Source organism: Anomaloglossus baeobatrachus, chromosome 9, assembly GCF_048569485.1.
Source record: "Anomaloglossus baeobatrachus isolate aAnoBae1 chromosome 9, aAnoBae1.hap1, whole genome shotgun sequence".
Classification (NCBI taxonomy): domain Eukaryota; kingdom Metazoa; phylum Chordata; class Amphibia; order Anura; family Aromobatidae; genus Anomaloglossus; species Anomaloglossus baeobatrachus.
Genome location: NC_134361.1, coordinates 53,201,656 through 53,273,744, shown reverse-complemented (window position 1 = coordinate 53,273,744; position 72,089 = coordinate 53,201,656). Strand labels below are relative to the sequence as shown.

The following is a 72,089-nucleotide window of genomic DNA, read 5'->3' as shown; positions in this document are numbered from 1 at the left end:
GGGAAGCTCCCTGCAGCTATGTTTGGAGTATTGCTCCTATGTGTTTGTTGCTTCTTGAATTTATAATGGTTCCTGCTTTCTGTTCATTGGTATGACAAGAGCGCCTGGTATAGGACGGAGTTCAGATCTAGCGATCTGAGGGCTTTTTTGTATTATCAGGTTGTTGGATTTTTGCAGGGTTTTTCTCTGGCCACCATCAGTCCCTTTCCTGTCCTGTCCTATTTAGTCAGTAGGGCCTCACCTTTTGCTAATCCTATCATCTATCTGTGTATTGTGTTTTCCAATATCACCGCAGTCTTTGAATGTGGGAGGCTTGCTATTCTTTATCTATTTTCTGAGGCAGAGAGTTATTCCTCTTTCCTTCCTTTAGGATAGCTAGTTCTCCGGCTGGGTTCGCGATGCACAGGATGTTAGTTCACCCCTCGGCTACTTCTAGTTGGGATGGTTAGTAAGGGGATGGCGGCCAGATTAGTTGCCAATGCTCTTGTCACCTTTTACCAATGATTTATGGTTGTCTTCTATGGTTCCGGATCATAACAGACTGTGCAGCGGCGGTTCCATCACCATAACTGCGATCCGCAAGTGGTGTCACGACATAAACTTTATTAAATATTATCCTGCACATAACCTCTTTTAAAGCGACCCCCAGGGTCACGGAACCAGGCAACGGCCACACAGTGACACGTCCCATTAGTACACTGCCCGGGACCAAGTACCCCATAGCCTTAGGGCGAGTCAGATTTACTTTTGCTAGCCTGCCTATGAACTACAAGTCTGTGGGTCGACACCTGAGTCTGGGTGCGCTTATCAAAACTATCAGAGAAGTTAGAAGGTAGAGTGCCAGAATCTGTACTTTCCACATCACCTGATGTCCAAACTGGGTGGCGGTAACTCTGCATATATTTATATACAAATGTGAACATGGATTGTGGTGACTACCGTGAAATCGCAAGCATGGCATTGCATATTTATATTCTAGTCTAGTGCCGTCGCCTCTGAGTCATGGTTAGGCGTTTGCTTTCCTCTTCCATATAAGGCTGGTATTGTTTCACTTTTAGGAATTATTTTTAACTTTTCAGTCCTCAGCTAAAATCTTCTGCCTTTGCAGGATATGATTGTGGGCACATTACCGTATGAGGTTGCTCTGTTCTTGTTTTTTCAATTATATCAGCATAATTTTATGGCATTCCTGTTATCACTTTCCAGTTCCCGCTTTCTAGCAGTGCCAGAGTAAACACAGCTATTCCTGCCCAATGTGGAGCTGACGCTAAAAATAATATTTCTTACAAAAAGGTACGGTGGAAATTTAGAGCAAAGTCCTCTTTGAAGTTCCATGAATGGTTTCTTCGGTTTTATGTTATAAATGATGATGCCTAAATGTAATTATTACTACTGTGAGATCAGGATTAGGATTTTAATCTGAAATATTATGACCTGCATGCAGACACATATTGCGGCCAAGTGAAGACCACAACTGGCCTAAAGATGAACATGCAAATACAGACAATTTGCTAACTCCAGGCAGTGCAGCGTCCGGTTCTTCTCCATTCTAGTGGTATACGACGTATTAAAGGGAACCTGTCATCAGAAATTTTGCTTTAAACCTAAGAGTTTCCCCCTCTGCAGCTCCTGGGCTGCATTCTAGCAGGTTCCTGTACTTTTTGTGGCCCCTTTTAAACCAAATTAAATACTTTATAAACTTGTACCTTTTGCTATGTAAATTTTGTAAATCGTCCATGGGGGCGGGCTCTCTGCTGACCGTTGCTGTTCCTCCAGCAGATTTACGCCGCCCCCCAACGCTGAATTTCATATCTCAGGACGCCGCCCCTGGGCGCCCGTGGTCCCGCGCATGCGCTGTGCGACTGTAGCGGGACTGTGCACTGTGTGCACGTGTGACCGCTGGTGACGTTTTGCACAGGCACGAGGTTATGGGCGGCGCTGTGAGTGTCATCAGCAAGTGCCGTCCATAACCTCGTGACCGCACTTTCCCTTCTTCCTCCAGCGTTCTGCGCAAGCGCTTGCTGGCCAGATGACACGACGTCACCTCTTTCCCATCTTGCCCTGCTGCAGGGTAAGATGGGAAGGAGGTGACGTCAGGTCATTTGGCCGGCGAGCGCTTGCGCAGAACGTTGGAGGCAGTGGGGGAAAGCGCGTCCACGAGATTATGGGCAGGCACTTGCGATGCAATCACAGCGCCGCCCATAATCTCGTGCTTGTGACACACGTCACCAGCGATCCTGGCGTGGGCGGCACCTCGGGCGCAGTGAGCGGCGTCCTGATGGATGAAATGGAGCGTGGGGGGACGGCATCAATGTGCTGGAGGAACAGCAATGGTCAGCAGACAGCCCGCCCCCATGGACGATTTACAAAATTTACATAGCAAAAGGTACAAGTTTATAAAGTATTTAATTTGGTTTAAAAGGGGCCACAAAAAGTACAGGAACCTGCTAGAATGCAGCCCAGGAGCTGCAGAGGGGGAGACTTTTAGGTTTCAAGCTAAATTTCTGATGACAGGTTCCCTTTAAGTCAAAAAATGGCTCCAGGCCTAGGGAATCAAATTGTATCAAAACAAACAAGATATTCCCCAATAATATTTTATTTTATTAAAGTAGATAAAAAAGTTTATGATACCACAGCATTTAGTGCATATTGAACAAACACAATCAAGTTGTCACAGAACAGACCAACATTGTGGTCACCCCTGGTCTTGGATTAAAGAAGTCTCCACCTCGACGCGTTTCCCCACAATACATGCAGTTCATCAGGAGGTTGTCAGAAAAAAGAAGGATGTAGGGCATGCAGATCCATGGTGCCGTTTAATCAGATCAGAAGCATCACAGTGAGATCCTGTAGCGATAATAATATACCACCGTCCTCAGAAGCATCATCAAAATCTTTAATCCATTATAAACGGTCGGCGGTTCACCCTATTGATTGTGGGATTGGATATTTAACGCCTTGTGACCCATTTTGGACATTTCTGGATTACAACTCCTGAATGTGATATATTATCCAAGCACTATTATGCCTGAAGAATCACTTAGGATGTCTAAGCCTCTAAGTTAAGTTTACTTGGTATTATCCATCATGTCCCCTTGTGTGAATTTTTTGTATTTACTGTTTTAATTGTATCAATTTGTCAAAGAATCTATATGTAAACCCTGCTCTTGATATTCAAGACCAGAGGTGACCACAATATTGGTCTGTTCTGTGACAACTTGATTGTGTTTGTTTAATATGCACTAAATGCTGTGGTATCATAAACTTTTTTATCTACTTTAATAAAATAAAATATTATTGGGGAATATCTTGTTTGTTTTGGTATATGACGTAACAGCGGCGGGTATGTTTCGTGGAGTTGGTGTAAACCTGGATGTCTTCTCTGGTACTTGTAGTGCCACAAGGCTTCTTAGGGCATCCCAGGGACAGGTTTTATGGGGTAAAACCAGTGTGTGTCTCTGGTTTCAAAATGGAGACTGATTGATTGAGACATGGTCAGTGTGTGGAGGTTTGTGATACCTCCAGAAGGAATCTCTGAGAGTGGTGGTGTATAATGACTGGGTTAAGTGTTTGGAGGTAAGAAGGCCTCCTTTGAGAAATCTCTGTGCTTTGACTTGTTTACTGGACTGTCACTGAAGTACCACAGTTTGGAATGTGTATTCTGTTTTCCTGCATTGAACAGATGTTTATTTTCTGTATTGGCAGCATGTTAATAAAGCAGCCTGGGCATTTTTATACAAAGTGCCTCCTGTGTCTATTTCAATACAACTGAAAAAGGAAGCAGAATGAGTAATACCATGAAATAGATCACAATGGAATCAGCAGGATATTAGATTCAAGTTTCTGTCCATGAATATTTGATTCCTTATTTAGCCAGCCATGATTTGGGGTCTTAGGGGTACTTTGCACGTTGCGACATCGCTACTGTGATGTCGTTGGGGTCAAATGCAAAGTGACGCACATCCGGCGCCAGTAACGACGTCGCAACATGTAAAGCCTAGATACACCGATAAACGATCGCAAAAGCGTCGTAAATCGTTGATCTGTGTAGGGTCGGTCATTTCCATAATTTCGCTGCAGCGACAAGTACGATGTTGTTCCTCGCTCCTGCGGCAGCACACATCGCTGTGTATGAAGCCGCAGGAGCAAGGAACTTCTCCTTACCTGCATCCCGCCTGCAATGAGGAAGGATTAAGGTGGGCGGGATGTTTACGTCCCGCTCATCTCCGCCCCTCCGCTTCTATTGGCCGCCTGCCGTGTGATGTCGCTGTGACGCCGCACGACCCGCCCCCTTAGGAAGGAGGCGGGTTGCCAGCCAGAGCGACGGCGCAGGGCAGGTAAGTGCGTGTGAAGCTGCCGCAGCGATAATGTTCACTACGGCAGCTATCACAAGAGATCGCATGTGCGATGGGGGCGGGGACTATCGCGCTCGGCATCGCTATTATCGGCTAGCAATGTCGCAGCGTGCAAAGTACCCCTTAGACTCAGATTCCAGGGATGTGTCACTTGCTGGTAGGAATGCTGTCATTTTGATACAATCATTGTTTTCTCTGCTGTAGATCTAGCATTTCTCAGAATACTGAGCTTTGTAATAACCCCACTCACCCCAATGTCCTCGCCAGAGGAGGGGAGCAGGAGGCTGTGAAGACGCAGTCATAGGCATTACAGATCTCACCCTTTTTATGGTAGATCTAGAAGATTAAGTGGGGGTGGTACCCACAAATTCTTTCTTACCCACCTCCACTGTTCCCAAGCTCTATTACAGGGGCATATTATGCATCTGTCAGGGCCAGGCGGTCGGGCAGACCCAGGAGGTGGATCCACTGGGCCGAACTCTAAGATGGTGGTAAGGAGTCCGGTAGCTGAAGCACTATGGGCAGTAGAACAGTCCGTGCCAGTGAGTGTAACGAAGGAGTCCCTGGGACCGCGGAGTCACAGATGGTAGTCCGGGTGACGTAGCTCAGGTTCGGAAGCCGAGGTGATGTCAGGCGGGGTCCGGAACCTTTGGAGCGAGATGACGGGTCACCGCAGGGATCCGAGATGGTACGGACTGTCAGATGGCAGACGGACAGCGTGCGGGGTTCGGGATTCAGCAGGACCGGATGGCGAGGCAGGATCAGCTCTAGAAGAGAGATACGTGAGTATGGCAAGACGACACAAGGAGACCTGACTCCTAGCTTGGAAAACACGAAGATCAGGCCCCGCCCTCTTGGACAATACACCCCTTTATACCCTGTACCTGTTTAGCCTCATTTCCTGTTAATGGACGCTGGCCCTTTAAGAAAGGGTCAGTGACCGCGCGCGCGCCCTAATGCGCATGCGCGCAGCCCGGGTGCCAGAAGCCAGGGAAGGAGGCTGAGAAGAGGACGCAGGGGAGCCGGCCAGGGCCTGGGAAGCCGTCGGGCGCCGCGATCGGAGACCAGGGGGCCTGGGAAGGACGGGCACCGGAGCCAAGGACCCGGGAAGCGTGGCAGGTGAGCCGGGGAGCGGGGCTGAGGACCCGGGGAGCGGAGCGGAGGACCCGGGGAGGGGAGCCAAGGACCCGGGGAGCGTGACAGTACCCCCCCCCCCCACGCCCCCCTCCCCGCAACCGGGACATGAAGGCACGGATCAGAGGAGTGCCCACGTTCTCCCTGGGCTCCCAGGACCTATCCTCAGGACCATACCCCTCCCAGTCCACCAGGAAGAACTGTCGGCCTCGAACAGTCTTCATGGCCACGATATCCCTTACCGCATAGATGTCGTCATCGGCAATAGGTGGAGGAGCCGGACTGGCAGCAGCGGAGAAGGGACCAAGGACAACCGGCTTGAGCAGGGAGACGTGGAATGAGTTGGGTATCCTCATCGTGGCCGGGAGCTGTAGCTTGTAGGAGACCTCATTGATCTTGCAGAGGACCTTAAACGGCCCGATGTAGCGAGGGCCCAGCTTGTAGGAAGGTATCTTCAATCGGATGTACTGGGAAGCAAGCCAGACCAGGTCACCAGGAGAGAAACACGGAGGGTCCAGACGCCTCTTGTCAGCGTGTTTCTTCATCCGCTGGGAAGCGCGTCCAAGGGACGCCTTGACAGAGTCCCAAATGGTAGCGAAGTCACGGGCTACAGTATCAGCCGCAGGGACATCCGAAGAAGGGGATATAGGCAATGGAACGGAGGGCTGAAGTCCGTAAACGACATGGAAGGGAGATTTGGAGGACGACTCACTGATGTGGTGGTTATGTGAGAATTCAGCCCAAGGCAGAAGCGTGGACCAGTCGTCGTGATGGGTGTTGACATAGTGACGTAAGAAGGATGTCAAGATTTGATTGACCCTCTCCACTTGGCCATTAGACTGAGGATGGTATGCGGAAGAAAAGTCCAGAGTTACTCCCAGATGTTTGCAGAGCGCCCTCCAGAAGCGGGAGGTGAACTGAGTTCCTCTGTCGGACACGATGTGGGATGGAAAGCCATGCAAGCGGAAGATGTGATGGATATAGGCTTCCGCGAGTTCCTGAGCAGAGGGCAGTCCAGCCATGGGGATGAAGTGAGCCATTTTGGAGAACCGGTCCACCACGACCCATATGACTGTGTGTCCAGAGGATAATGGCAAGTCCGTAATAAAATCCATCGCTATGTGTTGCCACGGAACTGAGGGTATAGGCAGAGGCAGAAGACGGCCATAGGGCAGGTGTTTGGGCGTCTTGTTTCTGGCACAAGAGGAGCAGGCAGAGACAAAAGCAGCGACGTCCGTGCGAAGGGATGGCCACCAGTAATGGCGTACAATCGCACCCCATGTTCTCTTCTGGCCTGCATGACCGGCTGTTTTTGAGGCATGACCCCAGTGTAACACTTTTTGCCTGTCAGTCTCAGAGACATAGGTCTTTCCGGGCGGTATCTGGGCCAGGGTGACAGGGGCCACCGAAATGATCTTGCTAGGAGAGATGATGGGTTGGGTAGTCTCTTCCTCCTGCTCCATGGGCATGAAAGACCTAGACAAAGCATCAGCGCGTACGTTCTTGTCCGCGGGTCGGAAATGGAGCTGGAAGTCAAACCTGGCAAAGAATAGGGACCACCTGGCTTGCCGTTGGTTCAGTCGCTGAGCGGACCGCAGGTATTCCAGGTTCTTGTGGTCCGTGTAGATAATCACGGGGTACACTGCTCCTTCCAGGAGGTAGCGCCACTCCTCCAGAGCCAGTTTGACCGCCAATAGTTCTCGGTCACCGATGGTGTAATTACGTTCAGGCGCTGAGAAGCTCTTGGAGAAGAAACCGCACGTCACCATCTTGCCGGAGGAGGACTTCTGCATGAGCACTGCTCCGGCTCCCGAGGAGGAGGCATCCACCTCCAAGGTGAACTGGCGGTTTAACTCCGGACGGTGGAGTACAGGAGCGGAGGCAAATGCTCGCTTCAGTGAGCAAAACGCGGCGTCGGCCGCAGGTGACCAGTCCTTTGGATTAGCCTCCTTTTTGGTCAAAGCGGAGAGAGGAGCAGTCAGGGCAGAGAAGTGAGGGATAAACTGGCGGTAGTAGTTGGCGAATCCCAGGAACCGTTGGATTGCCTTCAGTCCAGAAGGGGGAGGCCAGTTGAGTATGGAGGAGACCTTCTTTGGATCCATCTGCAGTCCAGTGCCCGAGATGATGTATCCCAGGAAAGGGAGAGAAGACTGCTCAAAGACACACTTCTCATATTTGGCGTAGAGACGATTCTCTCTCAGTCTTTGTAAAACCAGCTGTACGTTCTCTCTGTGGGTCTGGAGGTCCGGAGAGAAGATAAGGATGTCATCCAGATAAACTACTACACAGATGTAGAGGAGGTCCCGGAATATGTCGTTCACCAATTCTTGGAAGACTGCTGGTGCGTTACACAGGCCGAAGGGCATCACGCAGTATTCATAATGCCCATCGCGAGTATTAAACGCGGTCTTCCATTCGTCCCCAGAGCGGATACGAACTAGGTTGTAGGCACCCCGAAGATCCAGCTTGGTGAACACACGGGCTCCTCTGAGCCGGTCGAACAATTCGGGGATGAGCGGCAGAGGGTACTTGTTTTTTACGGTGATCTGATTCAGACCCCGGTAGTCGATGCATGGGCGTAGGTCACCCTCTTTCTTCTTAACGAAGAAGAAGCCTGCTCCCGCAGGAGAGGAGGATCTCCGGATGAATCCCTTTGCCAGGCTTTCTGTGATGTAGGTGGACATGGCCCTGGTTTCGGCTGGAGACAACGGATATATCCGTCCTCGAGGCGGTGTTGTTCCTGGGAGCAGGTCGATGGCACAATCGTAGGGACGGTGTGGCGGAAGTACCTCAGACTCCTTCTTGTCAAAAACGTCTGCGAAGGACCAATAGGCCGAAGGCAGTTCCGGCAGGTTCTCTGGAACCGGAGGTCGTCGGATGGGTTGTATGGACTTCAGACACTTCTCATGACAAGCAGGACCCCATCGGGTGATTTCGCCAGTACCCCAGCTGACTGATGGTTCGTGTGTCCGCAACCAGGGAAGTCCCAGCAGGATTTGATGGGACATGTGTGGAAGGACGTAGAGAGCGATGTTCTCGGTGTGCAGGGCACCGATACGCAGTTCGACCGGACTGGTGACCCAGGAGATGGTATCAGAGAGGGGTCTCCCATCCACAGAGGCAATCACTAGGGGCTTCTCGAGTGGAGTAACAGGCAGCTGGTACTTGTCCACCGTGGCCTGCTGGATGAAATTGCCTGCTGCTCCAGAGTCGAGGTATGCCTCAGCCGTGAAGCGCGTCTCTCCCGTTGACACTTGCACAGTCCACATAACCGGGTCTGAGAGAGTCCCAGCACCTAGGGTGGCCTCTCCTACCAACCCTAGGCTTTGGAGTTTCCCGGCCTTTCCGGACAGGAGCGTAGGAGGTGTGTGTCCTCTCCGCAGTAAAAGCAGAGACCCTTGGCGAGCCGCTCTGCTCGACGTTGTTCAGACTGTCGTACTCGGTCGATCTGCATGGGCTCGTGGACGGGAATCCCAGCTGTTGATGACTGAGATACGGAGGGCTTCTGTGGAGGAGAGGAATGCCGTACCGGACGTCTCTCACGAGACAGCTCTTTGGAGCGCTCCTGAAAACGTATGTCCACTCGAGTTGCTAGGGCAATCAGGGCATCTAGGGTGGAGGGCACGTCACGACCCGCCAACTCATCTTTGATGCGACTCGAGAGTCCTTCCCAGAAGGCGGCTGTTAGGGCCTCATTATTCCACCCGAGTTCTGGAGCCAAAGTGCGGAAACGGATGGCGTATTGGCCCACCGTCAGTGTTCCTTGACGTAAGCGGAGGAGGGATGAAGCAGACGCAGAGGCGCGTCCCGGCTCGTCAAAGGTGCTGCGAAAGGCCTGCAGGAACTCTTGAAGATCCTTGGTCATAGGGTCCTCCTTCTCCCACAACGGGTTCATCCACGCCAGTGCCTCGCCCTCCAGGTGAGACATGATGAAGGCGACCTTGGCTTGGTCGGAGGCAAACAGATGTGGCAGCTGCGTGAAATGGAGGGAGCATTGGTTCATAAACCCCCTGCAGGACTTGGGATCTCCGGCGTACCGGGGTGGTGAGGCCAAACGCAGTCTGGAAGCATCCGAAGAAGCAGCCACGGGAGCGGGGGACGTGGCTTGACTAGTGGCGGCTTGGGATGTCGAAGACGTGACTGCCGCTTGTAGCGTGGTCAGGCGGGTGTCCAGGGAAGTCATAAAGTTCAGCATGCGGGTCTGGACTTCACGCTGGCGTTGGAGTTCCTCTTGCAAGGCTGCTAGTGCTGCAGCGGGATCCATGGCCTGATCTTACTGTCCGGGCCAGGCGGTCGGGCAGACCCAGGAGGTGGATCCACTGGGCCGAACTCTAAGATGGTGGTAAGGAGTCCGGTAGCTGAAGCACTATGGGCAGTAGAACAGTCCGTGCCAGTGAGTGTAACGAAGGAGTCCCTGGGACCGCGGAGTCACAGATGGTAGTCCGGGTGACGTAGCTCAGGTTCGGAAGCCGAGGTGATGTCAGGCGGGGTCCGGAACCTTTGGAGCGAGATGACGGGTCACCGCAGGGATCCGAGATGGTACGGACTGTCAGATGGCAGACGGACAGCGTGCGGGGTTCGGGATTCAGCAGGACCGGATGGCGAGGCAGGATCAGCTCTAGAAGAGAGATACGTGAGTATGGCAAGACGACACAAGGAGACCTGACTCCTAGCTTGGAAAACACGAAGATCAGGCCCCGCCCTCTTGGACAATACACCCCTTTATACCCTGTACCTGTTTAGCCTCATTTCCTGTTAATGGACGCTGGCCCTTTAAGAAAGGGTCAGTGACCGCGCGCGCGCCCTAATGCGCATGCGCGCAGCCCGGGTGCCAGAAGCCAGGGAAGGAGGCTGAGAAGAGGACGCAGGGGAGCCGGCCAGGGCCTGGGAAGCCGTCGGGCGCCGCGATCGGAGACCAGGGGGCCTGGGAAGGACGGGCACCGGAGCCAAGGACCCGGGAAGCGTGGCAGGTGAGCCGGGGAGCGGGGCTGAGGACCCGGGGAGCGGAGCGGAGGACCCGGGGAGGGGAGCCAAGGACCCGGGGAGCGTGACAGCATCTAAAAGAACACGTATTATGAAGAATGCTTTGCTATTAATAAAAAGACAGGAAAAACAGGAGAAATCACAAAGCTCCATAAGGGTGCTTTACACGCTGCAACATCGCTAACGATATATCGTCACATCCGGCGCTGTTAGCGACATCGCAGCGTGAGACACCAAGGAGCGACGATCAATGATTGCAAAAGCGTCAAAAATCGTTGATCGTTGATACGTCACTCCTTTTCATAATATCATTGGTGGTGCATGCCGATGGTGGTTCGTCGTTCCTGCGGCATCACACATCGCTATGTGTGACACCGCAGGAGCGACGAACATCTCCTTACCTGCGTCCATCGGCAATGAGGGAGGAAGGAGGTGGGCGGCATGTTCCAGCCGCTCATCTCCTCCCCTCCTCCGCTTAGTGACGCCGCTATGACGCCGAACGCACCTCCCCCTTGAGGGAGGGATTGTTCGTCAGTCACAGCGACGTCGCTGACAAGGTATGTGCGTGTGACGCTGCCGTAGCAATAATGTTTGCTACGGCAGTGATCACCAAATGTTGCACGAATGACGGGGGCGGGTGCTAGCGATGTCGTAGCGTATAAAGCACTCTATAGAATGAGAATAATGTTTAGAAAAGAAAATAGCACATTTTCCTTTAGCAAAGCAAATTAGCGGTTATTATTTGGTGATTAACACCTTGACTGTAAATATAAAGTAGTTGAAAAATATTTGCAAGTCGGTCCTATTAATGTCACACATCTGCTTTTTCTCCCATGATGTCAATGTGAGGTGTAAAGCATTTCTGAGCTTGAAAGGTAGCACATTAAGGGCAGTTGATAGGGAATTAAAGGCAAGGTGAAATCAAAGCATCCGCTAAAGTTAATTTCCAGCTGATCGGCAGGGTGACTTATTTTTGGCATATGAGTTAAGCCCGCTTTACACACTACAATATATCTTACAATGTGTCGGCGGGGTCACGTCGTAAGTGACGCACATCCAGCATCGTAAGGTACATTGCAGTGTGTAACAACTACTTGTGATTGCGAATGAACGGTAAAACGTTCATCGCACGCACGTCGTTCATTCCTAATGAATTGAACGTCAGGTTTGTCATCGTACCCGGGGTAACACACATCGCAGTGTGTGACACCCCGGGAACGATGAACAGATCTTACCTGCGTCCTGCGGCTCCCGGCCCACAATGCGGAAGGAAGGAGGTGGCCGGGATGTTTACGTCCCGCTCATCTCCGCCCCTCCGCTTCTATTGGCCGGCTGCCGCGTGACGTCGCTGTGACGCCGAACGTCCCTCCCACTCCAGGAAGTGGATGTTCGCCGCCCACATCGAGGTCGTATGGACGGGTAAGTACGTGTGACGGGGGTTAATCGTTTGTGCGGCACATTCAACAAATTGAACGTGCCGCACATACGATGGGGGCGGTTACGATCGCATACGATATCGTATGCAGAATCGTAACATGTAAAGCAGGCTTTAGGTAACGGTAGCCCTCTTCGCCTGTCCGTCATAAAACAATAGCTAAATCTGGAATGTTCAGTTTACTGCTGTTCCCGAATGGAGAGTTTAGAGATGCAATGGTCTTCCCCTTTAAGTCAGAATTCTCCTGGCAAATAATTACTCTGCAGAAAGAAAACCTTTGGGATTTCTGTGCCCGATCACTGCATCAGCAAAGTAACCTGACTCATCCAGGCATTTACAGTAAGGCATGACGGCGAAAAAACGCTGACGATGAGGCTCTCATTAATGAGTGATCACAGCAGTGTGATACAAGGATGTCCTCTTAGATTTCAGTTATTCTTGAGCAGATTGTTTATATTTTACAGAATCATATTCTGGATGACAGCAGCGAAGCCATTAATGAAATGGATCAGGATTTACTCAACCATCATATGAATAACAGTGCACATACTGTAAGGATTGGCAGACTCATAACAAGTGAACAAATTTGACCTAATCTAAAGTGCTGGCTGACATTTTTGAACCCCTGGGAAAAGAAATGCTGGTATCACGAGGGCACTGCGCCGGAGAGTGGTCCTTCCTATTTCTCGTGTCAGGAGATTATGGCGCAGGGCTTCATACACACTTGCTCAGGGTAATACTGCTAGTTGTGCAGATTGTCCTTTATCCAGTGCAGCTAGGGTTAAGTAGATCCTCTGGTCTCCTGATACTCTGTGTGTGAGCAATAGTCAGCTGTTCTCTATTGCTAATCAGCTCTGCTATAAAGGCTTCACTCCTAGTCCAGGTAACCACTGGTGATAGTTTCTGCTATATTTGCCTCAAGAGAGAACTTGTGAGCTGAGGACCAGGAAGACATTCAGAGAACAGTTACTGTGTGAAAAGTGTGTAGTTTTCCCTTCATTTGTCCCCTTTGGTTTTTCCCCCTCTGGTCCGTTCCTCATTATTACCTCTTGTTGTTTAGAGAGCTTTATATGATTGCTATTAATTTTAGCCCTGTCTGTCTTATCCCCTCTGTGTCTTTAACCTAGAGCTTCCGCTGCCCTACACTGTACAGGGCTGAGCCCAGGGAAAGACAGGGATAGGCACATGATCGGCGATGGGGTGAAAGAACCCAAATAGGGATGTTACGGAGTGTATGGTTCAGTCTCAGGTGAGTTTAGGAGGTGACCCTGCTCCCTTTTACCTAGTGCAAGGGCCCACCGTTGTAATGTGTAACCTTTGTGTTGTGGCACTCGCTGGGGTTCCCGTGTACCTGGTGGAATCCCGGTAGTCACTGCTGACAGCTGGTGCCCATCTTTCATTTTTTATGAAAATAAATTTCTCACTTCTTTTGCTAGCCATATTTACAACTTTTGCAGCCACTTTTCTAGGATGTATGTTTTGTCCCCCCCATAACCTTGCCCCCTTTTCAGCAAAAATCAAATATTTATTGGATTACATTAAAAAAGTATTTGATTCATTCCTTGCATTTATATCCTCAGCTATATGCTGGGCAAGATCACCTTATGATTAAGGACTGTTTTAAATATTTTTTTCGTGGTCCGAAACGCGTTAGCTGCCCTAATGCACACAATCTAAAATTTGTGTATCTTTTTTTAATGTAATACAATAAATATTTGATTTTTATATTTTTTTCATTGGTGTTGTGCCCTTTTCACTCCTTTTCCATTGCCTGTATTATTCCAGACTTAGCCTGTCTGGTGGACACTTTGCACCTGAAGCCCTGGAGCAAGCCTGTGGCAGGTAAGCTGAAAAACGTTCCTTCTTCCCCTTTTCAGTAAGCATACCCTCCATGGCTAGCTCTGCTCCTCCACAACTGTTTCTCTGTCCTAAAATGTGTGATTGGATGTCAGGACTCAGGGAAATAAGCAGCGCCAATGCCATCGCTTCTAAAGATCCCGTCCGAGAAATATATAGGACATGTGCGCGATATCTGTCAATATTGTATGTGCCTGGGCTGGTATCTGAGGACGAGACATCATCTTCGCCACTTGCCATCCCATGGAAAAGTGAGCGGCACTGGATAAACCCTTTAGATACCACTGCTTGCAACATCTAGTAGTGAAACGGTTAAATCTTAAATGACTAGAAGAAAAATCAATTACTAAACATTTGACGGTCCATGAGTACAGCTATTAGTTATTGTTACCGGCAGACCTCAGAATCTATTCATTTTCTAGGAACTGAGAAGAGCACTATAGTGTTTATTGCTGCAGTGATATATGTGTGTACAGCCATGTGTCTGGAAATGTAGGAGTGCTCTCTAAGGCTAGTTTCACACTTGCGTTTTTTTCCTTCAGTCGCAATCCACCGTTTGGAAAACAGCGGAATCCATTAACGGATTCCGCTGCTTCCCATAGACTTGTATAGACGACGCATTGCGACTGATGGTTCTGCGTTGCATCCGCCGGCCGACGCTGCGTTGCATCCGCCGGGCGGAAAGAACGCAGAACATAGCGTTTTTCTGCGCAATGCGCTGGATGCCGTTGGCGTCCGTCATTTTTATAATGGAAGCCTATGGTGGCAGAATCCGTCGGAATCCTTAATTTGACGGATTCCTGTGACGCATCCGTTATTACACAACTGCGCATGCTCAGTTGAGTAATTGTTGAAAAAAAAAAGCTACAACGGATTCCGTTGTATTGCAGGATCTGTCGCATTAGTTATGCCACTATATGCAACGCATCCGTTACATCCATCACACAACGCATTGCGACGGATGCCGCACAACCCAAGTGTGAAACTAGCCTTAAAGGCAAGTTGTCATCAGAAAATTACCAAATTACCTATTGTTTAAATTAAGTAAAGCTAGAATTATATACTGTAAAAATACATCTTATACTAAAATCTTACATTTCTCTGAGGAAGACTTTTCAGCAGTTTCATTATCATCACAGACAGGATTATAAATGACAGCATCTCTAAATTACGTTCATAACACAGCATACACCTTTCACAATATACAGTACATTATTTAGGGATTTTTTGGCTTTTGGGTAAAATTTCAGGATGATCCTAAACTGCACTCTAACCTTTTCAGGTGAACTTAATGTGACCTTATCTAATCTTTTGGATGCTCATGTCCAACTGTTCAATGTTTTAGTACTTTTTGCACAACTTGCTGTTCACTAGCAAGGAGCTTAATGGCAAAATTCACAAGAGGTGTTTGATCCATGAATCGCCCAATAAATTCTGTGGCTCAGTTAGAATTGGTATTAAACAGTCCTCCTCATCATGCTGTTCGCATTTTGACATCATGAGACCAAGACGACACCTAATATTTGATCAGCAGAGCCGCAGCATTGCGAGGCGTCATGCAGGATGTTCTCCGACGGAAGTGCCCACTGAGCTTAGAGTGTTACAGAGTGTCACCACCAGGTTGTACAGAGATACAGAGCGACAAAGAGAAGTGGACGTACTTTGGCCACATCCCGCACTGGTCACCATTTTATTGTGAACAATACCCTTTGAAACCAGATGATTAATGCCACACAAGTCCAGGCACATTTATGGAGGTGAGAGGCACCCAAGTGTCATGTCAGACTATTCAAAACTGTTTACATCAGTGTGGTCTGTGTGCTAGAAAACCTGACCACACCACCAGGGACCGGCATCTTCTACACTGGACGAGGGACCAGTGGCCTCAGTGCTGTTCACTGATGAAAGTTGATTCACGTTGAGCAGAAATGATGGCCACCAACGATGTTGGAGACATCAAGGAGAGCGCTCTGCATCAGCTGCTGTTGTCACCAGAAGAGCTTTTGGTGGTGGTGGTGTTACAGTATGGACTGGTGTGTTTACTCAATACAGAACTGCCCTACACTGTGTGAACGATGCAGTGACTGCCCCTACTCCTGGAATAACATTAATCCAGTCATTGTGCGTCTACATGAACAACACCGGCCTAATTTCATATTCCTGGAAGACAGACAATGCTCCAACTCACCAAGATTAGATCATTAGGGAATGGCTGCTGAAGACTGGGAGACCTCAAATGGCCTGCACTTCCTCCAGACCCGAATCCCATAGAAAACCTATGGGATTGGCTGTCGCGATGTAGAGGCCATAACTCTGTACCCCAGAACCTCAATGACCTGAGCCCTTCAAGAAGAGTGGGGTGCTATGCCTCCACAGACAATAATTCCACTTGTGACCAGCAGGAGGCGTTGTTGTCAGCTGCAATTGATGGCCACATGACCAGTTATTGTGACACTGATATTTTGGGGGGTATATTCACCACTGGTGTTGGCTTTTGTTTCAATAAATTGTTTGAGATAAGGAAATCACCATTGCTGCTTCTACTTACATGCCCTACTGTCATGATAAAATATCACTGTAGCGTGAACTTTTTATGTTCTACATCATTTTCACCCAAAAGCCGAATATCCCTAACTTTTTATGAATAGTGTATGTTGGTCACAGCACCCCCCTCCCCTTCCAAAATAACATCTGCCCCAATTGGACCTTGCGCAGATTAGAATTTCAGACAAATTCTGCACAACAAATGAAAACCATGTCCAGGAAGTAGATATCAAAAATTAGGCATAGGGTCAGTTTATGTAACGCCTGCCTGGAACCACAGATTTCAGATGGGCTGTAACGGACAGGCTAGAGGGAAGCCGCTCACTAAGCAGGACCCTGAGAACCCCGAAACCCTTTAACCCCTATACAGGGATTTGGAATTACACAGGGCCCTGGAGATCACTACCTGTGGAAGGCTACAGTTCACAGGAGAATAGTAGTCAGGCAGGGTCAAATCAGGAGATGCAGAACAGGGACAAAATCGGCAGACTAGGACGTAGTCAGGAAACCAGGCAAAGGTCAAATCTGGAACTGGCAGCGAGGTACAAAAATGGTAGGCAGAAGAATAGTCAGAGAACAGGCAGGGGTCAAAAACATGAATCACTATACCGAACAGAGCGGGAACCAGAAGGCAGGAATACAAACTATATCTGGCAATGACCAGCAAACAGGAAGGGGGAATTAAAAGGGTGTGGTATCTTCATACTGGCTGTAGCTTAATGGTGGTAATGTCAGCTGGAAGACACACGCCACCTACAGTCAGCCATGGGTACTGCAGGTCCCAGGGAAATCCAGCCTAGTGGATGAGCGGAGCCTGAGCTCATCAGAGCCACTGGCACCGACTTGTCCTCTATCACCAGCACTGTCCACGGTGGGAACACGGCGTTACCTGGTGACCCAGACATTTTTGTGTATGGATAGTGATATAAATTGAAATATTATAAAAAAAAATTTAACATAAGAATCTGATTTAACAAATAGGTAATATCTTGGTTATAAAATATGTTTAACCGTTCAGTTGCATCTGCCGTACAGGTATAAGTATTGCATATATGGAGTGTGGGTGCTGGCTGTGTCATACAGCCTGCACCCAAGAGTAACTAATGCAATATGACAGTTCCAATCACAATAGTTTAAGCTTTTAGATGCCGCTGTTAATGATTACAGCAGCATTTTAAAAGCAGTAATCCAGGCGAGTGCCCCGACACCAGTCACAGGTGCCAAAAAAAATCAACCTTTAACCAAATCTACAAGCCGTGGTTTATCCCTTGTGAGTGCATCTGCATGAGGAATATCAGGCCAGGTATTACACGTGATGGATTATTTATCCATTCATGTTATGTCACACGTCCTCTATTCACTGGACTCTAGGTGATTTATTGTAACGGTATTCATCAGCTCTTTAGTACGGTAACATTTTCTATCCTAGGGACAGGATTCACTACATCAATAACCTTCTGCTGCAGCGTTACCAGACTGCCACCTGCTGGGAATTAAGTGCGACAAGTGATTTTTAACATTTCTGTGAAAACTATTTGTATTTTATTGTGCATTTATGTTGCTTTTTCACCTTTTTAGACTCTTGTTTTGAATAATGCACGCCTCTTTTGCTTTCTTTTTAATATTAATATTGTTTAAACGGTTATTCCCCCCCAAAAAAAATCAATTTATACACTATACCTAACATAGGAGACAACTTCATGATAACTGCGGATCCAACGTGAAAGCAAGACTCTGCAGACATATCCTGAATGGGGAGCACAGGGGTGGACATATCATTGGTGCGGCCTGTACAGCTGCACAGGGGCCCAAGGGGGAAGGGGGCCCATTTCTACCTCCAATGCTAGTGGAATTGTGCTTTATGCTGAGCTATTTGACTGCGAAAGGGTCCATATACTGTTCTAGCACAGGGGCCCATTTCTGTCTGTGTCTGCCGGTGGGGGAGTAGGTGCATATGTCGCGGGCGGAGGAGGGGACGCTGCGCTCACCCACTGCTCGGGTCCGGCTGCTGCTCGGTGGTGGCTCGAGCGGTGGGCCGGATCCCGGGGACTCGAGCGGCATTCCTCGCCCGTGAGTGAAAAGGGGGAAGGTTTGGGTTTAGGGATATTGTCCGTGACGCCACCCACGGTTGTGGTGAGATTAGTGACACCACCGCTGCTCTGGACGGGGATCCCGGGAGCGATGACAGGGAGCAGCTTGGATGTTGGTTCTTCCCTCCGTGGGTAGGGGGTTTGGTTGTCCCGGGGCCCGGTGAGGGGTATGGAGGCAGGTCAGGCGGGCTACGGGGCCTGGTAAGGTGCAGGGTCGCGGGGGCAGCGCTGTGCCGCACGGCACGGTGGTACTCACTCAGCCAATGACGAATGCAAAGTCTCCGGTAAAACAAACGGCTGGATGGACGGGTCCCACAGACGGCTGCGGTGTTTCTCCTCCCGGCAGGTTGATGGTGACTGCCTTTCCCTGCACCTTCTGTTTTGTGTACGGTTCCAATGGGTTCCCACCGGTAACCCGCTCCCCAGCTTGGATGGTTGCCGAAGGAGCCCCTTTTGCCCGCAGGCTCTGGCCCTGGGAACTGTAGCCCTGGCGGTGACTGTGTTTCCCTCTATGGTTTGAGCTGTTGCCTTCAATCGGGTCTTGACTGCTGGGAAACCCCGGAGGTTCCCTTCGCTAACAGATTTGACCAGTTTTACGGCGACTCCTAGCCTGGTCGGGGTCCGTAAGCCCTGCCGGATGGTGCTGGCTTCTCTTCGCTCACCGGTCCGGTACCGCCGGGCCACCGCCCGTCCACGGTCCTTTCGGTTCACTCCAATCGGCCTCACCTGCAGACGGTCACCACCGTCTGCCAACCTTGCTGTACCATCCGGGCCACACACCCGGACGCTGTCAGATTCCTCTACCACTTCACTTCAAAACTGCTCTGATCTAACTCCTTTCCCCGCCTCCAGGACTGTGAACTCCTCGGTGGGCGGGACCAACCGCCTGGCCCACCCCCTGGTGTGGACATCAGCCCCTGGAGTAAGGCAACAAGGATTTTGTGTTTGGCTTCGGTGTGCCTAACCGGGGTGTGGGGTGTGTTGGTGTAGTACCTGTGACGACCTGGCTTGTCCAGGGCGCCACACATATAGTGGGCCTCCACTCTTTCATTGTTTGTGGAACTGCCTATTTCCATCAGTCCCATTTACAATGAATGGAACAGATGCTTAGCATGGACACCTCCTCTCCATTCTTGGACATGGCTGCAGAGCTCAACTCTTAAGGGGGCTTTACACGCTACAATATCGTTAATGTTTTCTCGTCAGGGTCACGTCGTTAGTGACGCACATCCGGCGTCATTAACGGTATCGCAGCGTGTAACACTTACCAGCGACCTTAAACGTCCTCCAAAGTGGTGAAAATCGTTCACCATAGAGAGGTCGTCCTAAAACCAAAAATTGTTAATGGTTGTTTATAGATGTTGTTCCTCGTTCCTGCGGCAGCACACATCGCTGTGTGTGACACCGCAGGAGCGAGGAACCGCACCTTACCTGCATCACGCCCGCAATGAGGAAGGAAGGAGGTGGGCGGGATGTTACGTCCCGCTCCTCTCCGCCCCTCCGTTTTGATTGGCCGGCCGCTTAGTGACGTCGCCGTGACGCACAACGCACCTCCCCCTTGAGGGAGGGATTGTTCGGCAGTCACAGCGCCGACGCCGACCAGGTAAGTGCGTGTGATGCTGCCGTAGCGATAATGTTCTCTGCGGCAGCGATCACATGATATCGCATGCACGACGGGGGCCGGTGCTTTTGTGTACGATATCGCTAGCAATTGCTAGAAATATCGTAGCGTGTAAAGCCTGCTTGGGGTACTTTGCACGTTGCGACATCGCTACTGCAATATCGTCAGGGTCAAATCAAAAGTGGCGCACATCCGGCGCCAGTAACGACGTCACAACGTGTAAAGCCTAGATGCACCGATAAACGATCAAAAAAGTGTCGTAAATCGGTGATCTGTGTAGTGTCGGTCATTTCCATAATTTCGCTGCAGCGACAGGTACGATGTTGTTCCTCGTTCCTGCGGCAGCACACATCGCTGTGTATGAAGCCGCAGGAGTGAGGAACATCTCCTACCTGCGTTCCGCCTGCAATGAGGAAGGAAGAAGGTGGGCGGGATGTTTACGTCCCGCTCATCTCCGCCCATCCTCTTCTGTTGGCCGCCTGCCGTGTAATGTCGCTGTGACGCCGCACGACCCGCCCCCTTAGGAAGGAGGCGGGTCGCCGGCCAGTGCGACGTCACAGGGCAGGAAAGTGCGTGTGAAGCTGCCGTAGCGATAATGTTCGCTACGGCTGCTATCACAAGATATTGCAGCTGCGACGGGGGCGGGGACTATCGCGCTCGGCATCGCTACAATTGGCTTGCGATGTCGCAGCGTGCAAAGTACCCCTTAGGTTCCAGATCCCCAATCTTGGGATTCCAGGGAGTCCCAATAGTCGGACTCATAGCCAAGAATGTATGGTATTACCATGGTTGGCAGGCAATCCACACCGGAAAGTACGCCTTGGGACTGCTAGGAGCTTCATATTTCAGACCTTTAAAGCAATCAGCAAGGAGATAATTATTTTAGGAATATCCCTTTAACAGCTTGGTACAAACACTTTAATGAGATTGTAAGGAGTCTTATTGCCAATGCTCTATGGGAAAAATATGCAATATAGCTCTTTCCTTGAACAAAAAACATCTCACAATGTAGGTAACTATCCTTTATATCAATGGCTGTCCTCTTAACTAGCCCCACAATATGTCAAAATTTAAAGGGAACCTATCATCAGATTTGTCCCTTATGAGCTGCACCCACTACCAGTGGGCCCTTATATACAGCGTTCTAGAATACTGTATATAAGAGCCCAGGCCGCTCTGTATAACATAAAAAAGAGCTTTTTTTTATACTCACCCATGGTCGGGTCTGATGGGCAACGCTGGTCTTGATCCGGTGCCTCCTCTCTTCTTGCGATCCTTGCGATCCTTGTCCTCCTTCTTGCTTCGAGTGGATGATGTAAGCTACTTCATTCACACAGTATCCTCCACTGCACTCCTGCGCACTTTTCTCTGCCGTGTAGATCAAAGAACTAATGTGCACGAGCGGGACAAGGTCAAAGACCGCCCGCGTATGCGCACTACAATTCTTTGATCTGCCTTCAGCAGGGCAGAGAGAAGTGAATCTGCGCAGGAGTGCAATGGAGGACACTGTGTGGATGATGTCATCCACACGGAGCAGGAAAGGAGGATGATGATCGCAAGCAAAGCAGAGGCGCCGGCTGAAGACCAGCGACACCCATTGGACCGAACCACAGGTGAGTATAATAAAAGGGGTTTTTTATGTTCTACAGAGCAGCCTGGGCTCTTTTATACAGTATCCTAGAATGCTGTAAATAAGGGCTCAGTGGTGGTGGCTGCAGTTTATATGGGAAAAACCTGGTGACAAGTTCCCTTTAATAGGATCTGCCATGGCGGCTAATATTAGTCTATTTGCAAGGCTCATTAAAGGGTCGGACACTGACTGACAAGGCACATACACGGCTACGCTTGAGGGATAGTTAGAGCTAATTTGCTAATAATAGAGTGAATTTTGAGCAAATCAGCTTATTGCTGACTAATCTCTAATTTCCGTTTAATGAGTCATATATCCATATGCAGTAATAAAATTAGTCATACAATATCCCTCATCCCAATATGTAAAAATTCAGAAACAAGACAATTACATTACACTTTAAAACTTTATTATATATGAGTATGATGGGAGTTGTGATCCGTAATTCTTTGGCGCACTGCATTAAGTAACTTGTCTCAATTCGCAAAGTCCCAGAGAAGAGCAGCAGAGGTTTACAGGTTCTTCTGTCCACATGCAGTTCATATTAAGCGAGCACAACCGTCCGTCCCCCCCTCCTCGCTGGTGTATACTGTCCTTTAATCTTGAGAGTAGAAAAACGATCATTCAATGTGACATTAGTCTGAAAAATACACAAAATCTCATCAGCATTTCTTTTCCAGTGCAGCAATGAAATAGGAATAATCAATCAAAATAAATCTAAAAACTTGGCACAATATAAGACATTCACTAAAGAGGCACCTCCGAAGATGGGGACAACCCACTCAGTGCTACTACTATTCAAGCTTTATGGATTGGATCTTCACAACTTCACTGAGTAAAATGCCACACACATACCATAGAGCAGTTAATATGACAGCTATAGGACCTTGGAGAAAGGGGGCCCAACCTGGGTGGTCTCATTCCCTTGGTTGTAGGGTGATAAGAATCTGTGCAGTACCCTTCTTTCCAGAAGATCTACTTTGGAGATGACTATGGTGCGTGTTGCTGACGTTCTTGTTTGCTGCATTCTAGATGGATCAAAAGAGTTTTCCCATTACTAAAGTGACTTCCTTTCATTTGTCCTAACTATTCCTAACTAACACTTTCCCAATATACTTTTTCTACCTACTCTGCTCTATTAAGCTTATCTGTCTGCGGTGTGTATATTCCTTTATGTCAAATGAAAGCACCACACTGTCAAGCAAGCTGAGAGGAAAGACCGCAGCTGCCCGTGCCCATAATCAGGGTTCGGGGTGCTGCAGTCTCTCGCTTGTGTTCTCCCCACGGAGGACTCTTGTGACTCTACAGCAAACAATTGATATGCTGCAGCTCAGAAAGCCGCAATGCAGTGGCCATGGGATTTATAGAAATCCCATCCACTGTGCGCAGCATTTTGGATGCAGCCAAAACACTGTAAACATTGATAGTGGGCATGTACCCTAAAGGTTTTTTGGTCTGGGCATAACAAATGAGGTCGCAGAGAGTATGAATGCAACTATAGAGTCATGGGGCCTGTCAATGACAGTGCCATTTTTAGTGCAGGACACACATTCAACTGAAATATATTGTGGCACTTAGAGTCACTGGCTCCTTATTACAGGAAGGTGGACAATATTACAGGAAAGGGGCCAGGATGGAGGACAATATTACAGGAAAGGGGCCAGGATGGAGGACAATATTACAGGAAAGGGGCCAGGATGGAGGACAATATTACAGGAAAGGGGCCAGGTTGGAGGACAATATTACAGGAAAGGGGCCAGGATGGAGGACAATATTACATGAAAGGGACCAGGATGGAGGACAATATTACAGGAAAGGGGCCAGGATGGAGGACAATATTACAGGAAAGGGACCAGGATGGAGGACAATATTACAGAAAACGGGCCAGGATGGAGGGCAATATTACAGGTACCCATATATAGGACCAACATGCCCAAATTTTGCACTGGGGAACATAGGACTCTAATTGCACCACTGTCTTTGGCCCATAGGAGAAGAACAATACAAGTAAAGAGGATCTGTCACCATATTACTCAGCACACACACTTGTGTATTGTGATATAGCAACTGGCAATGTTGTAAATGGCCGGAATGTGTCGCAGAGGCAGACATCCTCTACGATCTAAACTTGGAATGTTTCTCTGGGACTTGTAGTTCCATGAGGATTTTATTAAACATTCAGGGCTGAGTTCATTGGATGGTCAGAAGTGATGGGCGGGACTGACCATCCACATACCTCCCATACATAGGTGTGTCTAATGTGTTTTAATGAGGCTGTTTGTCACATGATCTCTGTGTGCTGGTGGGAGCCATCTTGGTTAGAGCACATAATGCAGTAGCTCTTTGCATGCAGAGCTAGCGAGAGCTCTGAACCTTCAGGGAGCTGCAGAATCTGCAGGCTCTGGACTAACAGCAAGAGCCATTAAATGGGAGCGTGTCTAATGGCCGGGAGTGAGCCCAGTGTGACAGTCTCCATGGACTGGATGGAGCCAGATTGACAGCTTGCAAACCTACTGACAGATAACACCCTAGAAAAATGGGACTGTACTGGCTGAGGCCAGTGCATGAACTGTGTGTATAATTACGTAGCTAATTCAGAGAGCGGGAAGCTATTTCACTTACTGACTGTGTACCGTTTATGTTATGCAAATCAAAAGTATGGCTTATGGTTGATTTACACAGACCATTTATCCAGAAGTGAATAAACTGACTGGATTGTTTAAATGACAAATTGCTCCTGCGTGCCTTTGTCCTCCTGCCAGACGAGTGTCCCCCAATACATTCAGTGAGCGCAGCATCACAGTATGCTTTTGTGTGTGTATATATATATATATATATATATATATATATATAAGTGCCACGTCTTGTTCTAGCTCTAGTGCTTTCCTTAACCAAGAATCAGCAAAAACATTAGTGCATGCCCTCATCATCTCCCACCTCGACTACTGCAACCTCCTGCTCTCTGGCCTCCCTTCCAACACTCTTGCACCCCTCCAATCTATCCTAAACTCTGTGGCCTGCTTAATCCACCTCTCCCCTCGCTACTCCCCAGCCTCGCCACTCTGCCAATCCCTTCACTGGCTTCCCATCACCCAATGACTCCAGTTCAAAATATTAACCATGACATACAAAGCCATCCACAACCTGTCTCCTCCTTACATCTGTGACCTAGTCTCCCGGTACTTACCTGCACGTAACCTCAGATCCTCACAAGATCTTCTTCTCTACTCCCCTCTTATCTCCTCTTCTCACAATCGCGTACAAGATTTCTCCCGTGCCTCCCCCATACTCTGGAACGCTCTACCTCAGCATATCAGACTCTTGCCTACCGTGGAAAGCTTCATGAGGGACCTGAAGACCCATCTCTTCCGACAAGCCTACAACCTACAATAACCCTCAGTCCAGTAGACCACTGCGCAACCAGCTCTGTCCTCACCTATTGTACCATCACCCATTCCCTGTAGACTGTGAGCCCTCGCGGGCAGGGTCCTCTCTCCTCCTATACCAGTCTGTTTTGTATTGTTAATGATTGTTGTACGTATACCCTCTTTCACTTGTAAAGCGCCATGGAATAAATGGCGCTATAATAATAAATAATAATAATAACAATAATATTGAATGTGTTTTCCCAATTGTGTGCACTTTCATCTGTGATTACTTTAATAATATATAAAATAAAGCTTTGGTATATTTTTTTTGTTCATAGCCTTGTTGAATGGTTTTATATCTAACATTAATAGAAAAAGTCACGCCTCTTCTGCATTTTGAAGCCACTCCACGTTTTGGCTTACAGGTGCTGATGAAATACTGACTGTGCATATTGCCCTGATCGCTGAGGATAGGTATGTATTGCAATGCTAAGAAGTTTAGACCATCACAACTCATTCAGATGTAGCTGAAACAGGAAATCCAACATATACTGCAAGTTCATTTATAGCCTGTAACTCACGCGATTGGCCATAGCTCTGAAATTAAATCTTAGAGGAACGCCTTTGGGAGGGGGATCTGTGGACTGAACTCCTGTTTTTCTAAATCTCCCTCCTGGCCGCTTCATTACTGGCTTTTTGGGACTAGAAAATTGAGAAAAATAAAAACAAAATGATGTATTAATTTCATTGAAATGCTTCTTAAAGATTAACTGTCAGCAGGTCAAAAGTGGACAATTTTTTCTCTTACTTAGTTTCCCCAGTATGCCTTTTTTGTGGTTCTAATTTCTGCCTTACATTTACAGGGATGTCAGCCTTTTTATTAATGCTAATTTTTATGGCTTTTACAAGGGGTCCTGTCTCAATGGATCCTCTGGGGTGTGACTTTAGGCTGCTCTGCATAATTAACTGATAAGCATACTGGCATCCCTGTGCTGTTCTGCCCCCTTCTCCTGTCGGGACGTCAGGTCTCTCCCTTGCCTGGCTGTCCTGCGGTGTCTGCCTCATCCTCAGTTCATGTTGCTGTCTCCCAGGGCCTGCACACACCACACAGTCCTCCTGGGAATGTCCATAAGATGCAGACGTGGCAATGCCCCATTTAGTAAAGAGCCAGTGCACCCTGACCCAGAAGTGCCTCTCAGGTAAGCTGAGAGGTTTCAGGTATTTAAGGCACCTTCCCCTTTAGGTAGGTGCATGGGCAACGAGTTCCTACATTGCTAGTTCTCAGGTCTAATTGTACTGCTGCTGTCATTGTGCTGTGTTCTGCTGCTGACTCGTATCTGTGTTTTAGTGCTTTACAAGTCTGCTGCCTACTACTGCTGCAAATATCCATGCCAGTCGCCTACCACTATACCCATTGCCGCAAGTATCCTTATCGGCCACTGCTACTGCATCCATCCATCCATCCTAGCCGAATCCACGATACAGGCTGCTGCTGTTTCTATTACAAGAGACTGTATAGTATACGTGTCGCCAGCTGCCGAGGTACTGCAGATCCCCTGGGGCTGCCCTCTGCCGGCTGCTTACCAGCGGTGCACCTAATGACTCGACAACTGGTCCAGTTCTCTCCTCCAAGCAAGTAAATGGCACTTTCAGTCCTAGGAACCCACTAATGCTGTGCTCGCCTTGAAGGCATAACAGTAGCAATATGTAAAAAGAGCAAGATTTCTGGAACCATATTGGGGATTTAGAAAAAAAAATAATACTCAGGATAAAACAAGAGCAAATACTGGACACTTTTGACCTTCTGACAGGTTGTCTTTAATTGTTAAAGTACTCAAGCATTATGAGAGACGCGGATCTCTACTCACTCGGGAATAAAACCTGCTTTAGGGTTGGGAACTGAAACCGTTAAGGTGGATCCAAAGCCGTCATTGTTCTGCCACCTGGTGAAGAAGGAAATAGTCATTACAAGTTCCAAATGACTTTAAGGATAATAAGCCAGTAATAGTAATAACCTTCCAATATTTGTCTGTCTCTTCCCACGATTTATAGAGACTTGTTGTGTCAACTGGAAATGGAAAAGAAAGATTGAAAACCTTTAACTTTAACATTAACTTTTTTTATATAAGTTTTATGTGTCAACTTATTACAGAGCCTATAGAAAAACCTGAAATGGAGCTCAACGTCTCCAAGACTGACTTCAACAGGAAGTGACGTCACTGCACTGGGTCAACAAACACGATGATGTCATAATATAGACAAATGTTGATATCTCTGCATGGGCATAATACAGAGATATTACCGAACATGGGCACTTAATAAAGTGAAATAACTATCATGATGAAATCACAGTCCTGGAATAATACACATAGCACACTTCTTCACAATGTATAATGTCTCCCAGTAGCCTTCTAAACTGTATAATTGGCTCCCACATAGCCCTCCACACAGTATAATGGCCCCCACACAGCCCTCCGCACAGTATGATGGACCTCACACAGCCCTCCGCACAGTATAATGGCCCCCACACAGCCCTCCGCACAGTATAATGGCCCCCACACAGCCCTCCGCACAGTATGATGGACCTCACACAAACCTTCACACTGTATATATGCTTGCATTAACACTAGAAGTCCCAGAAATTTTGAGCTCCCCCCTCCCGAAAGAGGGTCAAATGACCCTTAGTCCAAACTGAATAGAACTAACTAGAAACTAAATGGCTAAACTCAATGGAAAACAACAACCTCCTGTGGTGCGACAGTAATGGCCTTAATTACAGAACAAAAGACGGTGATTATAGGATGTTAGCTAAAATCCTTCAGGTCAGTCAACCCGTCTCTGGGATCCAAAGGTAGAAATGTTAAATTACCCCTCTCTGGGACTTCTAGTGTTAAAATGGCTTCCAAGTATAATGGCTTTCAAATTACCCTCTATAAAGTATAAAGGCTCCCTTATAGCCCTACAAATATTATAATAGCCCCACATAGCCTTTCTATATAGTTTTTATTGGCCTCAATGAGTCTTCTACATAGTATGATGCACCCTCCATAGTTCTTAATATTGTATAATGGGCCTCACATTGTCTTCCATATAGTATTATAATGCACCCCGATAGTACTCGATATACTATATATGGGCCCCGCATTGCCTTCCACATAGTACGATGCACTATATGCGCTCCCTTTATCACCCTTACTTTGAACTGTATCGGCATCTTTGATGCCAATACAGTTGAAATTGTGATGACTGGTGGGGAGGGCCATTGTTGTCACTGGTATTGGGTCCCCCACCCGACTCATGGGCCCCAAAGCAACTGTGTATTCTGCCGCCATTGGTAGTATGCAATTGATGCAAGGATAATGCAAACAGTGATGTCACAGCACAAAGGTAATGAACAGAGTGATGTCACAGTGAAGGGATAATGCAAGGGAAATGTAAAAAGTGATGTCACAGTACAAAGGTAATAAACACAGTGATGTCACAGTACAAAGGTAATGAACACAGTGATGTCACAGTACAAAGGTAATGAACACAGTGATGTCACAGTACAAAGGTAATGAACACAGTGATGTCACAGTACAAAGGTAATGAACACAGTGATGTCACAGTACAAAGGTAATGAACACAGTGATGTCACAGTACAAAGGTAATGAACACAGTGATGTCACAGTACAAAGGTAATGAACACAGTGATGTCACAGTACAAAGGTAATGAACACAGTGATGTCAGAGTACAAAGGTAATAAACACAGTGATGTCACAGTACAAAGGTAATGAACACAGTGATGTCACAGTACAAAGGTAATGAACACAGTGATGTCACAGTACAAAGGTAATAAACACAGTGATGTCACAGTACAAAGGTAATGAACACAGTGATGTCACAGTACAAAGGTAATGAACACAGTGATGTCACAGTACAAAGGTAATGAACACAGTGATGTCACAGTACAAAGGTACTCCTAGCTACAGTACACATCAGGTTAATTACCCGATGTGTACTCCAGCTACATGTGCAGAGAGCAGGGAGCCGGCACTGGCAGCGAGGGCGGACGCTGGTAACGAAGGTAAATATCGGGTAACCTGTAAACCGTAGAAAAACCCTTATTAAAAATAATTTTTATTTAATTTGAATTAAAATAGATATCCCAAGTTGAAAGACATACACACATATAAATACGAACACATGGAAAAAGTGTCACAGTGCAGAATGGGAGTGGTCAACACCCTACCACTTCTCCCTACCTAGCCTGCGGAGGTCGGCACCCTAGATCACGTAATGGCGCCCCCGCTCGGACGTCGGCTCACCCTCCTCTCCCTCCACTAGATTATAAGTGCAGCTAGTCTGGGAGTATAGGAGTGCTCAAAAAAGGAATTTTTCTGCACTGTCTCAAAATGATAATACAAAAATACAACAATTTAAATGTCAGGGATAAGACCTGTTCTCAGATGACACATTTGTGAGTATGCCTCTACAGGAAAGGGGTGTAGACACAAACAGCGGGCTCTGTTAAATGAGGTCAACATGTCATGGTTTCAAACATAATTCAGAGGGGTTTTATGCATATATGTTAGCTCTAAGATGTATACTCAATAGCAGCATAAAGGTGAACATATACTTGAAATGCTGTGCATATAGCAGCCTGAAAATAGGAGGGGAGTACCCTCAGGCCCAATAACACCCTGCTTCCACCAGTGTAAGGTTACAACACACTGGTAACATCCAATGACTCCCCAACCAGAACATGTACAATAATCCTCAGAGACAACCCCGTGGTGATAACAGCATAAATAGTAAATTCCACATGGATCAAATATTCCACTAACACCCAATCACTGTAGGAAAAAGTGACAATAGTATAGTCAAGTACTTAGCTTGTTATGCAAACTTGGACCAATCGTCAGATAGCCATATACTTAAGTGAAATCACTGGACGCCTAAATATGTACAGGCTGATACAGGAACCGCTTTTCCAGCTCTGCTCGACGCGTTTCCCCCTGGTATCTAGTCCCACCAGGGTTCCTCAGGAGCTCCCACAATGGGGTATGTGCAGCTGGCCACAGTCTGCCGTACTGCCTCGGTCCTAATCCCCGCCTCTGCACGTGGGGAAAAGAAGCGTTCTTTAAAAATGGCGCTTTACCTACGTCACCGGAAGTGGCGTCTGCCGGAGCGGAAGTGACGCGCAGGTGGGAATCCCCGTGCATCCCACCGCTGTTAGTCACCGCGTCAGGCTCTGCCCACGTCACCGGAAGTGACGTCCGCCCGAGCGGAAGCGACACGCCGGTGGAACGCAGCGTGCGCTCCACCGCGGCCGACCACCGCATCACTAAGGACGCCCCCCAGTGTGACGTGAGCAGATCGTCAGATGACAGTGGAACGCTATATGCGCTCCACTGTTCCACTCCATATTCCAAACCCTGGGAATGAACTAGCGTCCAGATGATCCACCGCAAATCATCCCCATTAGCAGCACAGACGTTCATTAATGTGACGTCAGCTGTGGGTCATATCTTAATAACTTTAAACATTCCATAGCACCACTCTGCACCCTTTCTATTAGGTCTGGGTGACCCGGACTACCAATGATAAGCCAGAGGAGCTTCTCATAGAACGCCCTATAAGTACAACCTATAATTACACTTCAATAGGGATATCAAAAATAATGCATATATGGATCAATACATCCACATACAAGTATCCTACACATGAAGACCTTCCAATCAAAGATCATAGAAAACCCCGCAGTCAAACTGACATATACAGGTTGGCTGATTAACGCTGACTCCCATATATCCGGGAGAGAATATATATCCCAATTATACAAAATGCTTTTTTTAAAGAAATCAGATGAAACTAGAGAAAGTTAGTTGTTCATTCAGGCCTCCCGGATTGGTGGATTCCAACCAGAAGATCCAGCGTGTCTCCCTCTGAAGCAACTTTTTGTCCCAGTCTCCCAGGCGAATCGATGGAGGAATTACTTCAATGGTCTTAAAAGAGAAAGACCCCAAGTCGCCGTTGTGATAAGCATTCACATGTCGGGCTAAGGGTGTGTCCCGCTTGTTTCTCACATCACCCAGATGTTCTCCTATCCGCACTTTCAGTTGTCTTCTGGTCTTTCCTACATAGTCCTTCGGGCATGTACATGTACAGAGGTAGATTACTCCCTCCGTTTTGCAATTTGCAAAATTGCGATTTTTATAAATACGTCCAGTTACTGCACTGCAGAACTCCTTGGAGGGTATGATATGCTTACAGTACATACATGAACCGCATTTGAAGGTACCAACGTCTCTTCTATCTAGCCATGTGCCACTTCTTTTTGGGGGGACATAAAAGCTATGAACAACCTCGTCTTTAATTGTCTTCCCTCTCTTAAAAGTTACCGAGGGGTATGCAGGTATGCTCCCACAAATATCAGGGTCACTTTTTAAAATGCCCCAATGTCTCCTCAGTATGGCCATTACCTTCGAATGCTGGTCATCATACATCCCAATCAGCCGTGTAACCTGATCAGCATCTTTTTTGGGGGTGGTGACCAGCAGGTCCCTACGATTGCTATGAAAAGCATTGCTGTACGCTTTCTCTATAATATTCACAGGGTACCCCCTTTCCCTAAATCTCTTTTTAAGATGGAAAGACTGCTTTTCATACTCCGGGACTGACGAGCAATTCCTCCTCAATCTCAGAAATTGTCCCTTCGGGATCCCAGTTTTAAGACTCACTGGGTGATGGCTTTCCCAGTTCAACAAACTGTTTGTAGCGTTTGGTTTTCTAAAGATAGAGGTACTTAGGGTCCCATCCGTTTCTTTCGTTATTAAGACGTCTAAGAAGGGGAGTTTGTCCCCCCCTATCTCATACGTGAACCTCAGGCCTAGATCATTAATATTCAATTGGTTCACGAAGTCAATGAAGGACTCTGCTGATCCTCGCCACACAACCAGAATATCATCTATGTAGCGTCCCCAGAACTGAATCTGGGGACCCCACATATCATCATCCAGAAACACAACAGTATCCTCCCACCAACCCAGGAGCAAGTTTGCATAAGTGGGAGCACAAGGGCTCCCCATTGCAGTGCCCCTGAGTTGGTGGTAATACTTGGCATTAAAAATAAAATAGTTGTGTGTCAGGATGAATTTTATCAACTGTAAGATGAAATCATTATGTTGGGACATATAAGTCCCTCTGGAGTTAAGAAAATGCCTTATTGCTTCTAGACCAATATTGTGGGGGATGCAGCTATATAAGGACTCAACGTCAATGGACATAAGTAAGGCTTCTGAATCCACCACCAAGCCCTCAATTTTGTTAAGCAAATCCATTGTGTCCCTTAAGTACGATGGCAAGGATATTACAAATGGCCGAAGGATTTCATCCACGTATACACTACAATTCTGGGAGAGAGCCTCTATCCCAGACACAATGGGGCGACCCTTCACTGGAGATATTCCCTTATGAATTTTCGGGAGGGCGTAAAAGGTCGCCACCATTGGTGTTTTGGGTAGCAGAAAATCAAATTCCTCTGATGATATCAATCTCGTTGCTTTCGCCTCACACAGCATGCCCTTAAGATCTTTAAGATAGCATGGAGTTGGGTCTGACTTCAAAATTTCATATGTTGAACGGTCTGATAAGATAACCTGGCACATCATTAGATATTCCTTCTGATTCATTATAACAACATTGCCCCCCTTGTCGGAGGGCTTTATTACTATATCTGAATTACTCCCCAAACTTTGGATGGCCATTCTCTGTTCGATCGTCAAGTTCGGTCTAGTTGGTGTCGACCTCGGATTAATCTTTTTAATCTCATCACAGACCAATTTACAAAAAATGTCGGTGCTGTTAAACTCACTCACAGGAGGCATTCTTTTACTTTTGAGTTTCAAACCTGAAAATGGTCCCTCTCCCTCAGGTCTGTTACTCTCCTCCTCCAGACTCATTAACAAATTGAAATCAGACATCAAATCAATGGGTATTCCTAACTGTGTGCATTTAATTCGATCATGGTTGGCGAAAAACTTCTTCCACTTGAGTTTCCTTATAAATAGATTGATGTCCTTCACCCACGTGAAGGCATCAAATTTAACTGTGGGCACAAAAGATAAGCCTGTATGCAAAACCGAAAGTTCAGTATCAGTTGGTGTATATGCTGAAAGGTTAATGATCCTTAGATCCTTAGATCCTACGGTGACGTAGGTAAAGCGCCATTTTTAAAGAACGCTTCTTTTCCCCACGTGCAGAGGCGGGGATTAGGACCGAGGCAGTACGGCAGACTGTGGCCAGCTGCACATACCCCATTGTGGGAGCTCCTGAGGAACCCTGGTGGGACTAGATACCAGGGGGAAACGCGTCGAGCAGAGCTGGAAAAGCGGTTCCTGTATCAGCCTGTACATATTTAGGCGTCCAGTGATTTCACTTAAGTATATGGCTATCTGACGATTGGTCCAAGTTTGCATAACAAGCTAAGTACTTGACTATACTATTGTCACTTTTTCCTACAGTGATTGGGTGTTAGTGGAATATTTGATCCATGTGGAATTTACTATTTATGCTGTTATCACCACGGGGTTGTCTCTGAGGATTATTGTACATGTTCTGGTTGGGGAGTCATTGGATGTTACCAGTGTGTTGTAACCTTACACTGGTGGAAGCAGGGTGTTATTGGGCCTGAGGGTACTCCCCTCCTATTTTCAGGCTGCTATATGCACAGCATTTCAAGTATATGTTCACCTTTATGCTGCTATTGAGTATACATCTTAGAGCTAACATATATGCATAAAACCCCTCTGAATTATGTTTGAAACCATGACATGTTGACCTCATTTAACAGAGCCCGCTGTTTGTGTCTACACCCCTTTCCTGTAGAGGCATACTCACAAATGTGTCATCTGAGAACAGGTCTTATCCCTGACATTTAAATTGTTGTATTTTTGTATTATCATTTTGAGACAGTGCAGAAAAATTCCTTTTTTGAGCACTCCTATACTCCCAGACTAGCTGCACTTATAATCTAGTGGAGGGAGAGGAGGGTGAGCCGACGTCCGAGCGGGGGCGCCATTACGTGATCTAGGGTGCCGACCTCCGCAGGCTAGGTAGGGAGAAGTGGTAGGGTGTTGACCACTCCCATTCTGCACTGTGACACTTTTTCCATGTGTTCGTATTTATATGTGTGTATGTCTTTCAACTTGGGATATCTATTTTAATTCAAATTAAATAAAAATTATTTTTAATAAGGGTTTTTCTACGGTTTACAGGTTTTGATCCCTTAATAATTATCTATGACGGTTTTTTCTTGATACTAATGATATTATGGCTGGTTTCCTTGCTGGATCTATGAATGCTAATAATTGGTTGGATGATGCTAGAGAAGTTTTCTCTGAACTGTCTATAAATAACAGTTCTGTGACAAGCCCCTCCCTTAGAAATATTTTTGCTGATTTAACTACAGCATATAAAGAGAACATCAAATCTTGGTGGGAGGTCCAATCTTTGGACAATTACATTAAACAGAGGATTGTCCCTAGAGGTTTGCGGATTACTATTGTACCGGCAAACAGGTCCAGATCTACAGCACTTTTGGCCAAGTGGGAGGAAGAGTCGGTTTCGTCATCACTGCGGTTTATGGGCATTTTATTAGAGGAAGAGAGGATTACTCTTGAAAAATCCTCTAGTGCTCTACAGAAACTTATTGAGGAGGCTTTGAAGCATAAAACAGACCCTGAATTTACTAACAGAGAAACTACTCTCCAAACAACGATAGAGAAATATAGACTGAGTATTAAAGACAGAAAACATAAGAGGTTTATTAGAGATTTGTTTGAATTCAGGGACAAACAGGCATATGCTTTTCTGACAAAGGAACCACAACCGAGTGAGGTTTCCTCAACTGATCCAGAATCATCTGACACCGAGTCTAGACGGGTTAGAAATAAAGGCTTTTCAAAAAAGAGATGGAGGGGAAATGCAAACAGAGGAGGAAGACACTTTGTACCCAGAGATGTTCCCTCTGGACCATCAGCATCTTCCTCACTCTCTGCTTTTCCCTCAACTACGACACCCTCTTTTTTAGAAATGAGAGACCTGGGGCCATACGACCTCAGACAGAGAGCTCCCCCGCAGAACAGAAAAGTAAACTAGATCCTAAGGATCTAAGGATCATTAACCTTTCAGCATATACACCCACTGATACTGAACTTTCGGTTTTGCATACAGGCTTATCTTTTGTGCCCACAGTTAAATTTGATGCCTTCACGTGGGTGAAGGACATCAATCTATTTATAAGGAAACTCAAGTGGAAGAAGTTTTTCGCCAACCATGATCGAATTAAATGCACACAGTTAGGAATACCCATTGATTTGATGTCTGATTTCAATTTGTTAATGAGTCTGGAGGAGGAGAGTAACAGACCTGAGGGAGAGGGACCATTTTCAGGTTTGAAACTCAAAAGTAAAAGAATGCCTCCTGTGAGTGAGTTTAACAGCACCGACATTTTTTGTAAATTGGTCTGTGATGAGATTAAAAAGATTAATCCGAGGTCGACACCAACTAGACCGAACTTGACGATCGAACAGAGAATGGCCATCCAAAGTTTGGGGAGTAATTCAGATATAGTAATAAAGCCCTCCGACAAGGGGGGCAATGTTGTTATAATGAATCAGAAGGAATATCTAATGATGTGCCAGGTTATCTTATCAGACCGTTCAACATATGAAATTTTGAAGTCAGACCCAACTCCATGCTATCTTAAAGATCTTAAGGGCATGCTGTGTGAGGCGAAAGCAACGAGATTGATATCATCAGAGGAATTTGATTTTCTGCTACCCAAAACACCAATGGTGGCGACCTTTTACGCCCTCCCGAAAATTCATAAGGGAATATCTCCAGTGAAGGGTCGCCCCATTGTGTCTGGGATAGAGGCTCTCTCCCAGAATTGTAGTGTATACGTGGATGAAATCCTTCGGCCATTTGTAATATCCTTGCCATCGTACTTAAGGGACACAATGGATTTGCTTAACAAAATTGAGGGCTTGGTGGTGGATTCAGAAGCCTTACTTATGTCCATTGACGTTGAGTCCTTATATAGCTGCATCCCCCACAATATTGGTCTAGAAGCAATAAGGCATTTTCTTAACTCCAGAGGGACTTATATGTCCCAACATAATGATTTCATCTTACAGTTGATAAAATTCATCCTGACACACAACTATTTTATTTTTAATGCCAAGTATTACCACCAACTCAGGGGCACTGCAATGGGGAGCCCTTGTGCTCCCACTTATGCAAACTTGCTCCTGGGTTGGTGGGAGGATACTGTTGTGTTTCTGGATGATGATATGTGGGGTCCCCAGATTCAGTTCTGGGGACGCTACATAGATGATATTCTGGTTGTGTGGCGAGGATCAGCAGAGTCCTTCATTGACTTCGTGAACCAATTGAATATTAATGATCTAGGCCTGAGGTTCACGTATGAGATAGGGGGGGACAAACTCCCCTTCTTAGACGTCTTAATAACGAAAGAAACGGATGGGACCCTAAGTACCTCTATCTTTAGAAAACCAAACGCTACAAACAGTTTGTTGAACTGGGAAAGCCATCACCCAGTGAGTCTTAAAACTGGGATCCCGAAGGGACAATTTCTGAGATTGAGGAGGAATTGCTCGTCAGTCCCGGAGTATGAAAAGCAGTCTTTCCATCTTAAAAAGAGATTTAGGGAAAGGGGGTACCCTGTGAATATTATAGAGAAAGCGTACAGCAATGCTTTTCATAGCAATCGTAGGGACCTGCTGGTCACCACCCCCAAAAAAGATGCTGATCAGGTTACACGGCTGATTGGGATGTATGATGACCAGCATTCGAAGGTAATGGCCATACTGAGGAGACATTGGGGCATTTTAAAAAGTGACCCTGATATTTGTGGGAGCATACCTGCATACCCCTCGGTAACTTTTAAGAGAGGGAAGACAATTAAAGACGAGGTTGTTCATAGCTTTTATGTCCCCCCAAAAAGAAGTGGCACATGGCTAGATAGAAGAGACGTTGGTACCTTCAAATGCGGTTCATGTATGTACTGTAAGCATATCATACCCTCCAAGGAGTTCTGCAGTGCAGTAACTGGACGTATTTATAAAAATCGCAATTTTGCAAATTGCAAAACGGAGGGAGTAATCTACCTCTGTACATGTACATGCCCGAAGGACTATGTAGGAAAGACCAGAAGACAACTGAAAGTGCGGATAGGAGAACATCTGGGTGATGTGAGAAACAAGCGGGACACACCCTTAGCCCGACATGTGAATGCTTATCACAACGGCGACTTGGGGTCTTTCTCTTTTAAGACCATTGAAGTAATTCCTCCATCGATTCGCCTGGGAGACTGGGACAAAAAGTTGCTTCAGAGGGAGACACGCTGGATCTTCTGGTTGGAATCCACCAATCCGGGAGGCCTGAATGAACAACTAACTTTCTCTAGTTTCATCTGATTTCTTTAAAAAAAGCATTTTGTATAATTGGGATATATATTCTCTCCCGGATATATGGGAGTCAGCGTTAATCAGCCAACCTGTATATGTCAGTTTGACTGCGGGGTTTTCTATGATCTTTGATTGGAAGGTCTTCATGTGTAGGATACTTGTATGTGGATGTATTGATCCATATATGCATTATTTTTGATATCCCTATTGAAGTGTAATTATAGGTTGTACTTATAGGGCGTTCTATGAGAAGCTCCTCTGGCTTATCATTGGTAGTCCGGGTCACCCAGACCTAATAGAAAGGGTGCAGAGTGGTGCTATGGAATGTTTAAAGTTATTAAGATATGACCCACAGCTGACGTCACATTAATGAACGTCTGTGCTGCTAATGGGGATGATTTGCGGTGGATCATCTGGACGCTAGTTCATTCCCAGGGTTTGGAATATGGAGTGGAACAGTGGAGCGCATATAGCGTTCCACTGTCATCTGACGATCTGCTCACGTCACACTGGGGGGCGTCCTTAGTGATGCGGTGGTCGGCCGCGGTGGAGCGCACGCTGCGTTCCACCGGCGTGTCGCTTCCGCTCGGGCGGACGTCACTTCCGGTGACGTGGGCAGAGCCTGACGCGGTGACTAACAGCGGTGGGATGCACGGGGATTCCCACCTGCGCGTCACTTCCGCTCCGGCAGACGCCACTTCCGGTGACGTAGGTAAAGCGCCATTTTTAAAGAACGCTTCTTTTCCCCACGTGCAGAGGCGGGGATTAGGACCGAGGCAGTACGGCAGACTGTGGCCAGCTGCACATACCCCATTGTGGGAGCTCCTGAGGAACCCTGGTGGGACTAGATACCAGGGGGAAACGCGTCGAGCAGAGCTGGAAAAGCGGTTCCTGTATCAGCCTGTACATATTTAGGCGTCCAGTGATTTCACTTAAGTATATGGCTATCTGACGATTGGTCCAAGTTTGCATAACAAGCTAAGTACTTGACTATACTATTGTCACTTTTTCCTACAGTGATTGGGTGTTAGTGGAATATTTGATCCATGTGGAATTTACTATTTATGCTGTTATCACCACGGGGTTGTCTCTGAGGATTATTGTACATGTTCTGGTTGGGGAGTCATTGGATGTTACCAGTGTGTTGTAACCTTACACTGGTGGAAGCAGGGTGTTATTGGGCCTGAGGGTACTCCCCTCCTATTTTCAGGCTGCTATATGCACAGCATTTCAAGTATATGTTCACCTTTATGCTGCTATTGAGTATACATCTTAGAGCTAACATATATGCATAAAACCCCTCTGAATTATGTTTGAAACCATGACATGTTGACCTCATTTAACAGAGCCCGCTGTTTGTGTCTACACCCCTTTCCTGTAGAGGCATACTCACAAATGTGTCATCTGAGAACAGGTCTTATCCCTGACATTTAAATTGTTGTATTTTTGTATTATCATTTTGAGACAGTGCAGAAAAATTCCTTTTTTGAGCACTCCTATACTCCCAGACTAGCTGCACTTATAATCTAGTGGAGGGAGAGGAGGGTGAGCCGACGTCCGAGCGGGGGCGCCATTACGTGATCTAGGGTGCCGACCTCCGCAGGCTAGGTAGGGAGAAGTGGTAGGGTGTTGACCACTCCCATTCTGCACTGTGACACTTTTTCCATGTGTTCGTATTTATATGTGTGTATGTCTTTCAACTTGGGATATCTATTTTAATTCAAATTAAATAAAAATTATTTTTAATAAGGGTTTTTCTACGGTTTACAGGTTTTGATCCCTTAATAATTATCTATGACGGTTTTTTCTAAATATCGGGTAACCAGGGAAAGGTCTTCCCTTGGTTACCCAATGTTTACCCTGGTTACAGCTTACCGCAGCTGCCAGACGCTGGCTCCTGCTCCCTGCTCGCTTCATTTCGTCGCTTTCTCGCTGTCACACACAGCGATGTGTGCGTCACAGCGGGAGAGCGATGACCAAAAAATGAAGCAGGACATTCAGCAACGACCGGCGACCTCACAGCAGGGGCCAGCTCGTTGCTGGATGTCACACACAGCGACATCGACGGGACGTCGCTGCAACATCACAGAAAATGGTGACATAGCAGCGACATTATTGTCGTTGTCGCTGTGTGTGACACCACCCTAAGTTCTCTCTTATCTTATGGAAAAGAGGATTATTTTTGATTCTGGGAATCACCCTTTTATGTCATTGTCCCCCCTCAGGACTTGGGTGCAACTGAAACCTCTGCACCTCAAAGAGCTTCTTGGTGCCTTGCTCCATCTTGTCCTCCTTCCTTATTTTTCAGCCTTGACCATTTTTGAAGTTTGAAGGTGTTTAGCTTCTCTGATCACACAGAATATTTCCAATAGCAGAATTTCACAATGGGTACATTAAGTAAATAGCACATTTATGCCCACACCGGTACAAATCACACCCAAGTAATGACCATAAGCCGTCTGATCAGGGGACTTACTCTTCTATTTCGGTTGACTGTATTCGTTCTTTGCTGCCTTCGTCCGTCTCCTATTTGTGGTCTTCTATTCTGTGTGTTAATTCTGCTAAAATAAAATGGTAGTAATTCATTTTAGTTCCAAATATAATTGAAAGGTTTCAAAATGACTCTCTAATTATGTTGTCTCACCTCCTGGTTAGTGACTGCACAGGAATATTTGCTGCCCTGTACATCTTGGTGCTTTGTTGAACCTTTCGAGTTTGAATTTTAACCAAGTTCTGAGTACTCTGAAAAAAACTAAATGTCAAGAGAGCAAAAGATGGGACGATAAGCAAACATTCTGCAACTGCCAAGCTGGGGTATTCTGCATATTGCAAATACAGTTGAAAGCAAAACTTTCCATCTGCTCTCTATAAAGACACATCTGCAGGTTTTTCCCCTCTGCTCTCTATAAAGACACATCTGCAGGTTTTTCTCTCTGCTCTCTATAAAGACACATCTGCAGGTTTTTCCCTCCGCTCTCTATAAAGACACATCTGCAGGTTTTTCCCTCCGCTCTCTATATAGACACATCTGCAGGTTTTTCTCTCTGCTCTCTGTAAAGACACATCTGCAGGTTTTCCCTCCGCTATCAATAAAGACACATCCACAGGTTTTTCCCTCCGCTCTCTATAAAGACACATCTGCAGGTTTTCCCTCCGCTCTCTATAAAGACACATCTGCAGGTTTTTCTCACTATCTGACATGTAATCAGAATGAACCTTTCCCGGTTTGGTCAATTCAAAATTATCTATATTTGCCAAATGCCAGAATAATGAGAGAGAATGTTTTAAGGCATTTTTATTACTTTCTGCAAAGTCAAAAGTTTACATCCATTGCATTAGTATTTGTTAGCATTGCCCTTAAACTGTAGGACTTGAGTCAAACATGTTGAATCTCCTTCCACAAGGTTCTCACAATAGTTGGAAGGAATTTGGGCCCGTTCCGCCTGACAGAACTGGTGTAACTGAGCCATGTTTGTAGTTCACCTTGCTCACTTCGGCCTTTTCAGCTTTGCCCATACATTTTCAATAGGATTGAGATCATGGCTTTGTGATGGCCACTCCAAAACATTGACTTTGTTATCCTTAAGCCACTTTGTAACCAGTTTGGCAGTACGCTTCAGGACATTGTCCATTTGAAGGCCCATTTCCACCAAAGTTTAAAGTTCCTGGCTGATGTCTTGAGATGTTGCTTTAGTATTGCCACATAAGCTTCTTTCCTCATGATGCCATCTGTTTTGTGACGTGCACCAGTCCTTCCTGCAGCAAAACAACCCCACAACATGATGCTGCCACCCCCATATTTCACAGTTGGGATGGTGTTCTCAGGCTTCAAAGCTTCTCCTTTTTTCCTCCAAATGTAATAATGGTCATTATGGCCAGTTCAATTTGAGTTTTGTCAGACCTAAGGACATGTCTCCAAAAATTGAGGTCTTTGTTCCTGTGTACATTTGCAACCATTAGTCTGGCTTTTTTGTTTCTTTTGGAGTAATGGCTTCTTTCTGGCAGACTGATCTTTCACCCCATGCTGATGCAGTACTTGTTTCACTGTGGATAATGATACAATCTTACCAGCTTCCGCCAGCATCTTCACAAGAGCTTTTTCTTTTGTTCTTGGGTTTATATGCACATGTATGACCAAAGCACATTCATCACTGGTACACAGAACCCGTCTCCTTCCTGAGTGGTATGATGGCTGGACTATCCAGTAGTTTGTACAGTTGAATGCGGCACCTACCGGTATCCGGAAATTGCCCCTAAGGATGAACTAGACTTGTACACATCCACAATTCCATTCCTGAGATCTTGGCTGATTTCTTTTGACTTTCCCATGATGCTACACAAAGAAGCAGTGTGTTTCAGGGGAGCATTAATATACATCCACAGGTATGTCTCTAATTAACTCAGATGTTACCAATAAACCTATCAGAAGATTCCAAAGACATGACATCATCATATGGGCTGTCCCATATTGTTTAAAGGCATAGTGATCTTAGTGTATATAAACTTTTGACTTTGCAGAGAGTAATAAAATGCCTTAAAACATTCTCTCGCTCATTATTTTGGTATTTGGCAAATATAAATAATTTTGGTTTATAATTGACCTAAAATGGGAAAGGCTTATTCCGATTTCATTTCAGACAGTGAGAAAAACCTGCAGATGTGTATTTTTAGATACTGTATGTAAACGTGTGGCTTTAACTGTATAAGAGTGGTGAATTATGGTTATCGCGTCTGAAGACGCCAATCACATCAATGTATCATTATGTTGTGTAATGAGAATAATGTCCTGCATCTTTTGTAAATATTGTGTCATTTGAATTGCACTGTATTTTGATAATGTATAAGGTGTAATGTAATGTATAGTATTTATATTATGATGTTTAGTAAGGAAGGTGCTATACTACAAGGCCAGAAGTAGTTAAGTGTTGGGACTAGCCCCCCACCCTAGGAGGGGTCAACTGAGAGGGAAAGTGACTGTTCATTCTAGAAAGAGTCGATGAAGCCCTAGTGAGCGAACGTGACAGATTTGTAGTAATTCGGTTGTAAAAGTCTCATACAGTGGATGTTTTGTGGCAAAGAAGGAGAGGAGATGGAAGGCAAGATTGTGTGAACCTCCTGTGTGCCGGTACACAGGGTATGAACAGCGTTATAACTAGAAACTGATCCTTGAATGGAGTCGCTTCATACCATAAGAGCCAGCGGGCGAAACCCTAGCATCCAGGCCCCCTTCAACTGTCAAGAACTCTAGTGGCCAGGCTCTTTAACCACCAAGGTACCGGGTTAACCTCAACTGGAGTGTGAACGTAGTCAACCAACTGAGCGGTTTGCAGCTACTGTAGATATCTCCTCTCCTTTCGGCCATCTTCGTCCTCCTTCTTCTGAAGCCAGAGTGCATGACGCGTCCTACATCATCCACACTCGCTGGCATTGAGGTCCCGCACAGCACGGCGAGTGTGTATGATGTAGAATACGTCATTCAAACAGGCTTCAGAAGGTGGCCGAAGATGGCCAAAAGAGGGGGCTCCGGGACCAAAGAACGAGACGCCCATATGACCCAACTCCACTGCAGCGACTGTTTTAGATAAGTATTATAAAATGCTTTTTACGTTCTACACAGTGGCCTGGGCTCTTATATACAGCATGTTAGAATGCCGTATATAAGAGCCTGGTGGTGGCGGCCACAGCGCAGAGGTCCCAAATCTGCTGACAGGTTCCCTTTAACATCGGAGTGTATGGAACCTGGATCCATTATCTGATTGCTTTTTATCTTCCATTCCGGATCGTGTACAAATGAAAGAAAAACAGATCTTGCAAAAATTTTATTTTTTCCAATCGAACAAAAAGTTGTGTTTGCTCAGCTTTTTTGCTAACAAATTGCAGTTAGAGTTGCTTTAATGGATACTTACTGGACATGTGAACAGAGCCTTAGCCTAACTATCACACAATGAGTGGCTCTAAACTCGCCGAGTGTCATGTCTGCATCTGACACTGTTCATTCACACTGTAGAATGACACTCCACACTATGCCTTCTCTGGTGATTCTAATTTGCATAGACAGACTCGGGCGTCGACCAGCTATGTGCTCATTAGTGATCAGGCTTGGAGGAGCTAATCTCTGCTAGCCTGCTGATCACCTCTTGGATCACATGTTGTGGGACACCTATCACAGTTACTCCCCGCCTTTTTAAGGTGGTGGAGCCTGTTTTCCCATGCCGACTTTAGCTTTTGCTAAACCAGTTTGTGTGCTGTTGTGTTCCAGTTGCTGATGATTTATTGCATGCTGCTTGGTGTGCTTTGGAAATCCTCTTGTCGTCTAGTTATTTCCTCCCTGCTCTTTACTTCCTCCTTATGACATATTGTGTTATATCTCCCTGTGTGCTAGCTGTGTGATAGTTTTTGGTTTCCCCATTTGTTTATACCTGCAGATTTAACCACTCCTTTCCTGGTCCTCGCCTGGGGTGGGGGAGTGGGGGTATAAGATCAGGGCAAGGAAGGTGGCCCAGGCATCTTCACCATTAGAAGTATCTCTGGCATTAGGGACAGTGCCTGAGGGCCAGTCTAGGAACCACAGTCCCCTGTTACCCCTTCACACCCCGTGTCACTAAAACACTAAAACTGAACTTTTGGAGAAAATCAAGGTTCCAGCACATGTTTGACATGAACATATACTTACTGCTCTGGTCAGATTTGGCCTATTGAGCGGGCTGACATTATTGAGTGAGGCAGCAGCTCTTTGTCTTGTTATTGGACCAAGGGCATTGTTCCTGATCGCACCAGGATACCTTTGCTGTTTGAAGCTTGGTCTAGCTCTGCCAAGTCCTGCATAACAAAATAACATCTTATTAAAATTATTCCTAAAATATGAAATTACTAACTAAAATGTCATAATTCTGACCGTACCTTGCTGATTTCTTGGTGGATTCCTGAAAAATCTCTTGTTTTGGAAATTGCCTCTTCTTATTCTGTTATTCTGGCTTGTCTGAGTCAAGGTGGACTGAGTGTCGGATTCTTCTCTTTGAAGTTTTATTATGTCATCTAAAAAGAAAATAGAGTGTAAAAGTCAGCAAAACCGACACTTCTGAGAAATATCCATTGTACATGATGAAAGATGATACAGCACAATAAAGGTCAGGACTGTACCCTGCTTGTGCGGACGCAGCTAGCCAATCCTATACCGGATCCTGCACGACACAGACGTAGGGGTGACCCCTAGGGTCAAAATTTACAAAGGGGCTTCTGTATACCACTGCTACTAGGGGAGTGTCTAAATCCCAGTGGCCAAAGGGACCTCTGCTGATGTCACGCCCATGTGAACAGAAAGGGGCGGGGCCTTCACTACATCACTCATACCAAGAAGATGCATTTTTCTTCTAAGTCCACGTTGGCATAGAGTTGATTATATTAGAAGCGGGAGTCTGGGGGTAAGACCCCCAGATGAGGTGGGTGCAGGGGGGGGGGCGAAGCTCCCCCTTGCATGAGTATAGAGAACGGAAGGAAACATCGCCACGCCCACCAAACAAGCCGTCACGCCCACTAACGAAGCCGGCCACGCCCACAAGTCCTTCTACCCACTGGGATTTAGCCATAACCCTGCTACTGGGGGACTCTGCTCTCTCTACTTCCTGTCTCACCCTTTTATAGATCCTGCTCTCCTCCTCTTCCTTAACTCTTTCTCTGCTCACCTAGGTGCCAGGACTGTTGTGCTACCACACTGCCACCTGGTGGGCATTAACATAACATACCATACAACATATACATTGCACAGCAATATACATAACCTTGAATGTGCCGGCTAATTCTGCAGGGGTGGGCAAAGCCTTGACCCCCCCCCACAACTCCAGCTCTATTCACTACCTAGCACCGCCTCTTCCTTCTGTTTAACTGACAGCCTCTATTCTGTGTGACTTCACACAAAGAAGCTATCAGTCAAGCATCAAGAGGCAGCGCTGGGCTGGGAATAGAGCTGGAGTGACAGAGGCTTCAGATCTACCGCCCAACAAGTGCTTCTGTGTATGGAAGAGATGGCCGACAATGGATGGCTCTCGGTCAAATGATCAGTCAATGCATCATTTTGCCAACAGATATCTAATGTGTATGGCAACACACCAGTCACAAATCCAGCTCCGCTTCACCAATCATCACTGATCCAGTGTCTCTTCAACATTCATCACTAATCCAGCTCTGCTTCTGTGACGCCCTGGACAAGCCAGGGGTCACAGGTAATGACATCACCACACCCTACACCCCGGTTAGGTACATCAAAGCTAAACCAGAAATCCTTGTTGCCTTCCCCAGGGGCTGATGTCCACACCAGGGGGTGGAGCCAGGCGGTTGGTCTCCACCCACCAAGGAGTTCACAGTCCTGGAGGAGGGAAAACACAGGCAGTTAGAGAGAGTTTAGCTCAGGCAGAGCTTGAGTGTAGAGGAGTTAGTTGAAGTTGAGTTGGAGAGGTGGAAGTGAAAGGAGGAAAGTGACAGCTTAAGAGCCTGAGAGCGTCCGGGTGTGTGCCCCGGACGGGCCAGCAAAGTTAGCAGACGGCGGTGACCGTCTGCAGGAGTGGCCTATCGGAGGTGCCGTGAGGACCGTGGTCGGGTGGTGACCCGGCGGTACCGGACCGGTACACAAGGAGAAGCCAGCACCATTGGCAGGGGCCTTTCGGATCCCGGCAAGGCTAGGAGTCGCCATAAATTTGCCAAATCCGTCAGTGAAGGGGACCTCCGGGTTTCAAAACAACTAAGTCCCGATTGAAGGCAACAGTCCAACCGTATGAGAGAGACACCGCCACCGCCAAGGCACCAGTTTTTCAGGGCCAGCGCCTGCGGGCAAAGAGGGGCTCCTCCAGCCCATATCCAAGTCGAGGAGCGGGTTTCCGGTGGGAACCCATCACTACCAACATTACACAAGGTGCAGGGAAAGAGACAGTCACCGTTAACTACCGGGGAAAAGCAACAGCAGCCGTCTGTGGGAACCGTCTTTCCAGCCGTGTGTTTTACCGAGAACTGTGTCACCGTCTCAGGCTGAGTGAGTACCACCGTGCCATGAGGCACAGCGCTGCCCCCCGCGACCCTGCACCTCACCAGGCCCCACACCTGCCTGCCATCCCTCATCCTCCACCCCATCACTGGGCCCCAGGACAACCAACCCCTACCCACGGAGGGAAGAACTAACAACTCTGCTGCTCCCTGTCACCGCTCCCGGGATCCCCATACAGAGCAGCGGTGGTGTTACCAAAAATCACCACAACCGTGGGTGGCGTCACGGACAATAAATCCCCAAAACCAAACCCCTTTTCACTCACGGGCGAGGAGCGCCGCTCGAGTCCCCGGGATCCGGCCCATCGCTCGAGCCACCGAGCAGCAGCGGCCGCAGCAACAGCGGCAGCCGGACCCGAGCAGTGGGAGAGCGCAGTGTCCCCTCCTCCGCCCGCGACAACTTGGCGTCACAAACAGGATCTTACCGCTCTGCCGTTGGGTAGAGGTGCGCCTTGTTACCGCCGGAGGTGTCCGGCCAGAAAATTTCAGAAGCCGACATCTTTGGCGCGAAAAGTTCCCGCTCAAGCGTCTCCTCGAGTAGTGGAGGCGTGGAGGCCAAAACCCCGCCCCGATAGAGGAGGAGCCGGAAAGAGGCTAAGGGGGACGAAATGGCGGCTGGCCGCATGTAGCTCGCGGCTGTACAGATAGGGACGCCAGAACCCCACGATCCGCTGACCCTTGCAAAGAATGTCTGCTCCACCTAGCTATGCGGAGGCTACCGAGCCGGTGCCCGGGACAGCGGCATGGCTGAGGGCCCGAACGGCAGGGATCTGCCAACACTACCGGAGCCAGATCTGTAGGCTGATGGAGCAGTGGACCGCGGAGGTGGAGGAGGTAGCTGCAGTCGCACGGGTGTATGGAATGGAGGCCATGATGGAAGAGCTGGTGAGTGACCCACGCCGCTGTGTCCGCGAGGGACCGGTCGTTGCAGCTGAGGGACCCGGTCTGCCCCTGGCCCTCATGCCGCCTCCGTCCTCCTTGCCCGTGCACCGCGCTACGTCTGGCCCGTCGGGCGTACACCCCTTCGTAACGGTGGCCGAGAGAGTGGCGAGCCTGGAAGCTGCGGCAGCTGGCGGCAACCCGCCTGGCGCAGGGACGGACGATAGTGATTCCGGGCCTGACACCGAGCCCGTTTCGGAAGATGAAGGAGTCGTCGCCCTGCATGACATGGAGGCCACTTACATCCCCCGGAGTGGAAATAACGAGTATCGGGCGGCCCTTCCTCGCCGCGCCTGCTATGCGCTGGAGGGGCTGGTGCCCGTATTCTTCCACCCAGAGCCGGGTGGGGAGGACGAAGGTGCACCATAAGGGCAGCGGAATGCCGTTGTCACCGTCCCCGTTGGGACCATATGTGTGTTTTAAAGTTTTAAAAGTTTTTGAAGAATGAAAATGAGTGATCAACCGAAGTTCACCTGATTGTCTACTACCGCTGATTGAACCGGTCGTTGCCGACACCGTTGTCCCCGTGGGAACCGTTTAAAGTTGCGTAAGGAACTCCTTACGGACAAGCCCGTGAACTTGCAGGGCAACCACAAACTTGTGGGATGTAAATAAAAAATGTTGTTGCAGCTTCCACCGTTGCCACCTCCGGAGAGGCAGATTGGAGGGAGGGCCCACAGTGGAGCAGGCTGGGGCCCAGCCACCACCGTAACCGGTGGCTACCCTCTGGGGGTTCCAGGGGCTCCCCATGGACGTGGGTCCACTGGAAAGGACAGATCCCGCTCGGGTAACTTGGTGCAGGACTGGGGTCAAGGGGTGCTGCCTGTTCTCTTAGGGGCAGCATCAGGGCAGGTTGCTTGGGTGGGAGAGAGCGATAGCCGTAACCGTTTGAAACTGTTACCGTAACGTTTAAGAAAAGTGCCTCCCGTTGTGGGATGAAGTTAGTATAATTGTATGTGTTACCGTTTTTCTTATCTTTCTACAGAAAAATAAAACCGGTGTTGGACGGGCAGCCCGCGGACGGTCTGCATTTTGCTAAGGGGGAATGTGATGCCCTGGACAAGCCAGGGGTCACATGTAATGACATCACCACACCCTACACCCCAGTTAGGTACATCAAAGCTAAACCAGAAATCCTTGTTGCCTTCCCCAGGGGCTGATGTCCACACCAGGGGGTGGAGCCAGGCGGTTGGTCTCCACCCACCAAGGAGTTCACAGTCCTGGAGGAGGGAAAACACAGCCAGTTAGAGAGAGTTTAGCTCAGGCAGAGCTTGAGTGCAGAGGAGTTAGTTGAAGTTGAGTTGGAGAGGTGGAAGTAAAAGGAGGAAAGTGACAGCTTAAGAGCCTGAGAGCGTCCGGGTGTGTGCCCCGGACGGGCCAGCAAGGTTAGCAGACGGCGGTGACCGTCTGCAGGAGTGGCCTATCGGAGGTGCCGTGAGGACCGTGGATGGGTGGTGACCCGGCGGTACCGGACCGGTACACAAGGAGAAGCCAGCACCATTGGCAGGGGCCTTTCGGATCCCGGCAAGGCTAGGAGTCGCCGTAAATTTGCCAAATCCGTCAGTGAAGGGGACCTCCGGGTTTCCAAACAACTAAGTCCCGATTGAAGGCAACAGTCCAACCGTACGAGAGAGACACTGACACCGCCAAGGCACCAGTTTCTCAGGGCCAGCGCCTGCGGGCAAAGAGGGGCTCCTCCGGCCCATATCCAAGTCGGGGAGCGGGTTACCGGTGGGAACCCATCGCTACCATCATTACACAAAGTACAGGGAAAGAGACAGTCACCGTTAACTACCGGGGAAAAGCAACAGCAGCCGTCCGTGGGAACCGTCTTTCCAGCCGTGTGTTTTACCGAGAACTGTGTCACCGTCTCAGGCTGAGTGAGTACCACCGTGCCGTGAGGCACAGCGCTGCCCCCCGCGACCCTGCACTTCACCAGGCCCCACACCTGCCTGCCATCCCTCATCCTCCACCCCATCACTGGGCCCCAGGACAACCAACCCCTACCCACGGAGGGAAGAACTAACAACTCTGCTGCTCCCTCTCACCGCTCCCGGGATCCCCATACAGAGCAGCGGTGGTGTTACCAAAAATCACCACAACCGTGGGTGGCGTCACGGACAATAAATCCCCAAAACCAAACCCCTTTACACTCACGGGCGAGGAGCGCCGCTCGAGTCCCCGGGATCCGGCCCATCGCTTGAGCCACCGAGCAGCAGCGTCCGCAGCGGCAGCCGGACCCGAGCAGTGGGAGAGCGCAGCGTCCCCTCCTCCACCCGCGACACTTCATCATTCATCACTGATCCAGCTTTGCTTCATCACTAATCCAGCTCTGCTTCCTCACTCATCACTGATCCAGCTCTGCTTCATCACTCATCACTAATCCAGCTCTGCTTCATCACTTATCACTAATCCAGCTCTGCTTCATCACTCATTACTAATCCAGCTCTGCATCATCATTCATCACTGATCCAGCTCTGCTTCATCACTCAAAGATCCAGCTCTGCTTCATCATTCATCACTGATCCTGCTCTGCTTCATCACTCATCACTGATCCAGCTCTGCTTCATCACTCATCACTGATCCAGCTCTGCTTCATCATTCATCACTGATCCTGCTTTTCTTCATCACTCATCACTGATCTAGCTCTGCTTCATCATTCATCACTGATCCAGCTCTGCTTCATCATTCATCACTGATCCTGCTCTGCTTCATTACTCATCACTGATCCAGCTCTGCTTCAGCATTCATCACTGATCCAGCTCTGCTTCATCATTCATCACTGATCCAGCTCTGTTTCATCATTCATCACTGATCCAGCTCTGTTTCATCATTCATCACTGATCCAGCTCTGCTTCATCATTCATCACTGATCCTGCTCTGCTTCATCATTCATCACTGATCCAGCTGTGCTTCATTACTCATCACTGATCCAGCTCTGCTTCATCATTCATCACTGATCCAGCTCTGCTTCATCATTCATCACTGATCCAGCTCTGTTTCATCATTCATCACTGATCCAGCTCTGTTTCATCATTCATCACTGATCCAGCTCTGCTTCATCACTCATCACTGATCCAGCTCTGCTTCATCATTCATCACTGATCCTGCTCTGCTTCATCATTCATCACTGATCCTGCTCTGCTTCATTACTCATCACTGATCCAGCTCTGCTTCATCATTCATCACTGATCCAACTCTGTTTCATCATTCATCACTGATCCAGCTCTGCTTCATCACTCATCACTGATCCAGCTCTGCTTCATCACTCATCACTGATCCAGCTCTGCTTCATCACTCATCACTGATCCAGCTCTGCTTCTGTCGCGGGCGGAGGAGGGGACGCTGCGCTCTCCCACTGCTCGGGTCCGGCTACTGCATCGGCTGCGGCTGCTCGGTGGTGGCTCGAGTGGTGGGCTGGATCCCGGGGACTCGAGCGGCACTCCTCGCCCGTGAGTGAAAAGGGTGTTTGATTGTGGGGATTGGATATTGTCCGTGACGCCACCCACGGTTGTGGTGATATTGGTGACACCACCGCTGCTCTGGACGGGGATCCCGGGAGTGATGACAGGGAGCAGCCTGGATGTTGGTTCTCCCCTCCGTGGGTAGGGGGTTGGTTGTCCCGGGGCCCAGTGATGGGGTAGGGATAGATGACAGGCGGGTTACAGGGCCTGGTGAGGTGCAGGGTCGCGGGGGCAGCGCTGTGCCGCACGGCACGGTGGTACTCACTCAGCCAATGATGAGGACACAGTTCTCGGTAAAACACACGGCTGGATGGACGGGTCCCACAGATGGCTGCGGTGTTGTTTCTCCCGGCAGGTTGATGGTGACTGCCTTTCCCTGCACCTGTGTACTGTAAACGGTTCCAATGGGTTGGAACCCATTGGAAATGGGTTCCAACCCATTGGAAATGGGCTGGAGGAGCCCCTTTTGCCCGCAGGCTCTGGCCCTGGGAACTTTAACCTTGGCGGTGACTGTGTTTCCCTCTCTCGGTTGGACGGTTGCCTTCTGTTGGGACTTGGCCGCTGGGAAACCCAGGAGGTTCCCTTCGCTAACGAATTTGGCAAATTCACGGTGACTCCTAGCCTTTCCGGGGTCCGTAAGCCCCTGCTAGATGGTGCTGGCTTCTCTTTGCGTACCGGTCCGGTACAGCCGGGCATTAAGGAATAACGTTTGGAACTCCATTCTATGTCTGAACTGGGTGCAAAAAACCTAAAAAAACATCACTATGGGGAGATAAGGTATGCACACCAGTGACTATGGAAGGGGAATACATGGAATAGCAGAAACTGCTGTGTGAATACTGACATGAAAAATTCAATAGCTATTTGTAAGAATGAAATGTGAAAAATGGAACCTGCATTACTGCCATGAATATATGAATAAAGAGAAATTTAGCTACTGAATTGATCAATGCAATAGAGCCCCAACACTACGCCAAAGTATTTCTCTACGTTGGGGTCCCTAGCTTGTGTGTGTCCTCTCATGCAGTTAAAAAACTTACCGTGTATGGGAGGCTGAGACCCAGGCTATATATACGATGTGGATTGGCAATAGGTGTGTATGGGGAGGGTTCACAAACGAAAAACTACTAACATTAAGGAATAACGTTTGGAACTCCATTCTATGTCTGAACTGGGTGCAAAAAACCTAAAAAAACATCACTATGGGGAGATAAGGTATGCACACCAGTGACTATGGAAGGGGAATACATGGAATAGCAGAAACTGCTGTGTGAATACTGACATGAAAAATTCAATAGCTATTTGTAAGAATGAAATGTGAAAAATGGAACCTGCATTACTGCCATGAATATATGAATAAAGAGAAATTTAGCTACTGAATTGATCAATGCAATAGAGCCCCAACACTACGCCAAAGTATTTCTCTACGTTGGGGTCCCTAGCTTGTGTGTGTCCTCTCATGCAGTTAAAAAACTTACCGTGTATGGGAGGCTGAGACCCAGGCTATATACACGATGTGGATTGGCAATAGGTGTGTATGGGGAGGGTTCACAATACACACCTATTGCCAATCCACATCGTATATATAGCCTGGGTCTCAGCCTCCCATACACGGTAAGTTTTTTAACTGCATGAGAGGACACACACAAGCTAGGGACCCCAACGTAGAGAAATACTTTGGCGTAGTGTTGGGGCTCTTCTGCATTGATCAATTCAGTAGCTAAATTTCTCTTTATTCATATATTCATGGCAGTAATGCAGGTTCCATTTTTCACATTTCATTCTTACAAATAGCTATTGAATTTTTCATGTCAGTATTCACACAGCAGTTTCTGCTATTCCATGTATTCCCCTTCCATAGTCACTGGTGTGCATACCTTATCTCCCCATAGTGATGTTTTTTTAGGTTTTTTGCACCCAGTTCAGACATAGAATGGAGTTCCAAACGTTATTCCTTAATGTTAGTAGTTTTTCGTTTGTGAACCCTCCCCATACACACCTATTGCCAATCCACATCGTATATATGGCCTGGGTCTCAGCTTCCCATACACGGTAAGTTTTTTAACTGCATGAGAGGACACACACAAGCTAGGGACCCCAACGTAGAGAAATACTTTGGCGTAGTGTTGGGGCTCTATTGCATTGATCAATTCAGTAGCTAAATTTCTCTTTATTCATATATTCATGGCAGTAATGCAGGTTCCATTTTTCACATTTCATTCTTACAAATAGCTATTGAATTTTTCATGTCAGTATTCACACAGCAGTTTCTGCTATTCCATGTATTCCCCTTCCATAGTCACTGGTGTGCATACCTTATCTCCCCATAGTGATTTTTTTAGGTTTTTTGCACCCAGTTCAGACATAGAATGGAGTTCCAAACGTTATTCCTTAATGTTAGTAGTTTTTCGTTTGTGAACCCTCCCCATACACACCTATTGCCAATCCACATCGTATATATAGCCTGGGTCTCAGCCTCCCATACACGGTAAGTTTTTTAACTGCATGAGAGGACACACACAAGCTAGGGACCCCAACGTAGAGAAATACTTTGGCGTAGTGTTGGGGCTCTATTGCATTGATCAATTCAGTAGCTAAATTTCTCTTTATTCATATATTCATGGCAGTAATGCAGGTTCCATTTTTCACATTTCATTCTTACAAATAGCTATTGAATTTTTCATGTCAGTATTCACACAGCAGTTTCTGCTATTCCATGTATTCCCCTTCCATAGTCACTGGTGTGCATACCTTATCTCCCCACGGTACCGCCGGGCCACCGCCCGTCCACGGTCCTTACGGCTAGCTCCAATAGGCCTCTCCTGCAGACGGTCACCACCGTCTGCCAACCTTGCTGATCCGTCCGGGCCACACACCCGGACCAACTTCAGTCTGCTCTACTACCACTTTCCTTCCTCTCACTTTCCACTCTCAAACTGATCTGTCTGCTTTTCCCACCTCCAGGACTGTGAACTCCTCGGTGGGCGGGGCCAACCGCCTGGCCCACACCCTGGTGTGAACATCAGCCCCTGGAGGGAGGCAACAAGGGTTTTGTCTGACTTAGGTGTGCCTGACCGGGAGTGTGGGGTGTGTTGGTGTTGTTCTCTGTAGCCCCTGGCTTGTCCAGGGCGCCACACTTCATCACTCATCACTGATCCAGCTCTGCTTCATCACTCACCACTGTTCCATCCTGTTATATACTGCAGCCCTCTCCTCCCTCCTGCTGCTGAATCCCCACCTTTCTGCTGTAGAACTGCTCTCTCGAATCCAGGACTTTAGAATCCACCTAACCCGCAGGAAGCCACTAACTTGTCTGTCTCTTTCACTTCAATGTAGGACGGAGTCAGGTGGAAACTCGGGGCCCCTCTAATTTTTGGCTTAATGGCCTCCATTAACCCTGCTCTGCCCTGCTAAGTCATTCACTAGGTTTACCCTTACAAATCTAAATAAAATCAATGTAAATGTGATAAATCTGAATGGAATATAGCTTCTTGCTTGTTACATTCACGTTTTTCATGATTCTTCATTCACTTTCGCTGATGAAGAATATATTCCACTGCTAGGAATAAGGATCTGTACACAGTAAGCTGATGGAACACTTTGATCTTCGCTGTCATTCTTAATAATATGGAGGGAGAGCTGGTTCTTGAAGCCATTGAATGCATAATAGACACATGTCCTTGTTATTTCTTCCATCATGGAGACAGCAGCGCAATTATCTGTGCAAGATGACAGGATTCTCCTTAAAATGTCCAGCATCTGAAAGTGGAGGAAGATTTTCCTTTTGGTAACTGCTCCTGTCTGACGATCCGGGTGCCATGTTGAGTGGACGGGCACAGCTGAGGCTTCACACAAGTGTCTGTTCTGTGTCATCTTTAGGATCTTGGCCCAAATGACACTAAACCCTCTATATCAGAAGAAAGGTTACGGGTTACACAATGTGCTGCTCTGCGGCAGGGTGGGATGTGTTACTGAACTCAGCGCCAGCCATCCACATGGTATAAAAATAACGTGATTCATCAGACTATACTACATTCCTCCAATTCTGGTATGATGCAGCTCAGAAGTTTAGATGCTCAGTAGTGGACAGGGGTAAGAATGTGCTCTTTGACCTGTCTGTGACTACATAGCCCCATCTGCAGCAAGACGTCATCATGCTGTGTGCGCTGACACCATAGCTGGTATGACTTATTTTTAGCAATTTGTCCTACTAACTAGCTTCTCCAAGATCTGCTGATTTAGAGATGTTCTGACCCAGTTGTCTAGTATTCACAATTTGGTCATTACCATAGTCACTCACATGTTTGCACTTGCTAATTTTTCTGCTTCCATCATATCAATTGAGAAAGAGAGAAAGAAAGAAGGAAAGACGAGAAAGGGAGAAAGAAAGAAGGAAAGACTAGAAAGGGACAAAGAAAGACAAGAAAGGTCAAAGAAAGAAAGACGAGAAAGGGACAAAGAAAGACGAGAAAGGGACAAAGAAAGAAAGGCGAGAAAGATGAGAAAGGGACAAAGTAAGAAAGAAAGATGAGAAAGGGACAAAGAAAAAAAGACGAGAAAGGGACAAAGAAAGAAAGACAAGAAAGGGACAAAGAAAGAAAGACGAGAAAGAAACAAAGAAAGAAAGAAGAGAAAGGGACAAAGAAAGAAAGACGAGAAAGGGACAAAGAAAGACGAGAAAGAGACAAAGAAAGAAAGACGAGAAAGGGACAAAGAAAGAAAGACGAGAAAGGGACAAAGAAAGAAAGACGAAAAAGGGACAAAGAAAGACAAGAAAGAAACAAAGAAAGAAAGACGAGAAAGGGACAACGAAAGAAAGATGGTAAAGGTACAAAGTAAGAAAGAAAGACGAGAAAGGGACAAAGAAAGAAAGGGACAAAGAAAAAAATTCGAGACAGGGACAAAAAGAAAGATGAGAAAGGGACAAAAAGAAAGACGAGAAAGGGACAAAGCAAGAAGGAAGAGAAAGGGAGAAGGAAGAGGAAGGGTGAAGGAAGAGGAGGTGTGAAGGAAATAAAGAAAAAGAGAAAGAAAGATAGAAAAAATAAAGGAAAAGAATAAGAGAAAAAAAGAAAAAGAATGAAAGAAAAAGAGAGAAAGAAAGAATGATAGAATAGAGAAGAGAGGGAAGAAAGAAAGAAAAAGAGAAAAGAAGAAAAGAAAAATGAGAACAACAAAAGAAATAAAGACAAGGGTAAAGAAAAGGATAGAGTAGAGAAGGGAGGGAAGAAAAAGATAGAAAAAGAAAGAGAAATAAACAATAAATAAAGAATAGAAAGAGAGAAAAACGTATAATGCTTTTAGTGTTATTTTGTGGTTCTACAAGAGATGACTTCTCTACTGCAGAGAATTAATAGCGTGTCTGTTCTTAAAGTCTCCGGAGGTTCCACGTATGACTTTGCACAATAGAAAAGAGACTTTCATTATATTTATATATTTATGTTTAATAGGTTAGAAATACGCCTTAGGTTTACAAACTGTGGAGCGATGTTTTCTCCTGAATAAGAATATTACCCCGCGTGTGTTTAGTCCGTCTACAGATGAATGGTCCTGTGACTACTGAGGTCTGGACCATTACTGTGACTATTCTACACTGTGGTTATTTTCTTCTTATTCCACAGACTCTGCCCTGATTCCCTTTGTAAATATATATTCTCCCCTCTCCACCTTGCTCTGCATTCTTAGAAATTGAAATTGTGCCTCAAGGGTGAGCGTAGCCTGATACGGAGCACAAAAGATTAGTGACTTGATGCGGTCAGATCGTCTGAGCAAGAGGTAATGTTAAATGACAGCAGAAGCAATGCCGAGTACCCAATGTTCACCCGTGATGCCCTGAAAAGAGGGGAGAAATTGTATATCCAGACGTCTGCATTTTATCAGCTATGGGAGTACAGTAGGATCTGTAATCTGGGCTATCATACTGTACTGTCGCGTCAAAGGGATAAGTAGAAATACTTACCAGTCTGGATTTTCTATTAGCTCCATATTTTTTCAGTCTGCATTCTTCAATTTTTCAAAAATGTGTGTAGTTCTATGAAATATCTTGACATATAGTCATATGCATGAAGCCTTAAATAAGAACTCCCATTGATAATATGTTTTTTCATTAAATCTGTGTATATACAGTACAGACCAAAAGTTTGGACTCATCTCTAGATCAACTGCTAAGAGGAGACTTTGTGCAGCAGCCTTCATGGTAAAATAGCTGCTAGGAAACCTCTGCTAAGGACAGGCAACAAGCAGAAGAGACTTGTTTGGGCTAAAGAACACGAGGAATGGACATTAGACCAGTGGAAATCTGTGCTTTGGTCTGAAGAGTCCAAATTTGAGATCTTTGGATCCAACCACAGTATCTTTGTAGCAAAGGTGAACGGATGGACTCTACATGGCTGGTTCCCACCGTGAAGCATGGAGGAGGAGGTTTGATGGTGTGGGGGTGCATTGCTGGTGACACTGTTGGGGATTTATTCATAATTGAAGGCATACAGAACCAGCATGGCTACCACAGCATCTTGCAGCGGGGTGCTATTTCATCCAGTTTGTGTTTAGTTGGGTCATCATTTATTTTTCAACAGGACAATGACCCCAAACACACCTCCAGGCTGTGTAAGGGCTATTTGACTAAGAAGGAGAGTGATGGGGTGCTACGCCAGATGACCTGGTCTCCACAGTCACCAGACCTGAACCCAATCGAGATGGTTTGGGGTGAGCTGGACCGCAGAGTGAAGGCAAAAGGGCCAACAAGTGCTAAGCATCTCTGGGAACTCCTTCAAGACTGTTGGAAAACCATGACACCTCTTGAAGCTCAACAAAAGAATGCCAAGAGTGTGCAAAGCCATAATCAAAGCAAAAGGTGGCTACTTTGAAGAACCTAGAATATTAGACATATTTTCAGTTGTTTCACACTTTTTTAAGTATTTCATTTCCCATGTTTTAATTCATAGTTTTGATGCATTCAATGTGAATCTACAATTTTTAGAGTCCTGAAAATAAAGAAAACTCGTTGAATGAGGAGGTGTGTCCATACTTTTGGTCTGTACTATATATGCATGTAATGTAGTCATTATATAGAGGTTTTTACAAACATCACTGACTGTCATGACGGCATTGGGATCTGTTCAGACTACATATTCTCCAGCCTAATAACTTCTCTGATGTCTGTGATCAGTGCAGGCAGACTCGGGCGTCGACCAGCAGATGGGTAATTCATAGGCAGGCTAGCAAGAGTTAATTACTGCTGGTCTACTTGTGAGTCTCCTTTAATCCCATATTGGCGAAGCTCTCCTCCGATATATGCTGGCTAGATCCTTCCACCTATGCCAGCTGTAGGTTTGGTGAGGTGTTGTGATCCAGACTAACTGGTGGTTGTAATACTTGCGGAGTTAAGTCTTGTTGTCTTTTTGTTGCTGCCTTCCTGCTCTTGCTTTTCTCCTTAGTTTCTCACTGTGTTTTCCTGCAAGTTTCCAGAGTGTCAGAATTTTGGTTTCCCCTATCTGTCTTTACTGTGTTTCCATCCCACTCCTGACCTTTCCTTCCCTGGTGGGAATCAGATTAGTTCTGGACAGGAGCATAGCCAGGAGCGTAAATCAGGAATCTCCCCCATTTGTTGGATTAGTTCATTGCACTGTGGTATGGAAAGAACAAGTCCCCTAGACCGGATTTTCAGATATCAATGTGTAACAGCTGCCACTAATTCCATAATTAGCAATTATTGGATTTCTACTCAAGGCCATTATATAATCCCACAGAAATAAAATTCATTCATCTACGCTTGTTTTTCTGGGCTCTGTGGACAGGGAGACCAAGCTGTTTTATTTTTCCAGGATAACTTATCCAAACATCAAGTACAGCTAATGTTTTTATGAATATTATGAGAGACATACATCTATGGCCCCAAAAACCTGACATTAATATATTAGTAGCATTTACCTTGAGCTTCCAGTTCGAACCCCCTGGAAAATGGCGTTCATACGTATGCGCTGACGGAGCCACTGACTATAATGATGCAGATGGAGTCACCTTGTGCTCTGTTGTGCATCATTTTCGGGCATTTTTCCAGAGCCCAGTCGAGCGCCAATATTTTCATTATGAGTACCGAGCATGTCACAAGTGTATCACGGCCTGATGAGGATTTTGAATCAAAAGGTCACAGCGTATAGTACATTGCAGATCCGCATTACTGTCCGCACGTCGTTTACCCATTTGGAGCTAATTACATGCGGTACTGAAGGGGTTACGGTTCATTAGATATAATTAGATATAATCTCTGTTGCAGCCATTCTCTACTGCTATAAGTATCCTCTCCTCACTCCTCCCTATGCCGGCTATAGCTCATACCTATGCTGTCCACTTTGAAGGAGCTAGTCACGGCAGAAAGCTGAGGTGTTGCATCTATTGCAGCTAAGACGTTCCTGCTGGAAAAGCTGGAAAGTATTATTTGTGGTATCTTTCCCACCTGTTTGTCTTACCTTCTTCGTGTTGTCTTATTGCAGTGGCGAGACTAGCGTTTTGCCGGCCTCCACTTGTCAGAGCGAGTTCAGGGCCAGCAGGGGCCTAAGCTTGTGATGGTATACAGGGTGGAAGGACCCATCTAGGGATGTTAGGGAGTGCAAAGATCAGCTTCAAGCGAGTGTTAAGTGGTGACCCTGCTCCCCTCTCCCCAGCACCAGGGCCTTACATTGTATTTTTACCCTGGTGTACCCTTTGTGTTGCGTTGGTCGCCAGTGGTCCTCTCATACTCAGTGTGACACCTAGTTGCATCATGACAGAGCACCCGACCCTGGTAGTGCTCGCTCATCACTAGTCTCAGCTACTCAATGCACATTCAGTTCGACCAAGCATTCATGTGTTTTAAACAGGGGAAGAGGAGAATGCCACTGCCAGACACACAGATGCTTTTCTTCACTTAAAACAAAAAGGATCAGGAGTCAAAATACCAGATTTCCCTAACACATCAGGTCGGCTGGTTCTGCTAAAACTAGCTTTCATCTAATGTACATGTGTCACGCTAGGTACGGGGAAGTACCAATCGATCGTCGAAAGGTGAGGGAAGGGGACCCCTGTGTATAGGGAAGGGGGAGCTGGTAACCCCTGACCAAACCTACTGCTGGTCCCTGGGGTCCCTCACCACCCTAGACAGGTTCCACACCTATGCACCGAGCCGGATACCTGACCCTGGGTATCCCTAGTGCTGGACCTTAAATAGGGAACAGGTGGGATGAGCTCTTGTCAACCCCACTAAACGATAAAGAAAGACACTGTCATGATCCAGGACCGGTATTTCACGCTCCAGAGTTTCCCAGACCCGGCCTGGTCATGTCAAGGGTTAACTCCCATCAGCCTCATTCAGGTTTCAGGAGACACTATATCTGGTCGGTGCACCATCATTCCAGTGCTGGTTATAGTTTTGCTCTGCAGCCTGTGACTGGCTCTGGTGAGATTTCCTGTTTGATCTGACTCCTTGTTACCGTGCCCTGACCTGTAGCCTCCCCCGTTTATCCATCTGTCCCAGTCCCTGACTTCCCGGCTACTGTCAGTTTCTGTCCTCCTGTCCTTCCTGTGTTTGTGTCTCCACACCCTTCAGCCTTGTCTTCTGTTCCCTGTGTCCTTTGTGTTGCCCTCTGCATACCTGATCTCCCGGCATCTGAATTCGGTCTTGTTTTTTTATCTGCTTTTGATCCTCTCTTTGCAGTGACTTGATTTTCCTGGCTAAACCCTGACTACTTGACTACTCTATTGCCCCCTGGTGGTTTGCCTGTGAACTGCCTGCTTAGTTACTCTGCTGTACTTCAGCCTTCTTTCTGTTACAGTGTTACATTGACTCTCCTTCACTACTCTGCTGCTACCTAGTTGGTAATACGCTGTACTACCTCTTACCAGCCCTTTGTACAGCGTGACAGACACAAGGAGGACATGCAGGGGAAAAAAAGCGTTAACTACTTATCCACAGATGACACAGGCAGGAGTTCAGCAAAGCTTCTGCAATGATACCACAGCTGAGTACAAGCCACCTGCTTGCAACCAGAGTTAGAATGAACTGAATAATATCACCAGCACCAGAACAGGGAAGATGGGAGTATTTAAGCACAAGGGGTATACTGATAATCAGCATCTGGGTAGAAGGCGAGCTCCTGCTGGGTCCAAAAGGGAGAGATGAATCCAGCAGGAAAGCTACCTATACCAATGAATACTAACAACAGGAACAATAGAAAGTCAGGGAGCATTTTGCGCAGCCAAAAGCTGTGACCTTCTATTGCCAGAAACCACATGACTGTCTGTCACCCATCACACACCCGTGACAGCATGAGGGCCTTTAGACTCTTCAATATACCACTCATATTATAAAATATTAGAGGATAATGCTGAGGTTTTGTGATTTCCTTCTGGATCTGTGATATTGGAATTCCGTTTCGATGAAGAATACATTTGCCTCTGACTTGCTGCTCATTTCTTTGCCATTACGACAGTTGACACATTGTAACGAGCGTAATATATTTTACAACCAAACACATGTACCGGTAAATAATATATCAAAGCGTCTCAGCTCTTTGAAGATGACTTAAATATATGCTGTAGTTACGGGGAGGCATTCTTAAACAGGAACAACACACATACAAAGTGTCCTGTTCAGGCTTGAAGGTATTTCATGCATTTGCTTTGATCAACATGAAAATATTGAAATAAAAAGCAAAATAAAGATTGTCTTTTTTTGACAAATCCTTCGCATATCACATCCTGGACAGATCTATAAATGCAGAACGCACACTGATCGCATTCACAAGAAATGTATGTACCAGTCCTTAAAGGGATATCTGGTACTGGAGGTCCAATTGCAGGGAATCCTAAAGCCCAAGATCGTGCGGCAGAAAACCTGAGTTTGGGGCTTTGCAGTAAATCAAGATTGTTCGTAAGTGAGAATGTCTGACCTTTGCCCCATTCATTGTCTATGGAACTTTCAGAAATAGTTGCTGGAAAATCCTATAGATGAAGTGTAGGCCAAGCATGCACACCTCTGCTTCATTCAGGATGGGGAATAACTTTATTTTTGGGTGATAATCGTTTAGTAAAATAAAAAAAAAATAAATAAATTATATATATATATATATATATATATATAGTATTATATATATACAGTACTGACCAAAAGTTTGGACACACCTCATTCAAAGCGTTTTCTTTATTTTCATGACTGAAAATTGTAGATTCACATTGGAGGCATCAAAACTATGAATTAAAACATGTGGAATTAAATACTTAACAAAAAATTGTGAAACAACTGAAAATATGTCTTATATTCTAGGTTCTTCAAAGTAGCCACCTTTTGCTTTGATTACTGCTTTGCACACTCTTGGCATTCTCTTGATGAGCTTCAAGAGGTAGTCACCGGAAATGGTTCTCACTTCACAGGTGTGCCCTGTCAGGTTTAATAAATGGGATTTCTTGCCTTATAAATGGGGACCATCAGTTGTGTTGTGCAGAAGTCTGGTGGATACACAGCTGATAGTCCTACTGAATAGACTGTTAGAATTTGTATTATGGCAAGAAAAAAGCAGCTAAGTAAAGAAAAACGAGTGGCCATCATTATTTTAAGAAATGAAGATCAGTCAGTCCGAAAAATTGGGAAAACTTTGAAAGTGTCCCCAAGTGCAGTGGCAAAAACCATCAAACGCTACAAAGAAACTGGCTCACATGAGGACCGTCCCAGGAAAGGAAGACCAAGAGTCACCTCTGCTGCGGAGGATAAGTTTATCCGAGTCACCAGCCTCAGAAATCGCAGGTTAACAGCAGCTCAGATTAGAGACCAGGTCAATGCCACACAGAGTTCTAGCAGCAGACACATCTCTAGAACAACTGTTAAGAGGAGACTTTGTGCAGCAGGCCTTCATGGTAAAATAGCTGCTAGGCAACCACTGCTAAAGACAGGAAACAAGCAGAAGAGACTTGTTTTGGCTAAAGAACACAAGGAATGGATATTAGACCAGTGGAAATCTGTGCTTTGGTCTGATGAATCCAAATTTGAGATCTTTGGATCCAGCCACTGTGTCTTTGTGCGATGCAGAAAAGGTGAACGGATGGACTCTACATGGCTGGTTCCCACCGTGAAGCATGGAGGAAGGGGTGTGATGGTGTGGGGGTGCTTTGCTGGTGACACTGTTGGGGATTTTTTCAAAATTGAAGACATACTGAACCAGCATGACTACCACAGCATCTTGCAGCGGCATGCTATTCTGTCCGGTTTGCGTTTAGTTGGACCATCATTTATTTTTCAACAGGACAATGACCCCAAACACACCTCCAGGCTGTGTAAGGGCTATTTGGCTAAGAAGAAGAGTGATGGGGTGCTACGCCAGATAACCTGACCTCCACAGTCACCAAACCTGAACCCAATCGAGCTGGTTTGGGGTGAGCTGGACCGCAGAGTGAAGGCAAAAGGGCCAACAAGTGCTAAGCATCTCTGGGAACTCCTTCAAGACTGTTAGAAAACCATTTCCGGTGACTACCTCTCGAAGCACATCAAGAGAATGCCAAGAGTGGGCAAAGCAGTAATCAAAGCAAAAGGTGGCTACTTTGAAGAACCTAGAATATAAGACATATTTTCAGTTGTTTCACAATTTTTTGTTAAGTATTTCATTCCACACGTGTTAATTTATAGTTTTGTTGCCTTCAATGTGAATCTACAATTTTCAGAGTCATGAAAATAAAGAAAACTCTTTGAATGAGGTATGTCCAAACTTTTGGTCAGTACTTTATAAATACATATATACTTTATAAATACATATATATATATGTCTCCACAGGTGTCCATATCCTTTAAGTAAAATATAAATATCATGTTTGTAGGATCCAAAACCTGTGATTGTCAGCAGCAACAAATGCAGGAGGGCTATGAGTGTTCACACTAAGCAGGAATGGTGATTGCTTCTGGATATATTCGTCTGCGTTGACTCAGCTTGCTAAAAATAACCACTGGTATCTCCACCGACACCGCCAAGAAAAGATCCTCACCCTGCGCCGGGACCATTTGTTTAGTCACTGTTATTCTAATACACTACTACTGTATATAACAATTAACACAGGATTTTCCTATTGTACCCTAAATATTGTTAACTTGTGAGACCAATCATATTATTTAGAGTAAAAGATCCACATTCATGGCAACACTGCATTAAACAAAACATAAGTATTTCAAGCAATAATTCTGGTGCATTTAAAGGGCTTGTCCACTACTTGGAATACTTGTCACGCTAGGGAGAAGTACCAAGCGAGCGGTGAAAGGGAAGGGGAAGATGGTGACCCCTGACCAAACCTACTGCTGATCCCTGGGGTACCGCACCACCCTAGATAGATTCAGCACCTACGCGCCGAGCCGGATACCTGACCCTACGTATCCCTAGTGCTGGACCCTAAATAGGGAACAGGTGGGATGAGCTCTTCATCAAACCCACTAAAGATTATGGAAGACACAAGGAGGACACACAGGTGAAAAGCATGAACCACTTATACACAGATGACACTGATAGAAGTTCAGCAAAGTTTTCAGCAGCGACACCATAGAAGAGTACAAGCCACCTGCTTGCAACCAAGGCTTGAATGAACTGAAAAATATCACCAGCACCAGTCCAAGGAAGGAAGGAACATATAAGCACAGAGAGAATACTGATGATCAACAGCTGGGTGGAAGTCGAGCTCCTGCAGGGTCCAAAAGGGGGAGAGATGAATCCAGCAGGAAAGCTACCTATTCCAGTGAATACTTACAGCAGGAACAATGGGAAGTCAGGGAGCATTCTGCACAGCCAAACGCTGTGACCTTATATGACCAGAAACCACAAGACTGTCTGTCACCCCTGACTCACGGTATAAAGACATATTTTTCCTGTGTCACCCCTGGCACACCCATGACACAAACCCTTCTCAGTCCGTATGTTTCCCGCTTTTAAAGTAACAGCATTTATACTCACCTCTGGTGGCAGCGCTGTTCCAGCTGTGTTAGTACTGTCTCTCGCAGGATGGCATAACAGTCTTATGTAACATAATCCCTTTGGCCAATCAGCAGTGCTCACTTCCTCAGAAGAGACTGATTGGCTGTACAAGTAGCGTTACGCAACATTATCACGCAATCCCAGGGGAGACAGTGCCAACACAGCTGGAACAGCGGGACCAAAATATGGGTATATAAGTGTTATTATATTAAATGGGGGAAACCTATAGATTGAGAAGGGGTTTTCTGCTTAGTAGACAAGATTTACAACAGATGCCATAAATGTCTGAAAGATGCTAGTCCCACTAGTGGGAAAGTGCTTATCACGTTTTCAGAACTCCAACGCAAATGTATGGAGAGAGCTGCGCGTATGTGGTCAACCCTCCGCGCACCACTCAGCCCTTGTCTGAAACCAGATTGGGTCCCAATGGTGGCTCCTACACCTATTGGATATTTACAGCATATGCAGTGGATATTCCATAAATGTCCCTGATGGGAATAGCCCTATAAAGGGAACCTTACATCCGACCCATACAGCAAAAAAAACACCTAAACTAAAAAGATCTCTAATGATCATTTGATCGATGTGAATTTTCAAATTGGTTATTCTTGCCATAACAAATGAAGCTCCAGATGTGACAGCGACCACTACAGGGGGAAGGTGGAATTACAATTTGGCTATCCAAATAAATCCTGGCAGTTTCTATGGGTGGATTAATTGCCTAACAATCACATTTTATATAGTACATAAATCGCATATTTACGTTCGGGTTACACTCACAGCTCCTAATCTAAGGACCAGGATGGGGTCCATATTCATGGGGCAAATATTGACAGTTCGGAACCAATCTACTATCATAGATTCTGGCTAATGACATGGCTCAGATAATCTAATATATAAAGCTGAATGTGTGTGTGTGTGTGTGTGTGTGTGTGTGTGTATGTCTGGGATTGGCATCTGCACCGTCGCAGCTACAGCCACAAAATTTTGCACACTCACACTTCTGGACCCCTGGACCCCGAGAGCGTCATAGGCTATGTTTTGAGGGGAAATTTTAACCCCGCTCTTTACAGTTATTCACCAAAAAACCTGCCTCCATTAAAGCGAATGGAGCTGGGAGCCACAGTGCAGCCAGAACTTCAGAAGAATGCGCAGCCACGCCCTTATATGGAATGTTGGCGTGTCACAATGCAGCCACGGAAAGAGACAGACACAGACAGGGTAAGAGGCAGACACAGACAGGGAAAGAAACAGACATAGACAGGGAAAGAGACAGACACAAAGAGACAGACTGACAGGGAAAGAGACAGACTGACAGGGAAAGAGAGGGAAAGAGAGAGACAGGTTAAGAGACAGACACAGACAGGTAAAGAGACAGACACAGACAAAGAGACAGAGACAGACACAGGGAAACAGACAGACAGGGAAAGATAGGGAAAGAGACAGACAGGGAAAGAGAGGGAAAGAGACAGACAGGGAAAGTGACAGAGATAGACAGACAGGGAAAGAGATTGAGACAGACGGAGAAAGAGACAGAGACAGTCAGAGATAGACAGGGAGAGAGACAGAAAGACAAAGAGAGAGAGACACAGAGATATATACAGAGGGGGAGACAGACAGAGAATGGGAGAGAAACAGAGAGACAGTTACTATCCCGGGCGTTAATATATTCTATTTATACATTCTATCCCGGGAATGTTAATACATTCTATTTATACATTCTATCCCGGGAATGTTAATACATTCTATTTATACATTCTATCCCGGGAATGTTAATACATTCTATTTATACATTCTATCCCGGGAATGTTAATACATTCTATTTATACATTCTATCCCGGGAATGTTAATACATTCTATTTTGTTAACAGCAGTTATTAACCAGGGCGAAGCCGGGTAGTACAGCTAGTGAATGATATGTCTGAGTTCCCATGTCCTGCAATCATCTGTAGATTGGATCCTGAAGAGATCTGTTTGGAGAAAACTTCGACAAACACAACTTTTTTGTCTGTTTTAAATAACTGATTTATGCCGGATCCGTTTTTATAACATTGGAGTTTGGAGGACGGATCCGTTAACTGATTGCTAATGAATAATTTGTTTTACTTGCATTTGGAACGGATCTGTTTTTTTCTTACAGGATCCGTTACAAATGGACGATAAATAGCAATCCGTTAACAGATTAGTTCCCATGTTAAAAAAAAACAGATCTGGCAGAAATCATTTTGCCGATGGATCTCTGCAGGATCCGTTCTAACGGATGATTACAGGACATGTGAACTTAGGCTGCTTTCACACTTTCGTTATTTTGCATCAGTCGCAATCCGTCGTCTTGAGGAATTACGGTTTCCTGCTAAATATTTTCAGGAATCCGTTTTTTCCCCCATAGACTTGTATTAGTGACGGATTGTGACTGATGGCCTTGCGTTGCATCCGCTGCAAACGGATCAGTCATTTACTGACTGTCAGGCGAGAGTAACGCTGAATGTAACGTTTTATGGAGCGGCAAAAAAAAAAAAACGGACTCCGCAAGTGTCAGTCACAATCCGTCACAATCTATAATGGATGTCTATGTTGTTGGATTCCGTCATGCTCTACTATGCATGCCCAGCATGTCTGGCACACCCATTGGGCTGTCCCTAACACAAACGGATCACGACGGATTCGTCAAAAAATGGACGCACAACGGATGTAACGGATGCGACAGATCACTTTTTTCACAGGATTCCTAAGAACAGAATCCTGTGAAATAACACATCCATTGCGTCAGTTGACATCTAAAAGACGACGGATGCGTCATTGTGTCGCAACAACGGACCTGACGGATTTAAAACAACGCAAGTGTGAAATCAGCCTTAGCCTTACAGTGTATCGAATAAGTAAAGTGGAATATAAATGTAGCAAGTGTGTATGCGTGTCAGGGTGGTAATCATCCCTACACAACCCTATATATAACACTACCGTCCATTACCAGAGCACATGGGCATTATATAGAACAGTTGTGATGGCAGCTGAGAAGTTTCCACGAAACAGCAGAGCAGTAGAGATAGGGACCTACCCAGGGACATGTCAATTTTCTTATTCTCCTCCTGGACCTCAGCTTCAGACAGACTCTCCTCCACCTCCATGGCTGTCCTGGGAACCTCCTGGGATCAGGCACAATGGCCACCAGACACCCAGCAGTGTGCCCTCTCCCTGCTGGAGCGCATGTCCTGGCTCCATGCCATCTCATGAGGATGCCAAATAGGGACATGGAGCTGGTCCTGCAGAGAAGACACTGCCAGGGCCATGGAGCAGACACAAGGACCTCTGTATCTCAGGGAACCACTCGTGAGAAGTGCAGCTCTGACACTGAGGATACAAAGTAACAAGCACTGATACATTGTTACTACTCACAGCAATGAGAGCACTCATATGGTGGAAGGTGTAGAGCAATACGGGCAGACCACCAGCAGATGGCGCTGCTCTACACCAACCATAAAGAAGACCTTCAAATCTGCCCAGTGTGCACAGTCATCGGGGTCCTCAATAATAATAATAATAATAATAATAATAATAAAAAAATTGTGTATATATATATATATATATATATATATATATATATATATATATATATGTCCTCAATGTGTAGAAGTGCCAGGGTGGATGGTTTAATAAGTACCAGCTCCTGAAATATTTGCAAATCCCCACACATACACATGCATTTTATACTATATATATATATATTATAATATATATATAATATATATATATATATATATATATATATATAGTACAGACCAAAAGTTTGGATACACCTTCTCATTCAAAGAGTTTTCTTTATTTTCATGACTCTGAAAATTGTAGATTCACATTGAAGGCATCAAAACTATGAATTAAAACATGTGGAATGAAATACTTAACAAAAAAGTGTGAAACAACTGAAAATATGTCTCATCTTCTAGGTTCTTCAAATTAGCCACCTTTTGCTTTGATTACTGCTTTGCACACTCTTGGCATTCTCTTGATGAGCTTCAAGAGGTAGTCACCGGAAATGGTTTTCCAACAGTCTTGAAGGAGTTCCCAGAGATGCTTAGCACTTGTTGGCCCTTTTGCCTTCACTCTGCGGTTCAGCTCACCCCAAACCATCTCGATTGGGTTCAGGTCTGGTGACTGTGGAGATCATGTCATCTGGCGTAGCACCCCAACACTCTCCTTCTTAGTCAAATAGCCTTTCCACAGCCTGGAGGTGTGTTTGGGGTCATAGTCCTGTTGAAAAATAAATGATGGTCCAACTAAACGCAAACCGGATGGAATAGCATGTCGCTGCAAGATGCTGTGGTAGCCATGCTGGTTCAGTATGCCTTCAATTTTGAATAAATCCCCAACAGTGTCACCAGCAGAGCACCCCCACACCATCACACCTCCTCCTCCATGCTTCACGGTGGGAACCAGGCATGTAGAGTCCATCCGTTCACCTTTTCTACAAAGACACGGTGGTTGGATCCAAAGATATCAAATTTGGACTCATCAGACCAAAGCACAGATTTCCACTGGTCTAATGTCCATTTCTTGTGTTCTTTAGCCCACACAAGTCTCTTCTGCTTGTTGCCTGTCCTTAGCAGTGGTTTCCTAGCAGCTATTTTACCATGAAGGCCTGCTGCACAAAGGCTCCTGTTAACAGTTGTTCTAGAGATGAGAAGGTGTGTCCAAACTTTTGGTCTGTACTGTATTATACACACACACACACACATTATATTTTTGTTTGTCTGTTTTGTTTTCAAATATGGACAAAACAAGAAACAATGAATTTGTATTCAAATATTGAATAATTGAGGAGGCTCCTTTGTAACAATAGAAAATGACTATTATAAATAGTGCAGAAAAGACTTATCCCTCAGATAAGATAAAAATAAACTTGATAATTTGAGGAAATCCACAAATAGCACCAGCACAAACGTTTTGATCTTCACAGGACCTTCATCAGGTGTGCAAGCGCCTGCACATTACAGTGGTGGATGCCACAATTCTAATATAGTGCTTGCCCTTCCTGGGGCTCTTCCCTAAAAGGAGCCTGTCACCAGGTTTTTCCCCTACAAACGGCTGCCACTAGTAAGCTCTTGTATACATTGTGCGCAGAATTATTAGACAAGTTGTATTTTAGGGGTTTTTTTTTATTATTGATCAACAACTATGTTCTCAATCAACCCAAAAGACTCATAAATAGCAAAGCTTAATATTTTTGGAAGTTGGAGTGTTTTGGGTTTTTTTTAGATTTGGCTAACTTAGGAAGATATCTGTTTGTGCAGGTAACTATTACTGTGCTGAATTATTAGGCAACTTAATAAAAACCAAATATATTCCCATCTCACTTGTTTATTTTCACCAGGTAAACCAATATAACTGCACAAAATTTAGAAATAAACATTTCAGACATGCAAAAACAAACTCCAAAAAATTAGTTACCAATATAGCCCCCTTTCTTTCTGATGACACTCAGCAGCCGACCATCCATAGATTCTGTCAGTTGCTTGATCTGTTTACGACCAACATTGCGTGCAGCAGCCACCACAGCCTCCAGACACTGTTCTCAGAGGTGTACTGTTTTCCCTCCCTGTAGATCTCACATTTTATGAGGGACCACATGTTCTCTATGGGGTTCAGATCAGGTGAACAAGGGTGCATGTCATTATTTTTTCATCTTTTAGACCTTACTGGCCAGCCACGCTGTGGAGTAGTTGGATGCATGTGATGGAGCACTGTCCTGCATGAAAATCATGTTTTTCTTGAACGATACTGACTTCTTCCTGTACCACTGCTTGAAGAAGTTGTCTTCCAGAAACTGGCAGTAGGTCTGGGAGTTGAGCTTCACTCCATCCGCAACCCGAAAAGGTCCCACAAGTTAATCTTTGATGATACCAGCCCATACCAGTCCCCACCCCCACCTTGCTGGCGTCTGAGTCGAAGTGGAGCTCTCTGCCCTTTACTGATCCAGCCTCTGGCCCATCCATCTGGCCCATCAAGAGTCACTCTCATTTCATCAGTCCATAAAACCTTTGAAAAATCAGTCTTAAGATATTTCTTGGCCCAGCCTTGACGTTTTATCTTATGTTTCTTGTTCAAAGGTAGTCGTTTTTCAGCCTTCCTTACCTTGGCCATGTCCCTGAGTATGGCACACCTTGTGCTTTTTGATACTCCAGTAACGTTGCAGCTCTGAAATATGGCCAAACTGGTGGCAAATGGCATCTGGACAGTTTCACGCTTGATTTTCCTCAATTCATGGGCAGTTATTTTGCGCCTTTTTTGCCCAACACGCTTCTTGCGACCCTGTTGGCTATTTGCCATGAAACGCTTGATTGTTCAGTGATCATGGTTTAAAAGTTTGGCAATTTCCAGACATCTCACAATTTTGGACTTTTCAGAGCCCGTCAAATTTCTCTTCCGACCCATTTTGCCAAAGGAAAGGAAGTTGCCTAATAATTAAGCACACCTTATATAGGGTGCTGATGTAATTACACCGCACCCCTCCTCATTACAGAGACGCACATCACCTGATTTACTTAATTGGTAGTTGGCTCTCAGCCTATACAGCTTGGAGTAGGACGACATGTATACAAAGTATCATGTGATCAAAATACTCATTTGCCTAATAATTCTGCACACAGCGTACAGCATTCCAGAATACTGTATATAAGGGCCGCTCTGTAGAACGTAAAAAACACCTTTATTATACTCAGGAGGCAGTCCGGTCTGATGGGCGTCTCTGCTCGTGGGTCCGGCGCCTCCTCTCTGCTACGATCGCCGTCTTTCTTCTTCTGAGCCCAGTGTGGATGACACGTCCTACATCATCCACACTGACCGGCATTGCGGTAGATCTGCCCTGCTGAGGGTAGATAAAAGTACTGTATTGCGCAAGTGCGAGGAAAGGTTAAAGATGGCTCACGCATGCACACTACAGTACTTTAATTTTCTCACAGCAAGGCAGATCAAAGTGCACCTACGCAGGACCGCAATGCCAGCCTGTGGATGACGTAGTGTGCGTCGTGCACACGGGCCTCAGAAGAAGGAGGACGGTGATCGCGCAAGATGGAGGAGGATCAGGACCGAGAGCAGCGACACCCATTGGACTGGACCGCCCCCTAGCTGAGTATTATAAAGGTGTTTTACATTATACACAGCGGCCTGGGCTCTTATATACAGTATT

General features: G+C 46.5%; 1 protein-coding gene across 5 annotated transcripts; it reads right to left on the bottom strand.

Moving 5' to 3' along the window:
- Positions 1–22,047: 22,047 nt before the first annotated feature.
- LOC142250462 (UAP56-interacting factor-like) lies at positions 22,048–68,222 on the bottom strand. 5 transcript variants are annotated; one of them, XR_012725191.1, is made up of 10 exons: positions 67,965–68,221; positions 44,392–44,526; positions 44,165–44,310; positions 40,136–40,233; positions 39,968–40,052; positions 27,033–27,085; positions 26,886–26,960; positions 25,599–25,719; positions 22,505–22,677; positions 22,206–22,289 (listed from the first exon to the last, which is right to left on the bottom strand). XR_012725191.1 is itself a non-coding variant. In XM_075322646.1 (10 exons), the coding sequence occupies exons 1-9, from the start codon at positions 68,032–68,034 to the stop codon at positions 22,567–22,569; spliced, it is 891 nt and encodes a 296-aa protein (XP_075178761.1). In that variant the 5' UTR covers positions 68,035–68,222; the 3' UTR covers positions 22,207–22,289; positions 22,557–22,566. The 5 variants fall into 5 exon arrangements, 4 of the variants coding, with proteins under 4 accessions (XP_075178763.1, XP_075178762.1, XP_075178761.1 ...); XM_075322646.1 differs by having other exon boundaries at positions 22,207–22,289; positions 22,557–22,677; positions 39,968–40,049; positions 67,965–68,222; XM_075322645.1 differs by having other exon boundaries at positions 22,207–22,289; positions 22,557–22,677; positions 67,965–68,220.
- Between the last annotated feature and the right edge of the window lie 3,867 nt (positions 68,223–72,089).

Coding starts and splice junctions, on each gene's coding strand:
- LOC142250462 (XM_075322645.1), bottom strand. CDS start 68,034: ATGGAGGTGGAGGAGAGTCTGTCTGAAGCTGAGGTCCAGGAGGAGAAT. Junction 26,961..27,032: donor AGACAGACAAATATTGGAAG/GTTATTACTATT, acceptor CTTCTTCACCAG/GTGGCAGAACAATGACGGCT. Junction 22,678..25,598: donor TCAGAGCTATGGCCAATCGC/GTGAGTTACAGG, acceptor TGATCCATCTAG/AATGCAGCAAACAAGAACGT.